General features: G+C 38.3%; 3 protein-coding genes and 1 long non-coding RNA gene across 5 annotated transcripts; 3 read left to right on the top strand and 1 right to left on the bottom strand.

Moving 5' to 3' along the window:
• Positions 1–40945: 40945 nt before the first annotated feature.
• LOC104094196 (uncharacterized) lies at positions 40946–46465 on the top strand. 2 transcript variants are annotated; one of them, XM_009600077.4, is made up of 6 exons: positions 40946–41214; positions 42035–43097; positions 43180–43343; positions 45168–45204; positions 45427–45491; positions 45573–46465. In XM_009600077.4, the coding sequence occupies exons 1-6, from the start codon at positions 41126–41128 to the stop codon at positions 46054–46056; spliced, it is 1902 nt and encodes a 633-aa protein (XP_009598372.1). In that variant the 5' UTR covers positions 40946–41125; the 3' UTR covers positions 46057–46465. The 2 variants fall into 2 exon arrangements, with proteins under 2 accessions (XP_009598372.1, XP_009598371.1); XM_009600076.4 differs by having other exon boundaries at positions 40948–41214; positions 43168–43343.
• Positions 46466–46977: 512 nt separating this feature from the next.
• Positions 46978–47947, bottom strand: LOC104094195 (uncharacterized). Its single transcript, XR_011414021.1, has 2 exons — positions 47466–47947; positions 46978–47190 (listed from the first exon to the last, which is right to left on the bottom strand). It is a non-coding gene; the product is annotated as an uncharacterized lncRNA (long non-coding RNA).
• A 2241-nt stretch (positions 47948–50188) lies between these two features.
• On the top strand, positions 50189–53077 carry LOC104094194 (BTB/POZ domain-containing protein At3g22104-like). Its single transcript, XM_009600074.4, has 3 exons — positions 50189–50946; positions 51154–52254; positions 52609–53077. Exons 1-3 carry the CDS (start codon positions 50884–50886, stop codon positions 52798–52800), a joined length of 1356 nt encoding a protein of 451 aa, XP_009598369.1. The 5' UTR covers positions 50189–50883; the 3' UTR covers positions 52801–53077.
• Positions 53078–63014: 9937 nt separating this feature from the next.
• Positions 63015–63809, top strand: LOC138905139 (uncharacterized). Its single transcript, XM_070193646.1, has 2 exons — positions 63015–63386; positions 63486–63809. Exons 1-2 carry the CDS (start codon positions 63015–63017, stop codon positions 63807–63809), a joined length of 696 nt encoding a protein of 231 aa, XP_070049747.1.
• The last annotated feature ends 8280 nt before the right edge of the window (positions 63810–72089 follow it).

The raw sequence follows: 72089 nt of genomic DNA, 5'->3' as shown, positions 1-72089 counted from the left end.
ATGTCTATATGGAGCTAAACTTCACGTTCTAGGGTTGTGGTTCATTCATGACTATTGTTATTCGGATATTGATTTTGACTTCCTGATTTATCATATTAGTTTATTTATTCAATCTTGCACTTAATTATTTAATTTCTTGATCACCAATTGAATATTATCTACGAATCTAGAATTGAACTCGAAAGTGGGAATTCTATATTGCATATAGGATTGAGTAGGGCAAGTTCTTGAACTCGGGCATCGGGGAACAGATTCGTGGTTAGGATAGACATATACCTAATTGTCTTGCTTGGTTGATTTACAGGAATTATAAATGCGTTCTTGTTGATTCTAACTCCATAGACATATAGGCGTTAGGTTAGCGTGAATAGGCAAGTAAGAACTCGACAGATTCTTATGAGCAATATTAACCCTGTCAACCAATAAGCTAGATAAATTAGTAGGTCAATTCAATTTAAGAATACAATATGATTGTTAGATAGCCCATAACCCTAGATCGTTTTCATTACATTGATATCATAAAACAATCTACTCTTTCTCTGTTCAAAGTTCATTATTTATATTTTTTTATTTAATTAGTTTAGAATAAAATATTTTTAGGTTTAATTCTTGTTTAAATAATTAGGATAGTCTAATTTAGTTAATAGTTAATCATAAGTCCTCGTGGGTTCGACATCCGACTTTTAGTCACTTTATTACTTGACGACCATGTATACTTGCGTGAGTGTGTTTGGTCGCAACAAGTTTTTGGCACCGTTGCCGGGGACTTAGAAATTAGCTATTTTTCTAGATTAGATATTTATTTATTTATTTTATCTATTCATGTTTTTTTTATTTTATTTTAGTTAGTATTTGTTATTTATTTTAGCATGGCATCTTGGAATAAAAATTGTTCGAATGGTGGTTATTCTTATTTTGATGATCCTTGTCCATATTGTGGAGGACCCCACTGGTGAAAAAATTGTCAGAATGTTCCCAAGAGCGAGTTGTGTGTACAATCTCAATCCTTTGAGTGGAATATTTGTAATATGTGTGGTGGTCAAGATAGCCATTGGGATGGTTGTCCTAATTCTTTTCATCCTTCTCTGAGCCCTTATTATGATCTTTCTAACAATGTTTGTGAATTTGATAGGGGCAATGAAGTGCAGGATATGGAACATGATGCATATATTAGGGATATTCTGAGGCAAGTATCAGAGCAACAGGATGAACTCAAAAAAGATATTAAAAGAATGAGGGCAACAATCACAAGAATGAAGGCTAATATGGAAGAATTGAATGAAAAGAGCGAGTTCCAAGAAAAGAAAAAGTTTGAAACAGTAGAGATTTTGAGCCAAACATGGCTAGTGGAACGAGATGAAAAGTGAGAAATATATGAGGCTCAACGTGAGGAAATTACTGATGGGATGAGACACTTTATAGAAGGAAGAGCTGAACTGGGACAAGAGATTGAAAAATCCGGCACTGATATTCACGACTTGGGAGCTAAATTAATTGCAAAAGTTGATGTATCTAACGCCCAACAAAATAGTTCTGAGTTGTGTGAAGCTGAAAAGGAGCTTACACGCCAAATTGAGGAGCTAAAAGTGGAGAGTAAATCATTCGGCCATACTTGTATTGATGATGTCCATGTTGAGGAAAGCACTCTAGAGTCATGTGAGGAAGTAGATAATATTATATGTGAAGACTCTAGTGTGTGTACATATGAGGATGTAAAGAGTAATATAATTCTAGAGTTAGGGTGTTTTGGTCCTCCTTCCATACATTTTTCAAAATTGTGTTTGGATGATGATATGGAAATCGAGTAATCTGAGCCTTTGGAGGAGCCAATGGATGAGGAACGGGGTGCTTACATTCTTGAATTCGTCGTGCCAGAGAGACAGAATTACATACCTCATCTGAAGGACAAGAAGTGTAAAACACGATATTGGTTGCTTGGCCCAATTAAATTTGTCTCGCCGCCTCGGAAGCATAACAGAAAGCTTGAAGCCAAATTAGGGACGCAATTCATAAGTTCGAGATGGAGGCAAAAAGTGGTTCACGTCGTGCTGTGACGTTAAATTAGGAGCTTGTTGGGAGGCAACCCAGCTTTACTACTTTCTTTTATTTTTGTTTTTATTATATTATTTCTGTAGTGTCTGTTTTTACTTTGTAGGATTATAATTATAGGAAGCAAAGCTATTGGAAGAGTGAAAAAGCGAGCTAGATGGTGAGAACTAAGTGTGGGGTGCCCACACAAAGGACGATGCCTGGTGGAAGTCTGAGTACCTCGTGAGCCGTTATTGCTTCGGCCTTTGGCCTACCAGGGAGTCTCGTTTACCCTCTTATTATTTATAGTGTGCATTAAGGACATTGTAAATTTTTAAGTTTGGGGTGAGGAGATCGTTTGGATGAGTTTCTGTGCTATTTTAGCTTAGTTGTAGTACTCTTTCTTAAGTGTAGTAGCTTTTGTGAAAATAAAAACAAAAAAGTAGAAAAAATGGACTTTTCCCGATGATTGATCTCCTAGACAGTTTTCTTGAGGGATTAAAGTCTAAACAAAAATCCAAAAATATGACTTTTAGCTTTCTTTAGGTAGTAATAATCCCCTGTGATTTTTTTTTGTGCCTCGGTTCTTTTTCATGGGATGTAGTTTGAACCGGGTAGTTTTTTTTCCGAGTAGATTAGGAATTTAGGAAATAAAAGAAGGAAGAATGATGAACCTAAGCGCCATTGACTTGTTTCATAGTAGCATATTTATGCTTTGGCATGTGTAGTATCTCCCCTATATTTTGATATTAATCTTGATGCCTTTATATATTGGATAACATGTTTTGTGGCGCCTATGTCTCGTTTACATGACTTATGTTCACCTTGTGCTTAATGCTTAATATCTCGTGGCTCCGTGAATACTTGCATTATTTGAGAGTCGGAATGTGATCATCCTTAGTGAGTCATGTGCCATGTGTGGTGAGGTTTTTGTGTAGTCCATGTATTGTACTTGTGTCTAGAACTTTTCCGGTATGTGAGTTGAAGCGAAATTTGAGGTGATGCTCGGTTTGAAAAATGATTTTAGGCTTTCTTTGATATTTTTGAGCTTATTGCTTATCAAAAATAAAATCTATCCCTAGTTAACCATTTTGAGCCTCTTGACTTTTATTTGGTACCCACATTACAAGCCTATACCCTTTTTATTCTTAATTGATATTGTTTTGATCCTTTTACCTCTTTAAGCACTTTAATTGTTAGATGAGCGCTAAAAGAAGTAAGAAGGGACTAAGTGTGGGTTGACTTTTGAGTGGAACCAATGAAAGGAAGAAATGTGCACTTGTTTTGTAAAATACTACACCACTAGCGTAAATTGAAAAAATAAAATAAAAAATGAATAAATTATTGTCTTGTTCTTGCTAGTGGGTATGAACTAAAGTAGTGCTTAAAGAAAAAGGGACTATTTTTGGGGTGATATTGTTTGTGAAATTGAAGTGGTGTTGAAGAAAATACGCTTAAAGTAATTTTATGATGTATTAAAGTGCTTAGGAGGGTGAGTCACTATTCCTTAAATATATCATACCCGTCCCTTAGACCACAGTACAACTATGAAAAAGTCCTAATTGATTTTAGATTGAGCGAGCTTACATTAGTAGAGATTTACACTAAGGACAAGCCTATGGTACCAATTGCATGCATGTGACTTCTTTGTGAGAGTGAGCGATTTTCTTTGATATATGTGAGTCATTAAAATATATTTGATCATGAGATTCGAATGTGCGGATTGAACTCACTCTCTTGTTCTTGTTGTGAGGGCACATGATTTCACGACGGATAGGTAACGTTATTAGACTTCTCAATGACGTTGGGTGGTCAAGCCATGAGTGCATTGTGACATTGAGTCGATTTTTGAGGTTAGGATTGTTGTGAGCATGTTGTCTTTGTTTGAATATTTTTAAAAGAATGACACAAGTAAAGGTAAGTGCATATGATGCATATTCTAGAGCCTAATTGTGGCAAATGACCATGGTCATAGGTGTAGTATGTTTTGAATGATAAGAGCTTAATTTTGTTTCGTCTACTATAGTGATAGTTTGTTCGAGGACGAACAAAGGTTTAAGTGTGAGGTGGTGATGTTGGGCATATTTCGATATGTGTTGATGTTACTTTACCCATATTTTAACTATTTTTTGATGCTATTTGATCTTTAAAATACCCAACATGGTTTAATTATTGGTTTTATGACTAATTGAGTTGTGTGTGATGAATTAGGGTGTTTGGAGTACAAAAATATGAAGAAAAGGTGCTCTAGGTAGAGGAAGAGGGGTTGGATTTCGTGCACCCTTAGCAGTGAAGTCGGCCCATAGCATCCACCCTAGCATGCGAAGCTGAGAAGTGGAGGACGAGGTGGATGCGACGTATCCACCCCAGCATCAATCCCTGTAGCCAAGTCGGATTAGAAATAGGAGAACTTTGGCCCACGACTCTTGTACGCAATATATAAGCCAAAAATGCCTCTTTTAGGGCATCTAACATATAGGGAAGGGAGAAAAAGCCACGACAAAGCTATGGAGGCCGGAATTCATGAAGTTACATCTTTATCCCACCAAACTTAGTAATTTTTATGTTTCTTTGTATGATTTGTTGTTTGGCTACCATGTCTATATGTAGCTAAACTTCACTTTCTAGGGTTGTGGTTCTTTCATGACTATTGTTATTCGGATATTGATTTTGACTTCCTGATTTATCATATTAGTTTATTTATTCAATCTTGCACTTAATTATTTAATTGCTTGATCACCAATTGAATATTATCTACGAATCTAGAATTGAACTCGAAAGTGGGAATTCTATATTGCATATAGGATTGAGTAGGGAAAGTTCTTGAACTCGGGCATTGGGGAACAAATTCATGGTTAGGATAGACATATACCTAATTGCCTTGCTTGGTTGATTTACAGGAATTATAAATGCGTTCTTGTTGATTCTAACTCCATAGACATATAGGCGTTAGGTTAGCGCGAATAGGCAAGTAAGAACTCGACAAATTCTTATGAGCAATATTAACCCTATCAACCAATAAGCTAGATAAATTAGTCGGTCAATTCAATTTATGAATACAATATGATTGTTAGATAGACCATAACCCTAGATCGTTTTCATTACATTGATATCATAAAAAATCTGCTCTTTCTCTGTTCAAAGTTTATTATTTATATTTTTTTATTTAATTAGTTTAGAATAAAATATTTTTAGGTTTAATTCTTGTTTAGATAATTAGGATAGTCTAATTTAGTTAATAGTTAATCATAAGTCCTCGTGGGTTTGACATCCGACTTTTAGTCACTTTATTACTTGACGACCACGTATACTTGTGTGAGTGTGTTTGGTCGCAACAACTACAATTAAATTTAGAGGCGGATCTAGCTTGTAATCTACGGCTTCAAAAGTGACCCAATAGCCTTTTGCATTCAAGATCCTATATATTTATTAAAAAATTCATAAATATATTTATAGTTATTTAATTAAAAAACTGAGGACATAACCCTTGATAGGAAGGTGTGAAAGTCCAACATTAGGGTTGAAGGTTAGAAGGTAATTAACTATTTTTCTACTACATACTGGATGTATGAGGCTAGTCTGATAGTGTCTTGTCTTAGACTGCTAGTAGTTCATATTGTGTTCATACTATTTTTTCGCTCTGTTTTTCTAGTACCTTGCCATTGTTACTAGTTAATTATTGTTATTACTTTTTTCATCTATTTTTTTGGTTCTTAGGTTGCGGGTAATATCTTTCTGGCCGATATAATATCTATTTTCGTCTTCTTGAGCCGAGGATCTATCGGAAACAGACTCTCTATCCCTCCAGGGTAGGGGTAAGGTCTGCGTACACACTACCCTACCCTCCCCACTTGTGGAATTATATTGGGTTGTTGTTGTTGAAATTGTGTTTGAACATGCATTTTATTTGAAAAAGGTTAAAGTTTTGTGAGTAGAAGAAAATATTTCACCCGACAACTGCTCTAAATGAGTTTTTGGGAACCTGAAAAAAGAAATCAATGTTTTCAAATTAATTATATTCTATGAACAAACAAACAATGTTTTCAAAAAAAAAATTAAAAAAAATTGCCAAAATTTATGGACAAAACGGGAGCTATGGATTTCAAACCACAATTCATATTGACGTGACTACTTCAGGAGAAAAGTCGAGGATACTTCGAAATATATCTTTGTGTTGCTCAAATTTCTTTTGATTTAGACTTATATACTGAATCGTCTATATAAATCGTTACTGTAATCGACATGGTCCATTACATTTCTGTTCTTCTCTCGTACAGTAGTACTATATTACAGCCATCTATGACCCGTTGCACATTTAGTTTTTAAATAACAAGTGAGCAGCAAGTTGTCTTTTGTAACCAAATAAAGACTGAATCATCCTTCAACGACGAAATGCTAACTACAAACCAAATATTTGGAAGTACGACATCCTGCATGCTCTTAAGAGTGAATATTCAGTAAGTGTGTGATGGTTTTTTAGCCATGTGAATCCAATTGGATTACTATTATAAACTTAATACACAATTACCATTTCAATTACCCCACGTTTATATTGTGGATATAGCAAAACGATGAAAGCTTACTAATTAGGCCTTGCTTCTAATATATGTGTCACAATATTAGAGTATCATCTATTCTCGCATGATTGCATAAAGTGTGTCTATTTATTCTAAGTGAGAAATGTACATATATACCAAGAGCGAGTAATTCTGGTATTGTGTGGATTATGTCATCTAAAAATTTAAATCGTTAGAGACGTATATTTTTATAGAATCATATAACTTTTTGTTTTGCTTCATAATAAAGAAAGACTAGATCTCTATGCCACTGTCTTAAATTTTAGGATTTTAAGGCAGTATGACTATAATGTGCGACAAGGTATACAAATATATATCTAAGATATATGGTATTAGTCGGATAATACTTTCACCATTAACTTATTATTTTTTTGTTTTTGCAAAATAAAATTAATTCCCATTAACGTATAATTGAAACAGATATATTTCTTAGTTGTGCCTGTATGGATGAAATGGGTAATCAATTCGATGTAGACGCAAACCTAGATCTAAAAGCAATGGTGTAATTAATTATTTGAAGCCTCACCTGCCGACAATATGTTGAATGAGGCCAGAATATTTTGCACTAAGAATATGAGAAGTTCCAAACTTCCACTGGAAATCCCACTGCATTGGAAGGTGCAATGGTACAACTGCAAAAGCTATATCTCCAAACAGGAAAAAGAACAAAGGGGGTCAAACCTAAAGCTTCTCCAGTTAGCTAAACTCAATTTGAATTGGTCTAAGCTGAGCATCAGAAAGATCTAGTTGATATTTTGAGGTAATAATGTTGTCAATAGAGTTTAGCTTCTAAAAAGTATAAAATTTGTATACCATCAGCCACTAGAAGACAATTACTGGTAATTATTTAGTGTGAAAATTCTTTACACTTGCGTCAGGGGAATCCACATTCTAAACTGTGGCCTGTGGGTTCAGCGGAATTATTTATATTTGTGTTGGAAAATTCATTAATATATTCAAATATTAAAATTTGAAGTTGTTGTCCTAGAATCTTGAACCCATAAAATTTAAATTCTAGATCTGTTTCTCACCGATAGAATATAAAAATTAACTCTCCTGGAAAAATTATAAAAACAAGAGATATTCTAAAACAATATTAAGAGAAATTAATAAAAACAAGATATTCTTAAAAGAAAAAAGTAACATCTCGTCCTGTTGTTTAGAGAAATTAATTATAAAAACATGATATTCTTAAAAGAAAAAAAAGTGACTTCTTGTCCGGTTGTTTAGAGAAATTAATAATTAAAACAGGATACTGTATAACCAAGTTGATATCTTATCCAGTTGTTCGAGATAGGTGGTGGAGGAAACTTGGACCGATAGAAAATCTAAGTTTGTCAATGGGAGTTGCTTTTGAGCCTCATCATTCACCTTTCCAAAGACATTATTTTTAAAAAAAAATTACACTCCTCTTTTATTCTCTTTTGATCCCTTTTGTTGGAGTTATTTCTCTTTTGATCCCTTTTGTTGAAATTATTGCTCTTTTGATAATTCGAACTTACAACCATGAGGTTGTAGGTGGAGGGCTGACTATCGGAGCAACTCATCTTGTGAAGCCATCACTTTCATTATAGTAATTGACGATTATGATATTTATGGCTCTTTCCATGACCTAAAAGTCTTCCCGAATGTTGTAGATAGGTATTCAGTGGCAGATCTAGAGGGTAACATGCAGGTTTCTCAGGGACCCAGTAGCTTTTGCACCGTCCTTGTATATGTATTAAAAAAATTATTAAATATCTAAAAATATTTGATTGTAAACCCAATTAATAACTTGAGATCGTTATAGGAACACATAAACATCAAAGTCGGGAACCGCCTGTATTTATGTTTATGATTAATTACAAGCATTCACCATTTTAATTCTTATTCTTGCCTTTTCTTATTACGTAAATTGTTTAATATGGTGGAAATTACTTTTAATTCCTTGAAAAACATTGTACAACAAAGGAGAACAATTCCAATCACTGTTTTTTAGAATGCCAAATACATATGCAATCCCTTAAACTTGCCCAAATTTTTTATTTAAATACTTTAAATACTATCGTTTGTTCCTATTGAACACTTAAGCACATGTTCTAATGTGCCTACGGTCATACAATGCTGACATGGCAGTGTGTGTGAGTCTCACCTCCAAAAAGAGTGTGAATGGCCAAAGTCTTTATTTTTAATAAATATATTTTTCTCTTTTCCTAGATCTTCTCTCTTCCCTTGACAGTCATTTCTTCTCTCTTCCCTTGACAGTCATTTCCACCACCATAACCACCAAATCTCTACCAGTCTGCCACTACCACATCACTGGATGCAAAAAGGGAAGCATACCATTAAGCAACTCTCCTGATTCAATAGCATAAAAACAAATCTCTGCATCATTGTTTGCTCTTCCTATCTCATTGTTAATTCTGGATAGATTTGCTTGCTGCCAATGTAAGTCCGGCAATGTTACTGCCACTACAAAAAGGAGCAGTAGTTTGACGTTCTTCTTTTGCCTATTTTTATCTACATTGAAGTTTTCCCTTTGGAGTTTTAAGGAACAAACCTTTTACTTCCATTACAAAATCTCTGACAACGCTAAGCTTAATTTACTGCAGATTTTGACTGAGAAAGTAGTATTTTTGAAGTTATGATTCGTGGCCTGAATGTATTATGTGGTAGTATTTCAATATTTTTGTGGATAAGTGGCTATATAAATGGTTATGTGGCTTGATCTCCTTAATGCTATGGCCAAGTGTGTAGAGCACCTACCAAATGTCTCTTTGCATGGAAAGTTTTTGACAAGTAGATTAACACATGTCACTTTCCTACACAATACTTACAACTATAAATACTCACTTCCTATACTCTCCGAAAACACACCAAAAACTATTTTGTTCTCTCATGATTGCTAATGATTAGTAATCATCACTACTACAAGCCTTTTCATTTTTAATTACGCCTAAGTTTTTGTGTAATTCAATTTCTTTTATAACATTTGTTTATTTCCTCAGTCCAAACTTGCTGGTATTATTTAATTTTTCTTATTCATGTATCCTCTAAATAAATAGAGGTAGACTTGTTTAATCCTAGAAAAATATTTAACATTGCTGAAATAGTTTCTTAGGATAGTGCCGAGCACAACTCAAGCCAATTCGTGTATTTTCGCTCACAAATATTATTGTAGTATTATCGTTATTTCGTCATGTCATTTCCCTACAATCTAGGAAAATATGGCAAGTAATACTACTACGAATTTTTTTGACGGTGCTACCAATTTTGGTGTTGTCTCTTGTGATGACCCAAAATATTATCTTTAAATTTAATAATTAATTCTGTATTCTAAGACCTCGAAAAGCACTATTTATCATTCCTCGACTTGCGTGTACAGTCCGTAAAATTTTCTGAAAAGATTTTATATGAAAAATGGATTAAAATATGTATTAGAGCTTTAAAACTCAACTGAATTGACTTTGGTCAATATTTTGAGCAAACGGACTCGAATAAGTATTTTGACAGTTACAGTAGGTCCCTATCGTGAATTGGGACTTGGGCGTATGCCTAGAATCAAATTCCAAGGTCCATATCCCGAGATATGAAATTTTGAAGAAAAGTTAAAAGTTTAAATTCAAATAGCGACCGGATATCGAATTATGCACAAATGACCCCGGAATAGAATTTTGATAATTCCAACAGCTCCGTATGGTAATTTTGGACTTAGGAGCGTGATCAGAATTTTATCTGGAAGCCCGTAATGAAATTAGGCTTGAAATGGCTAAAATAGAAATTTAAAGTTTGAAAGTTTGACCGGGGAATTGACTTGTTGATATCGGGGTCGGAATCCAGTTCTGAAAATGTTCACAGCTCCGTTATGTCAGTTATGACTTGGGTGCAAAATTTGAGGTCAATCGGACTTGATTTGATAGGTTTCGACATCGAATGTAGAAGTTGGAAATTCTAAGTTTGATTAAGCTTGAATTGGAGCATGATTCATGATTTTAGCATTGTTTGATGTGATTTGAGGTTTCAAATAAGTTCATATGATATTTTAAGACTTGTTGGTGTATTGGGTTGAGGTCCCGAAGGCCTTGGATAAGTATCAGATGGTTAACAGATCAAATGTGGGACTTAGCTGCTGCAAAAGCTGCTGGAAATGCTCTCAAAATCGGGCTGCCTGTCAAAATCGGACTCCTTGACAAATCGAGCTCCCTGACTATCACAATCCAAAACTAACCCTGTCGTGATGGCGCCTAGGCAAGCTGACTCATTTCCAAAACAAACCGATATATTCATTTCAAAGATAATTTCAAGGTAAAAACCTCCATTTAAAGAGTTCAAATCAAAGAAAAATAGAAGTGCGGAAAAGAAAAGCCCGACATCGGGGTGTCACTAGTCATGAGCAGCTACTATACTCTGTCTAACAATATCAAGGCTAACTTAGCCTAGAAAATAGCTAAATACAACTAAAGGACGACAAGAGGGAGAAGAGCAGGGGATGCGATCGCCAAACAACTACCTTACTATCTCCAAGAAAACCTGCAACCAGAACACTCAATAACCGCTACCGTGTCCAGCTACACCTGAATCTGCACACAAGGTGCAGGGAGTAAAGTGAGTACGCCAACTCAGTAAGTAACAACAATAAATAAAGACTGAGTAGTAGTAACGAGCAATAAAGCATATAACGTTCATATCATGAAATCTCAGTAAAGTACAACATGCTTAAAAATCAGTGTTTGAATCAAATCGTCTCGTTTAAACCCGGTTCCAGTAAAAATCATTTAAAGATATTTTTCCAACAATTTTTCAAACAAAGGCTCAGCAAATGTGAGAAAAAAATGATTAAATCATAAACAGCCCCTCGGGCAAACCTCACAGTCACTCTTGTCACTCGGGCATACCTCACAATCACTCTTGCCACTCGGGCATTCCTCACAATCACTCTTGCCACTTGGGCATACTTCACAATCACTCAGCACTCGGCACTCGCACTCAGTAGGTACATGTTCTCACTGGGGGTGTGTACAGACTCTGGAGGGGATCCTTCATCCCAAGCGCTATAATCTGCACGAACAACTCACGTGCGATAATAATAAAGTATGCTACAGGCGGGGAGCCCCGATCCACACTCATCCTCACAAATCAGGCCCTCGGCCTCACTCAGTCACAAGTATGCTGCAGGAGGGCATCCCCAATCCACACTCATTCTCACCAATCAGGCCCTCGGCCTCACTCAGTCACAAGTATGTTGCAGGCGGGCAGCCCCGATTCCCACTCATCCTCACAAATCCAGCCACTCGGGCATTTTAGTAAAACAGGGCATTTGGCCCAAAAAATTTATATGCATCAAAATAGAGTCATAAGACTGAGTTATGCGGAAATCAAGTATAACCATGACTGAGTATAGATTTTCAATCGAAAACAGTGAGAGGATGATACAAAACAGCCCTTAAGGGTCTAAACAACATTGGTGCACGGCCCAAACATGGCATTCAGCCCAATTTACAGAAATTCTTTCTAAATCATATAAGTATCATTGATTTCAACAAAGTATGCAACTTTACAGTTGCTACGGGGCGGACCAAGTCACAAATCCCCAATAGTGCACGCCCACACTCCCGTCACCTAGCATGTGTGTCACTAAAAATAGTAGAATGATACAAAATCCGGGGTTTCATACCCTCAGGACTAGATTTACAATCGTTACTTACCTCAACAAGATTAACCCAACGTCGAGCAAGCTGATCAATACTCAGAAAATTTCCACTCTGTACGTATCCACCTCTGAATGCTTTCTTGTCTCCTCAATTCAATGGCAATGATCCGAAACTGAAATTCACCCCTTAAATGGTAATATAACGATCCATTGGGACCAATATTAGTAACAAATCCCATAGGTTCATTGTATTCATAAATTTCATCGCCAAGATTACCATTCACCTTCTCTCTTATTTTCTCAAAAGTACTATTCATGCCATGAACTAGAGTTTTATAATCCAATATTTCAACCATTAAAACATATAACAAATGCTTCAAATACTTCTAACTACTCATAATAAACGAGTTTGAAGCATTGGAATTACCTCTAGTAGATCAATCTTGAAAAATCACAACTTTGGTGATTTTGTGTTCTTGAGGATTTGATGATGAAATCTTGTATTTGGATGTAAGAATGATGTTAGAAATCATGTATATTGAGTAATAATCAACCCAAAACATCATTAACAGCTTACCTTGATTGATTGGACTTGATTTGAGCTCAAAATCGTCCCTTCACCTCAAGAACCCTAACCCCCAAATACTCAAAATATCCCCCTTCCCCGACCTTGTATTTATAGGCCCAGATTTCTGGGTTTCGGATGCGGCCCTGGATGCTTCGCATCCCCACTTCACTCCTATTTGAAGGTCGGATGCGGACCTGGACGCTATGGCAGCACTTCACTGCCAGCCTCTCTTTCGGACACAACCTCGGATGCTTCGCATCCGCAGGCTCCTCCGCCAGCCTTTGGTAATTTGGTCATAACTTCTTGTAGGAATGTCCAAATGACGAATGGTTTGAAGCGTTAGAAACTAGACTCAAAAATATTTCATTTGATAGGTGATAAAACATATAATACTTCGTATAATTAGAGATATGCTCAATGAAATTTAGGTCTTATGCAAACTCACTTGAAACTTTAATCTTATGAAATTTCCAACTTCCAAACTTCTCATTAACCATCTGAAATCATCCTGAGCCCCTCGGGACCTTAACCAAATATACCAACAAGTCCTAAAAAATCATACGGAGCTATTGGAATCATCAAAATTAAATTCCGAGTTCATTTACACATAGATCCATATCTGGTCCACTTTTCTAACTTAAATTTCTCAATTATGAGACTAAGTGTCTTATTTCACCCCGAGTTCCTTTTGGACCCGAACCAACTAACCCGATACAACTCAACATAGCTGAACAACACATAAATAAGGACAGATGGGGGAAACGAGGCTATAACTCTCAGAACGAACGACCGGGTCGTTACACTGACAAAATCAAGCTCCCTGACAAATCGAGCCCCTTGATAAATCGAGCTCCCTGACAAATCTGTAAGTTATAAAAACAGGGGACTTCATCCCATATGCCTTTTTAACGAATTGGAGCTTGAGGAGAGGTGATTTTGATATATTTTCAAGGAAAAACATTGGGGTAAGTGATTCTAACTCGGATTTGGTCAATATACACGAATATATTATTGTTTTCACCATTTAATTAGTGTTTTGAAATAGAAATTTGAAAAACTTTTATAAATCTCATAGAAATGAATTTTTGAGATTTTAGTGTCGATCCGGAGTCGGATTTGAGTGAAACTGGTATGGTTGCACTCGTAATTGAATGGGTTGTCGGATTTTGTGAGTTTCGCCAGATTCCGAGGTGCGGTGTTTGAGCTAATTTCGTATTTTATTGAAAAATGTAGTATTTTCTTATGAAATTAATTTCTATAATTTTTTGTTGACTATATCAAATTAATTATGACTAGATACGAGTCGATCGGAGTCGGAAAATCAAGGAAAAAATATAATACTTGGTTAAATTAGAGCAAGTCGAGGTAAGTGACTTGTCTAACCTTGTGTGGGGGAAATTTCCCCTAGGATTAATAATTGTAATGTGTGGAATGTCGTGTACACGAGGTGACGAGTGTGTACACGGGCTAAATGTGAAAGATTATGTTTTAAATTGTGTAGATCACTGTTGCACATTAATTAATTATTTCATTTTATTATATTCTTCATCATTGATTTAATGTTTATATTTTAAATTTGCTTGACCTTTTTCTGCTAATTGTTTTATCTGTTTAGTTGGAACTTGGTTTCTTTTATTCTGTGCATTATTTGAAGGTTGATTTTCTTTAAATTAAATATTATTAATATGAAGTATTTGACATTTTTAAACTTGATATTGAAGCAACGTATTAAAGATTTTTAAATATTATTTTCCTGAATATTTTTGTAAGATTTTCGTTCTCATTGTGATGAAGCCGTGAGCTCTTTATTGTGGAAAACTATTATTAATGATTTATTTTGGCATGAGTCGTGAGCTCATTATTGTGAAAAAATATTATTGTTGAATTATTTTGGCAAGTTAAATTATTTGAGCACTTGAGGTGCAAATTATGATATATTGCGATATTGATACGCATGTGGTGGTATAGGGTCTGAGTATTAAAATGCATGCGGTGAGATAAGGGTGGCTTGATACGCGTGGCTAGTAGGGGGAACTACTAGAAGTCATGTGGTGTCATAAGGATGGCTAAAACGCGGGATGCTATTTCGAAAAAAAATATTTTCTTTCAAATAAATTGTGAAGGCTCCCGCGGTGAGATAAAGAAATGAGATGTTGTGAATTTTCTTATGATTTGAGACTACGAGGCGGTACCTCGGGAGTGCCCTTGTTGATATTGATTTATGGCCGCAGTTGCCTTTGATTATTGTTGTGATTTCTTAAAGTTGAAAAGTATTATGTTTTATTTTCACGAGATATTTATTTGCCATTATTTGGTGTAATTAAATATGACATACTACTTGATTCATTTCCAATGTCATTTTATTTTACTATATTATTAAACATTTTACATGCCCTTATTATATTTCAGTAGGGCCTCACCTGACCTCGTCACTACTCTACCGAGGTTAGGCTTGGCACTTACTGGGTACCACTATGGTGTACTCATACTACACTTCTGTACATCTTTTTGTGTAGATCCAGGTACATCTTACCAGCCTAGACGTCAGTGAGTTACCTGCACACGGAGACTTCGAGGTATATCTGTCAGCGCCCGCAGACTCCGGAGTCCCCTTCTATCATTTTTATGTTGCTTCCTTATTTTTGTTTATACCTTGATATATAGAGACATTCTTAGAAACTTGTGACTTATTTCTACCGGGTTTTGGGAGTCGTAATTATTTGAATTGTAGTTTATTTATTTTAGATATTTATGATTATTCCGCATTGATAGGCTTACCTAGTCTTAGAGACTAGGTGCCATCACGACCTCCTACGGAGGGAATTTGGGGTCATGACATCTCTACTGCTACTGTTCCAACGGTCCTTCCAGATATCCATAGTGTTACAAATATATTATTACATCCACAACTTTGGCAGACACTAATGTCAAAACACAGGTATATATGTGAATAGACATGGTTACATATCTAATGCTAATATTAAAACCTTCAAGAAAAATGCACCTCAATGCAAGAGAATAGTTGGGATAAATGATAATCTTGCTAAGTCAAAATTAAATTTGACTAAAGCGGATAATATAGTTGTTGCAGTAATTTCCCAAATAAAAAAAGTGGCCAATGTGAGAGATTGGGTGATAGACTCTGGTGCTACTAGACACATTTGTGCAAACAAAAATGAATTTTTGTCTTACATCCAAATTGAGGAAGGAGAAGAAACTATTTATCTTGGTGACTCAAGGACAACTCATGTTCTTGGGAAAGAAATTTTGTTTTTCAAACTCACATCTGGTAAAACTTTAGCATTAAGTGATGTATTGCATGTTCCTAATATACAAACCAATTTGGTTTTTGTGGGATTATTAGGAAAAGTTGGAGTGAAGGTTTCTTTCGAGAATGATGAGGTCGTATTGACAAAAAAAATATTTTTGTGGGTAATGGATAGTGTAATCATGGTTTGTTTGTGCTTAATATTTTTGATACTAGCAATAAAAATGCATCTTCTTCTGCTTATATGTTTGAGTCTGTTTTTTTATGACATGCTAGACTATGACATATTAATGTTGAGTATATATAAGAAAAATGTAGTCACTAGGATTAATATCTAGTTTAGACTCAAATAATATTGACAAGTGTGAAATATGTGCTGAAGCTAAAACTACTAGAAAGACTTATTTTTCTGTCAATAGAAAAACTGAATTGTTATCCCGATTCCCACTTATTTAGGCGATTTAAAGCAGACTATGACTAGAGGTGGTAAAAATATATTATGTAACTTTTATTGATGATCATTCTAGATTTACTAAGTTGTATTTGCTTAGAAATAAAGATGATGCATTTAATGCTTTTATTTCTTATAAAACCTAGGTTGAAAATCAACTTAGTAGAAAACTCAAGATAATTAGATCTTATAGAGGTGGATATTTATCTTTAAATAATTTTTGTGAAAAGAATTGAATTATTCATGAAGTAACTCCGACTTATTTATCTGAGTCAAATGGAGTAGCTGAAAGGAAAAATAGAACATTGAAAGAGGTGATGAACTCTATGTCAGTTAGTTCTAATGCTCCTGATAATTTGTGGGGTGAAACTATTTTATCTGCATATCACTTACAAAATAGAATACCACATAAAAGAACTGCCAAAACTCCGTATGATTTGTAGAAGGGTTATAAACCTAACTTGAAATATTTAAAAGTGTGGGGGTTGTTTTGCTAAAGTCCTTTTGCCTGAACCTAAAAAGAGAAAAATAGGTTCTAAAACTGATAATTGTATGCTTATTGGATATGCTAAACATAGTGTTGCATACATATTTCTTGTTTAAAACGTGATGTGCTTGATTGCACTAATATAATTGAGACAAAGAATGTTGAGTTCTTTGAATATATTTATCCACTATATGATAAAATTTCTCATACACCTATTGAAACAAATAATGAAATTACCTCTAACGAGGAACTAAGAAGGAGCAAAAGGCCTAGGAAGGAATATTTTTATTATGGAAATAATTTTAAAACTTTTCTAGCTTATAATGAACCATCGAATTATTTTGAAGTTGTATCTTCTCCTGATTCTGAATATTGGAAAGATACAATAAAAATTGAAATTGATTCTATTATGAAAAATAATACATGGGTTTTAACTGTTTTACCTCCTGTACAAAACCTATTGGTTGTAAATAGATTTTCAAAAAAAAATTTAATCAAGATGGATCTTTAGATAAATATAAAGCTCGGTTAGTAGTAAAAAGATTTTCTCAAAAATAAAATGTATATTATTTTGATACATTTGCACCAGTGACTAGAATTTCTTCTATTCGAGTTTCAATTGCCTTAGCTTCAATCCGTAAGCTTTTTATCCATCAAATGGATGTCAAAATAGCTTTTTTAAATGGTGATTTAGAAGAAATTTATATGGTTCAACTCGAAGGCTGTGTCATTCCTGGATAAAAAATTAAAGTTTATAAATTAATTAAATCTCTTTATGCCCTTAAACAAGCTCCTAAGCAGTGACATAAGAAATTTGAACAAGTCTTACTGAGAGAGGGTTTTTCTTCAGTGGAGGTGGATAAATGTATTTATACTAAAGTGGTAGACAATGATTATGTGATAATATGTATGTATGTATGTTGATGACATGCTTATATTTGGTATAAATTTAAATATTGTGCAAAGTACTAAATTATTTCTGTCTGCTAATTTTGATATGGAAGATCTAGGTGAAGTAAATACAATATTGAGAATTAAAGTTATAAGGAGTGAAGATGGAATAATTTGTCACAAGAACATTATGTTGAGAGACTTCTTAAGAAGTTCAAATATTTTAATGTCACATCAGTGAGTAGTCCTTTTGATGCTAACTCTCAGTTGAAAAAGAATAATGGTGACCTATTTGCTCAGTCTAAATATACTCAAATTATTGGGAGTCTGATACATTTAATGAATTTTACAAAGCCTAATATAGGCTATGATGTATGTAGACTGAGTAGATATACTCATTATCCCAACAAATGAGCATTGGTCTGCATTAGCTAGACTAATGAAATATTTGAGAGGAACTATGAATTATGGTATTCTATGTAGTGGACTTGTTTCTACTTTAGATTCTATTTTAGAAGGGTACAGTGATGCAAACTAGATCTCTGATTCCGATGAGACAAAATCCACTAGTGATTATTTATTCACCCTTGGTGGTGGTGCAATATCGTGGAAATCATCTAAACAAATGATCATAGCTAGATCGACTATGGAATCAGAGTTTGTAGCTCTGGAGTTAGCTAGTTTTGAAGCTGAGTGGCTAAGAAACTTCTTAGCTAATATTCCTTTAATAAAGGACGTATTGCCTCTTGTGTCTATGCATTGTGATTGTCAAGCGGCAATAGCTATTGCTAAGAATAAATCTTATAATTGTAAAAGTAGACACATGAAAATGAGATATGATGTCACAAAGCAGCTGCTGAGAGATGGAATAATTTCCATGGACTATGTGAAGTTAGAGATAAATTTGGCCGATCCTCAGATTAAACCTGTGGGAAGAAAATTAATTATTCAAACCTCAAAAGAGATAGGGTTAAGGCCGACATTTTGTCAAAAGATATGGTAACCCAACCTATGTGATTGGAGATCCCATGAAGTAGATTCATATGGTTAATAACAAGTCAATATTGACAGTGAAAGAGAGTGCTTGACTGCTACTAATTGAGATGATGAGTTATAACTCTTAATGAAATTCATATTCCTTATGGATGGTGTATTTAAAAGCAGTATACACTTGATGAATTCACTTATATGAGAGTGGAGTGGGGACGCTCCTATGATATTTTGGCCTAGTCTCTAGATCTCTCATGAATATCCAAGCAAGCACATGGCCTAGTAGTGCAAAACGGTGTTGAACAACAAAATTGTGAGGGTCGAAATGTGATTGATAAAATCTCTGACTTACAATAAGAATTATTGGTTCATAAAAATATTATATTTTACCAGTAATTTTGCGAGTTAAGTTTTATCGTCTAAAATTGGTTCATTCCTGAAGATACCAAACCTACAACATTTGGACCATGCAAATCTAGAAAGTTTTACTCTTCTATCCATTACTCTTTTATTTGTACAACAAAAAAATTAAAATACTGGGGGACTGTGGTAGTATTTCAATATTTTTGTGTAACTATCCGGTCGGTCATTTTGAGTGTATTAGCCCCGATCCCTTATCTATTTTGGAGGACTTATTTCCCCGTATCTTTTTCTGCTTATGTGACTTCTCAAGAGGTTTTGTTCGTGGTTTCGAAGTGTTTTGGGACACTTAGTCCCTAAAATAGAAGCTTAAGTGTTAGGATTTTGACCGTAGTTAGAACTGTGAGAAGACGACTTAGGAGCGTGTCTGAAATATGAATTGGAGGTATGTAGCTGATTAGGCTTGAAATGGCGAAAGTGAAATTTTTGGGATGTCCGATCGGTAGTGGACTTTTTGATATCGGGGTCGGATTCCGATTTCGGAAGTTGGAATAGGTCCGAAATGTCGATTATGCCTTGTGTGTGAAATTTGAGGTCAATCGGACGTGATTTGATAGGTTTTGGCATCAGATGTGGAAGTTTCAAGTTTCAAGTTCATTAAGCTTGATTTGGAGTGTGATTCGTAATTTTGTTGTTGTTTGATATGATTTGAGGGCTCGACTAAGTTTGTATGATATTTTAGGACTTGTTGGTATGTTTGGTTGATGTCCCGAGGGGCTTAGACTGATTTCGGGTGGTAAACGGATCATTTGGAAATGTGTTAGATTGGCTGAAGTTACTGCACCTGGTGTAATCACACCTGCGCATTTTGTGCTGCAGGTGTGGCACCGCAGAAGAAGCCATCGAGCTGCAAAAGCGTTTATGGGCCTGCCCAGCCGGGACCGTATATGCTGTCAGAGTCTCGCAGAAGCGGACTTGCAGGAGCGGTGAAAGGAACGCAAAAGCGGGCGCGCGGTGCGGCCACCTCATCGGAGAAGCATACCCAGCCTTCTTAAGTCATTTCCGCACCTGCGATGGAATTTCCGCAGGTGTGGCGTCGCAGGTAGGGGTGGCATGTGGGCCGGGCCCGGTCCTAAGTGGGCCGGTCCTAAGCGGTCCCGGGCTTCGCGGGCTTCTCGTTGGAACCGGTCCGGAACCGGGACCACGAACTAGCGGTCCCGTGTTAAGTGGACCGGTCCCGGGCCTAAGCGGACCCAAACGGTCCTAAGCGGGTCCAAGTGGGCCCAACGAAAACTTTCTATTTTTAAAATTATTTTTATACAAGTTAGAGAAAAAAAATGGTAATAAAAATATCTAAGGCAATTCCTAGTAAATTATATTATAGAATTGTCACCTAATTTTTTTAATTCAAATTTAAAAACAAAAATATTGTAAAGATATATTCAAAGCAATGCGTTATAATATATATACTATACTATACTATATATACATCTTAAGATATATAAGCTATATTCGATTTATATACTATATATACATCTTAAGATATATATATATATATATATATTCTATCGAATATGGCTTAAGATATCTTTCTCTCTCTCTCTCTCTCTATATATATATATATATAGAGAGAGAGAGAGAGAGAGAGTCTAGTATATACTATATTATACTATATGTATAGCTTAAGGTATATAAAAAGACAAAAATATTGTAAAGAGATATTCAAAGCAATGCGTTATATTTTTATTATAGCATTAAAAAATTATGGCAATATCTTTCTTAGTCTTCCTCCCTCCTATGGAATGAGCAAAACAAAGTGCTAATACCACCATTGAGAAGAAAAAGAAACTAATCAAGATGTGCCAAAATACAAGTTACATATTAATTTACATGGTATCTCTTACAAATTTCATAAATTCTTCAAGGTCCAGAGGAATTTCCGTTGGTGGTGGCGGAAATGAAGATGGTCATTACCGCTTCCAGGCGAAGCATCATCCTCCGCAAGTTCAGCTAGCATTTCTTCATAAGCTTCGTCTACCTCTGGTTGTGATTCAGCAAGTCCAAAGTTTCTTCTTTCCGAACGGATCCAATCTCTGAAAAGTACTGATTTTTCCAAGCTCTCCCTCATAGACGCTCTATAATCACCGAGTTGAAGTCTTGCTTGACTGAAAGCGCTCTCTGATGCCAATGTTGAAGCTTGAATAGTTAAAATATCTCGGGCCATCCTTGAAAGAATCGGAAAGTGTTTCTCTTTATCCTTCCACCATTCCAAAATATTAAAGGAGCCGTCGGGATTCACTTCCTCAGTTCCCTGTGACAAATAAACTTCAAGCTCATTTAGTTGTGAAAAATCACTAGTACTAGAACCTTAAGAACCCCTGAACCCTGCCCAAGCACTAAGTGCTCTTACTCCCGCAGTTCTTTTAGATGATTGGGAACTAGAAGAAGAAGGAGTTGGAACATTTGGTCTAGCATGATCTAATGCAACTTGATAAGCATTATAAATAGTTTGAACATTTATTTTAATTGATGCTATTGCGTCCGCAACTGTAGACAACTCCTCATCTTCAAGTGCTAAACCATTATAAACAGTTTCATACCAAAATTGAGGACCTCCTAATTTCATAGTAGGATTTAACAATACAGCAACACTATAAATAGGGGGAATAGGGAAAAAATATTTTTTAAATTTTTTTCTCATGGAATCAATAGCAAGTTGATAAATTTCCTCACCCTCTGAAAAATGATCAAACAAATTTGCAAGTTCTGCAATATAAACTAAACAGTTAGAAATAGTAGGATAATATTGCCCAGAAAATTCAATTGTAACAATATAAAATTTTTCTAAAAAATCTATAAGCATTTTAACATTAGCCCAATCCGCATTTGTAAGGTGCTCATCATCATCACTTACATGAGCATTAAACGTTGAGTTTATGGGGTTTCTATATTCATATGCAACAACTAAACTTTCATGCATGTAATTCCATCTAGTTGGACAAGGTTTAAGAACCTTTCTTTCTCTTAGGCCAAATTCATCGTATGTTTTAAAATATTCTCTAAGTCTACTTCTACGGTTTGAATAAAAATTCAATTAAGAGCCATTTTAACCTTTTCAATTTCAACATTTAAAATTCGCATACCATCACCCACAATTAAATGGTAAATATGACAAATACATCTAACATGAAAAATGTTACTAAATGCAGGACTTAGTGTAGTGGTAAGCAAGGCTACAGCATTTGTGTTACTAGTAGCATTATCCATTGAAACTGACATTATTTTATCACTAATGCAAAAATATCTACAAATATCCGTAATCGTGCTAGAAATAAACTGCCCTGTGTGACGTGAATTAATTATTCTATAAGCAATAATGCGCTTTTGCATTATCCAATCCTCATCAATCCAATGACTGGTAACAGTAAGGTAATCACAGTCATTACCACTTCTACCAATATCAGTTGTAATAGCAACACGATAATTTATATGAGTAAATAAATATTGTAAATATTGTTCATATTCATGTTTATATTTATAAATATCACTCTTTACGGTTGTGCGAGAAAAACCTTTATAAGTAGGATTATAAACTTTTCTAATATAATGCACAAAATGAGGGTTAGAAGGAAAATTATAGGGTAAGCACATAACAGTAACCATTTTTGCCAATTCTTCCCGATCTTTTTTTGGATCATAATATAAAATACCACCGGTAACAGTGTTAATTTCCGGTTGAAATTGATTTGACCCGGTACTAAGGTCAGCCATACTAGGTGCACTTGTCCCCTCGGCCAAAGCTTTCATACGAAAATATCTAGCTTTTATCTTGAGGGTGTAGCAATATGTGTCTAGTCAAACTCCTCCCCCCCCCCCCCGACTTCCAACATATTTAAAAATTAACTCTTTGCCACAAGTTTTATACTTAGCCCTATTTGTTTTCTCTTAGTTGAGTAAAAAATGGCCAAATTGCCCGTTTAGAAGGTTGTCTAGAAAAAGTAGGGGCAGTAACAGGAGGGTCAGACGGGGGATCATTTGGATTATTATTAGTTGGGTTAACTTCAGGAGCAGGACTAGTGGGTGTATCGTCATCCAATTGCATTTCATCAAAGTCTATTTCTTCATCATCATTTTCATTAATAGTTGGATTACCATAAAGAGCATTCATATATTCATGGTTTAATTGTTCACCGGGTGTAATATTATGGCAAAATTGAGTCTTGGTAAATTGTAATAAACTATTATCGCTATCAAGAATAGCAGGTGTAGGACGGGTAACAGGTTTAGGCCGGGGAGCCGGGGAAAGTGGAGGAGGAACAGATTGGCCACTAGATTCACCACTCTTGGATTTTCTCTTATTTTTACTAAATATTTGTTTTAGGGAATTAGCCATCTTTATTAATCAAGAAAGTAAATAAAACAAACAAAACTATAATATTAAAACTTAAGAGTTGGAACGAGTTTACCGAATTGACGAATAACTTGTTGAAAAATAATTATCGTTGAAGACTTGAAGACTTCAATTCACCAACTTCACAATTTTGCACAAATTGTAACAATTAAGTAAGCAATTATAGAAGAATATTAGAGAGAGATTGATGATTTTGTGAGAAAAATGAAAGAATGAGGGGGTATTTATAGTTAAAAATAGGAAAAAAGTGTAATTATAAAAAGTTTGGGATTAAAACAAAATTTGGGGGGTTAAATGGCTATTTTGCAAATAGCCAACAACTATTTTGGAAGACCAAACGGCTAGTTTTTAAATGGCCAAACGGTCAAAAAAATATTTTAAAAAATTATCTGTTGGGCCCGTTTAGGACCGCTTGAATCGGCCCACTTCTGAGCCGGTCCCGGTCCTAAACGGCCCCGGTCTCGCGGGCCTCCCCTACAAGACCGGCCCACCACCCCACGGTCCCGGTCCTATCCGGTTAGGACCGTTTAGGCCCACCACCCATGTGGGCTTGCGGTCCTGGGCCGGTCCCAGTCCTAACCGGCCCACTAGCCACCCCTAGTCGCAGGTGCAACTAGAGGTCCACAGGTGTGAGATCGCTGGGCAGAAAAGGGAAAATTTCGAGGGCTTAATCTCATTTTCATTTTGGGTATTTGAGAGCAAGGATTGAGGCGATAATTCAAGGATTTTTAGAGAGAACTTTGGGGTAATGATTCTTAACTCGTTTATGGTTATATTCCACTAATTTATAGTTGATTCCATCATTTAATTAAGGAATTTGGTTGAGAAATTTGGGGAAAATGGGAGAAGTTCTTCAATAAAGTTTTTGAGTTTTGATTGGGATTTTGATATCGGATTTGGATAATTTTGGTACGAGTGAAAGTGGATGGGTGTTCATATTTTGTAACTTTTATCCAATTCCGAGACGTAGGCCCGGGTCAACCTTTTAGGATAATTTTCAAAATGTTTGTTAAAGTCTCGATTTCATTAATTAGATTAGTCTATTATAGTTGTATTTATGATATGTAATTGTTTTTTGCTAGATTTGGGCCAGTCAGAGTCGGATAATCGAGGAAAAGGCATTCTTACGGATTGATTGAGCTTGGTTTGAGGTAAGTGGCTTGCCTAACCTTGTATGGGGGAAATCCCCTTAAGATTTGGTACTATTGTGATATGTGAGCAACGTGTACGTGAGATGACGAGTGCGTACATGGGCTATTTGTTGTAAAACCCGATTTTCACTGAGTAGTGGCCTGTTTTAATTTTAATTGAGTTATACGAGCATGTGTAGTTATCCTGTTTAGTCTAATATCCCATGTTTACGTGCTTTAACTGCTTATTTGAACTCTGTGCAACATGCCTAATTGATTTCCTGCTTTTCCTTGATCTTTATCAGTCTTAATTGTAGAATTCTTGCTGTTAACTATTGTATTTATCAGTTTGTGCTGTGTGTTTACTTTTGAGACTATGAGGCGGTACCTCAGGAGTTCTCCCTGCACATTTACTTTTGAGACTACGAGGCGGAACCTCGGGAGTTCTCCCTTCATATTTACTTTTGAGACTACGAGGAGGGTACCTCGGGAGTTCTCCCTACATGTTTACTTTTGAGATTACGAGGTGGTTCCTCGGGAGTTCTCCTTACATGTTTACTTTTGATACTACGAGGTGGTTCCTAGGGAGTTCTCCCTGCATATTTACTTTTGATACTATGAGGCGGTACCTCGATAGTTCTCCCTGCACATTTACTTTTGAGACTACGAGGCGGTACCTCGGAAGATCTCTTTGCTTATTTACTTTGAGACTACGAGACGATATCTCGGGAGATCCCCTGTTGTTTACCCCCTGAGTGTTGTACTACTATTTTTGCTGTGCTTTCCTTTTGTTAAATTCCAGTCTCTTAATATATTGTTATATTCCCTTGCTTTATTTATTATATACCAGTGGGCCTGACCTAACCTCGTCACTACTCAACCGAGGTTAGGCTTGGCACTTATTGGGTACCGTTGTTTTGTACTTATGCTACTCTTCTGTATATGTTTTTGTGTGCCGATCCAGGTACTTCTTATCAGCCACGCTATTAGCTGAGAGTGCTTGCTGCTATACGCAGGCTTAAAGGTATATCTTCCGTGTCCGCAGACCTCAGAGTCCCCTTCTATTCTCCCCTATGTCAATTACCTTTTGTACTTATTTTATTAGACTCTGGTGCATAGAGATACTAGTTTCTCCTGTAACTTGTGACTTATGATGTTCCGGGTTTTGGGAATACTATGTATTACTAGAGTATTGGTTATTGTACGTGCCGAGTAACTTTGCTACCAGTTATTTAGTTATCTGTTGCAGTTAGTTGTTAAGTTTTACTTCTATTTTTGTTATTTCCGCATTTGATAGGCTTACCTAGTCGTAGAGACTAGGTACTGTCACGACATTTTTACGGAGGGAGTTTTGGGTCGTGACATTTTGTGGACAAGTGGCTACATAAATGGTTATTTGGCTTGATCTCCTTAATGACATGGCCAAGTGTGTAGAGCACCTACCAAATGTCTCTTTGCATGGAAAGTTTTTGACAAGTAGATGAACACTTGTCACTTTCTTACACAATACTTACAACTCTAAATACTCACTTCTTATACCCTCCGAAAACACACCAAAAAATATTTTTTTCTCTCATGATTGCTAATGATTACTAATCATCACTACAAGCCTTTTCATTTCAATTATGCCTAGCCTTTTGGGTAATCCAATTTCTTTTATAACCTTTGTTTATTTCCTCAGTACAAACTTGCTGGTATTATTTAATTTTGTTGATTCATGCATCCTCTAACTAAATAGAGGTAGGCTTGTTTAATCCTGGAGAAACATTTTACATTGCTAAAATAGTTTTTTAGGACAGTGCCCAACACAACTCAAGCCAATTCGTATATTTCTGCTCACAATTATTATTGATGTATTATCGTTATTTCCTAGTGTCATTTCCCTACAGATTACTCATCGTTAATGATAGTAGCTACTAATAAATAGGTTCCTTAGTTTGACTAGCTTTTCCAGTGGGGAAAATTCTCGGATTGTCTTAAAGTGAGGGAAAGTGGTCGGAGGTGGTCTCAGGCATGGGTAGATGGTGGCGCCAGCAATAAAGGGGAGGGCGAGATATTTTTGAAAACGTAATTGAAGAAGAAGTTTTTTCTTTAAAAGAGAAATCCACGTGTCACATATTGATTGGTCCATATTTTGAACTAAAACAAATATATCAGGCGTTTGAGATTCACACACCTTGTTCTTGGAAGAGGTTGTCAATTAAGTGCTTAATAGGCATATTTTCACCAAACATTAGGTATTCAATAGGAATATGGGCTAGTTCAAGTGTCTAAATGAACAAATATGGAAAGTTTAAGGGGCCGGGCCGCATATGTATTTTTATTATTTCCATAATTGTAACGACCCGACCGGTCATTTTGAGCTCTAGCACATCGTTCAGTGATTTGAGGCCTTGAGTACTTCACTTAAGGTATTATGACTTGTACGTGTGGTCAGAATTTAAGTTCGGGAAGTTCAGGATTGATTTGGAAAGAAAATTCAAATTTCGGAAGCTTTAAGTTGGAATAATTGTTTAAATGTTTGACATATGAGTAAAAGACCTCGAAATCGGGATTTGAAGATTCCAACGGATTCGTATGATGATTATTGTCTTAGGAGCGTGTACGGATATTGATTTGGAGGTCCTTAGATTATTTCAGCCCCAATTGGTGGAAATTGGAAACAAGATGATTTTTGGAAAGTTTGACCGGGAGTGGGTTTTTTTATATCGGGGTCGGATTCTAATTTCGGAAGTTGGAGTAGGTCCGTAGTGTCAATTAGGACTTGTATGCACAATTTGAGGCCAATCGGACTTGATTTGATAGGGTTCGGCGTCAGATATAGAAGCATGAAATTTTAAAGTTCATTAGGCTTGAATCGATGCGCGATGCATGGTTTTAGCATTGTTCGATGTGATTTAAAGGCTCGACCAAGTTTGTATGATGTTTTAGGACTGATTGGTACATTTGGTTGAGGTCTCGGGGGCCTCAGGTTGATTCCGGATGGTTAACATATTGAATTTGGCCTTATGAAAATGCTAGTGGCAGCATATCTGGTGTAACCACACCAACGAGGTTTTGGCCGCAGGTGAAGAGTCGCAGAAGCGGCACTATGGCCACATAAGTGAACTTTAGACTAAGCTGGGTAGCCAAATATATGAGTGTATTTTCGCATTTGCGAGCCCGCAGATGCCAGGGGAACTCCGCAGAAGCGGAAACTGAGAGGGGTAGCTGGGTCGTAGAAGAGGAGGGGTATCCGCAGATGCGTCAGAGCAGAAGCACGTAGTGGACCGCAAAAGCGGTTGCGAAGAAGCAGAAAATGGTCACAAAAGTGAATTTTGCCTAGCTTGGAGGGAACCTCACCTACGATGGTTTTTTCGCAGGTGAGGCTTGTGTTCCACATATGCGGAAAGTCGGTTGGGTAGATTGTTTTAAAATCGAGGTTTTGCTCATTTTCCTCATTTTCTCACTTGGTCGGGGCAATTTTGGAGAGCTTCAAGGGGAGATTTTGACCTAGCAACACAAGGTAAGTGATTCCCACCTATTACAACTTATATACATGGTTTGTATAAGGATTTAAGCATGAAAATTAGTCGAAATTGAGGAGTTTTGTTTTGTAGAAAACCTAAAATTTAGTAATTTTGTAGTTTGGCCACGAAATTGGACATGGAATTAGGAATAAATTATATATTTGAGTTCGTAATGTTATGGGTAAATTTATCTCCAAAAGAAAATCGGAATCCAGGCACGTAGAGGGTTGATTTTATCGACATTTCAAGCAAAATTGGAAATTGTTTAAATTAATTAATTATGGGTATTATAGCACATTTTGATTGGTTTGCAAATTGTTTGAATAGTTTTGGATCGACGAGCATTGGTTTGATGTGTTAGAGAGGCCTTAGTGCCGGTTAAGGAACTTCGGAGCGAGGTAAGTCTCCTGTCTAACCTTGTGAGGGGAAAACTACCCCTAGGTGATATTTATTGTTATGTACAACTAGTTGTGGGTGCTACGTACGCATGAGATGACGAGAGTCCGTACATAGCTATAGCATGTTTATGTCCAGGTAGACCTAGGATCTTATCCTATAATATTTGAATTATTTGAGCTCATGTTGCTGACATTAATTAATCGAAGTTATAAATGAAATTGATTTAGAAATATTTATATGTATACTAGGCTATGCCTTAAAACTTTAAATTTTGGGCAAGTTATTTGAGAATTTTGTAAAGATTATGTTCATGTTATGATCCTGTACTGTATTGTAAACACATGTCTTATGATTCGGTAATTTCCTTCCCTTTTCTTGTAGAGCGGGCCGAACGCCTCGGCAGTATATAGATGCATCTATGGTTCATGTCGCTCGACCATCGGTAGTGTACAGATTATTCTGGATCGTGCCGAACGACATCGGCGGAATCGTGCGTTATATCACTAGTAATCCGAATGTTCACGAGTTAACCTTTCTATTGATGCCCGATATATTATACGGTGTTCCTTATTTATTCGAGATTTGCACTTGATAATTTTTGAGCTGGTAAGGCAGGATACAAGACCGAAATAATTTATACTTTAAAGGGTTGTTTGGTTTGAATACGGTTTATGCCGGGATAAGTTATGCTAGGATTAGTTATGCTGGGATTATTATTTATCCATTGTTTGGTATGTTGTATTAAAAATGATAATTGCATAATTTCTAAGAAGAAGGTATAAGTTATCCTGGCACTAATTACCTCCACCCTCTACAAGGTATAAGTTATTCCGGTATTAATTTTAATCTCGGGATAACATATACCACATTTGCTAACCAAACAAAGTATTAAGGTAGTATTAAATTCTTATACCAGCACTATACCTTCTTATACCTCATACCAAACGACCCCTAAAAGAAATAATTTGAATATTAGGTAACTTACAAATTTGCCCCATCATTTTCGTATGTCTTATATCTGTTATGTTTTATTACATTGCTTTATTGGTCCTTTAGTAAGTGTCAATATCGACCCCTCGTCACTACTTCTCCGGGGTTAGGCTAGATACATACTGGGTACATGTTGATTTACGTACTTATGTGGCACTTCTGCACTAAATGTGCAGGATCTGACAGGTTTATTGATGATCACCTTGGCGCGTAGGCGCACCTGGTGGCGAGACTTAATGTGAGATACATTCCAGGCTACGCATCGTAGTCCATCGAGTCTCCACTGTACTATTTATTTTATTCTATCTTATTACATTTGGGACAAATGTTGTATTGTTATTGTACTCTTTAGAAAATTCTCATGTACTTGTGACACTGGATTTTGGGGGTTCTTCCAGGTTATTTACTATTGAGGTTCATGTAAATATTTTCATTTACTCTATAAAGTTTACTTTATACTATATAATTAAGGAAAATTATGATTTCAAAATATTATAATGAGTAATTGAAGTGGTAAATCACCGTTGGCTTGCCTAACAGCGGCTTTAGGCGCCATCACGACCTATAGTGAATTTTGGGTCATGAAAGCTTGGTATCATAGCCTTAGGTTCACTTAGGTCTCACAAGTCATGAGAAAGTCTAGTAGAGTCTCGAGGATCGGTACGGAGACGTCTGTACTTATCTTCGAGAGGCTACAAGGTTGTTAGGAGCACTCCCCTTCTTGATTCCTCATCGTGCAATTTGATTCCTTTGAGGCTTATACCTTTATTTCATTCATACTCGATCTTATACGACATGAAGCGCTTGTTATCAAATGGGAATCAAGTAGTTGTGGTGGTACTGCAGACATAATGCAGGATGTTTTTCCCTGCGTGTTCTGGCAGGCTATTGTCGTCGCCTTGTGGAAAGATGTTTTATCGTTTCAGCTTAACAATTGTATTTTCGATGGTTTTGAGGCTACGCACATATTGCTATGATGTTCACGCGTTGTTATCGCACGATGTTGGTGTAATGATAAGGTGTTCATTATGTGTTGAGGCAGTGAATGGCTTGAAAAGAGGATTTCTCAGTGCATGATTAAGGGGTTCAGCATTTAATTCCACCAGAGGAAAGGGAATTGGACTATAAATGTCCATGTTTGGTTGATAAAGTAACGAGACTTGATATTTTTGAGCGTGGTGGAATTTTTATTGTGATGCGGCATCGCCATCCTTATTTGAACGCATTACGGTTTGCCAATGTTACGGTCTTCTTGGATCTTTGCCCTCGGGGTAGGGTGTTGTGAAATGGTGCTTGAGGGGAGGTTGCTAGGGATAGCTATGTGCAGTGGCTCAAAATCGAATTGGTAATTCTAATGTTGATGGCTCGAGAAAGATGATCTTCTGAGAGGCTTAGAGTTAGTAACATTTTATTTGTTTAGGTGCTGCAGAGATGGATTTCGATTTGATGCAACATTTGAGCAGCGAAGTATGAGGAAAGACGTGGAAGGAAGAGTTCCACGGTGGTTTAAGTGCTAGCAGGTCAAGTATGAGAAGCAGAGGCTGAGAAGTTGCTTAAAGGAGATTGTTTAACCAAAATAGGAGTGACAGATTAGCATATAGATTCTGTGGTAGGATAGATCCATGCCTTGAGAGAGTGCAGAACGATTTGGGAATTGCGATGGCAGGTGATTTGACCTACGGATTTTACTTTGAGTGATGGTTACTGTACGGAGAAGGATTTGATATGGCAGGAAGGAGTTTGCTTGAAATGAAGAGGGGTGTGAAGATTTGATTATCGTTTTGGATGCAACATGACTTTCGGCTGGAAGGTAATGTTGGATTGTCAGTTGATGTCAATGGGGAAGGATCATTCTTGTACAACTGGTGGACGAGCATGGGCTCAGGAGGGTTTACAAAACTCGTGGTAATTGTACCCAGTGCAGCATCGTTGGAATATGTCGGTAAGGAATTCCACATGTGAGTTACCTCCTGTGAGCAGGTTAGAGGTTGCGTGATGTTGATGAAGCTTCTGCAAAGAATACTACTTACTACCAGTAAGAGGTCAAATATGTGATTATGACAGGTGATTCAGAATGTTCATAAAAAGCTTAACAAAAGACTTCGAGAAGTCTGGAGGGTTAACAGTGCGTAATCATGGTAATTGAGAAGGAGGAATTGTTGTGGGCTCTGCATTATGTGATGGTAGCTTAAAGCTAAGTAGGGGAGCCCCACCATTTACGATTGGATCGCGTGGTTGTCTGCTTGTGTGGTTTCTGGTTATCGGTGTATTGATGGGTTATTATGACTAAGGAAAGAAAACATCAGGGGTAATTCGAGCAAAGAAATTGATAAATGTGCACTATATTCCGCCTTATCGATTCATGTACAGGTTTTGGGAAGACTCTGAGTTATGCTTCTTGAGGATGTAATGTACAAGGAAAAGAATTCAACTGGTCATATTCAGGATCAGGTCAGAATGGGTGACTCTCAACAACGGTCCTAGTGGTTTCAAGAATTAGTGCAACGCCTAAGGACTTCGGGTCCGTTGTGTGGTTAAGGATCGAGTTTTCACAGTGGATTATAAACGGGACTTGGAATGTTCTATGTTATCATCGGGTATGAGGTGCCGTATTGGAGGAAAGAAAGAAATATCTTCGGATTCGCAGAAGGTCTTGGAGAAAGGGCGTACTAGTTAGAGATGCTATTGTGCACATAAAGAGGTATGAGATGAGTCATGGGTATTGAGACGATGTGGTCCCGCGATTTAGGTCACTCGGGATGAGTGTAGATCAGGTTCGTTATGTTGTGAACAAAGCTATCATATTTCTAAGTTAGGTTAAGGGTAAATTGAAAGAAGTTGCGTCAGTTAGTAATGACTGAATCAACATGATTGTGGCTAGGATCAGTTCCTTCGTTGTGTGAAGTTACACATGTGGTTTGTGGTTGTACGCATGGGCTTGACAGCCATCATCACCTGATTGATTTGGGAGATATTTGATTCAAATGGCTTTGTTGTGTAAATGGATTTTGGAAGAGTTATGCTGGTTTAGATCACGGTTTGAGGTTGTGTTTTCTGCGATTTTGGAATTCAGTTGTGTGTCGCATGGGCTCTTCGTAAATGAGCTAAGTTAAAGGTTTCTAGCCGTTGAAGTGTTATTCTACTGGTAGTTCAGGGGTGATGATGAATTCATGTATTCTTGCGTAGCGGCATGATAGGTGTAGTGAGCGCAATGGGAATTTGTGAGTTGAGGACCAAGGTTGCAGTTCGGTGTTGACAAAAAATGTCATGATCTAGGATGAGAAGGGAAGAATTTAGATGTTCAGAGTAAGCTGACATTTTCTTTAGTGTCACATGAGAACGATGTCATGTGTAAGAGGCTTTGTGTATTGATTTGCGGATTCTTGATTTGCCTTACATAATCAATACGGTGGATGGTGTGGAGGTGCAGACTTTTCTACCTAGTGTAGAAGGTCATGAGAGCGTGTCCCACGGGGAATTTTTATAAATGTGACATGTTAGTCACTTGATTGTTAAAGATTGAAACCAAGAATGAAGATTCTGGTACTATCGCCAATGTGAGAGTTTATTCCTGAAATGCGCTCTATTCATTTGGTTGTGGACTGTGGAAGTTTGTTCCGGATTGGGTGGCTTCTCTTGTGTGTCATGAATAGGGCCATTGTGGATCCTTGAAAGGTTGTTGGCCCAGTATGGTACGATCAGAATAAGCTTGATCTCCGTTGGTGGGTCTAATGTGAATGTGTGCTCTACATCAGGTTGGATGTGTTCATTCAGCATAGTGTTGTTTATGGATGAGTCTTCAGGCGTTGGATGTTATTCCCGTCGTCAGTTGTTTCATATAATACTCTATTATGCCATGTGGGTTGTGAGACGGCCTGATTATTCGCACAGGTATTGTGGTCCCGTGTAGCTTGTGGTATTATATGAGTAGGATGGCTCTCGAGATGCAGGTCAATCATTGCACCTTAGTCGTTCTTGGGTTTTGTAGTGTATGGCGCTATCCGTCTCCCCATGGTTGTATTTTCGCACTTGGCGTGCATATGGTCAGTATTCGAGTATTTCGTATGTATAAGCATTATGGCTTGATGGGTATTTTCTTAATTATTGTTATGTGTGGATCGGGTAGCATGTCGCCACGGGTACGTTATTCGGATCGGGTTGCACGCCGCAACGGTATCATGTTTGGATTGGGTTTCATGCTGCAATAGTGTTATGTTGAGTACGGTTCCCTATATATAATTCTTTTCTAGAGTTCGTTCTTCGTATGTATCACATTCGATTTGTATCTTGTTGGCGCGTTGGTGCGTTATGGGCGTCATATAAGGTTTTTGGCAGTGTTTGAGATGCCTTATTGCCTGAGTAGCTTGTACTGGGTGACACGAGATTATTGGACTTGAAATTTGTGCAATCAGATTTATATAAGGTACATTAAAGAGGAAATATCGTTATTCAGTTCAGAATGAGGTAATGGTTCTTGTCAGGAGGAGAGACTCCATGAATTATTGATTCAGCAGGTGGTTATGAATTTCTACATGTCTCTATCGTAGTGGCAGTATTGCGAGAGTCAGAACATGATTTATATGTGTCATGAGATGTATTGCGAGTATCAGATTCGTGAAATTTAAACTTTGGTGATCGGAGAATGTTACTATGGTCAACCGACTTAGGTGGTGCATTGTGTGATCTCAGCATAGGTGCATGATCATGTTTTGGTACAATGCGTGGTGATTGGTACGGTGTTCGTATGTTAGAATCAGGTCTTGTAAAGAGATTCGGAAGTTGGAACTTGGTTCTAAAGCTTGTTAGCTAAGGTTATAGGGAGGATTTTCAGTCTGGCTCGAGCTAGTGTGTTAAACTGGAATGTGGTGGCCCGGGTAAATGCACGAGGTGTTAAACAATTATTTTGGACATCTCCGGAACAGTTCTTAGCACGTTCGAGGACGAATGTATATTTAAGTGGGGGAGAATGTAATGACCCGACCGGTCGTTTTAATCTCTAGCACGTCGTTTATCTGTTTGAGGCCTTGAGTATCTTCACTTCAGGTATTATGACTTGTATGTGCTGCCGAAATTTAATTTTGGGAAACTTGGGATTGATTTGGAAAGAAAATCCTAATTTCGGAAACTTTAAGTTGGAAGAATTGACTAAGGTTTGACCTACAAGTAAACGACCTCGGAATTGGAATTTATTAGTTCCAACGGGTTCGTATGATAATTTTGGTCATAGGAGCGTGTCCGGATGTTGATTTGGAGGTCCGTAGGTTATTTCGGCGCCAATTGGCAGAAATTGGAAATTGAATGATTTTTGGGAGGTTTGACCGGGAGTGGACTTTTTGATATCGGGGTCGGATTCCAATTCCGGAAAATGGAGTAGGTCCGTAGTGTCAATTAGGAATTGTATGTAAAGTTTGAGGCCAATCGGACTTAATTTGATAGGGCTCGACGTCAGATATAGAAGTATGAAGGTTTAAATTTTATTAGGCTTGAATCGATACGCGATTCCTGGTGCGGTTTTGAGGCCAATCGGACTTAACTGTAGCTGCAAGGTTTTGACCGCAGGTGCGGAGCCGCAGATGCGGCACTATGGCCATAGAAGCAACCTTTGGACTAAGCTGGGTGGCCGTAGATGCGAGTGTATTTCCACATCTGCAAGCCCGCAGATGCGAAGGGAACTTCGTAGAAGCGGAAAACCAGAGGGGCAGCTAGGTCACAGAAGCGAAGGGGTATCTGCACATGCGTGAGTGCAAAAGCGCATGGTGGACCCCAGAAGCGGTCCACCAGGAAGTTCGTATGATGTTTTAGGACTGGTTGGTAAATTTGACCGAGGTCCAGGGGGCCTCGGGAGGATTCCGGATGGTTAATGGATTGACATTGCCCTTATGAAAATGCTGGTGGCAGCATATCTGGTGTAACCGCACCTATGAGGTTTTGACCGCAGGTGTGGAGCCGCAGATGCGGCATTGTGGCTGCAGAAGCGACCTTTGTACTAAGACGGGTGGTCACAGATGCGAGTGTATTTCCGCATCTGCGAGCACGCAGATGTGAAGGGAACTCCGCATAAGCAAAAACGAGAGGGGCAGCTGGGTCGCAGAAGCGGATTGGTATCCGCACATGCATGAGCACAGAAGCGGGTGGTGATCCCCAGAAGCGGTCGCGCAGAAGCGTAAAATGATCCGCATAAGTAGAATGCTTACACTGGAGAAAGGTTAATAAAATATGGTGGCCTTGGCTTTCAGTCGTCCAAGAGCTCAATTTCAAGATAGTATCGAATAAGTGAGAGTGAGGGGATAATTCTTAAGGTGATTAAAGTTTCTCTAAAGGGAAAATTGGGGAGGGGTTATATAGTGGTAGAATCAAGCAAGTAAACATGGAAAACAATTAATCAATCACAAAATAAGGAAAGAATATCACATGCAATTAGTAATAGAATCGGTAAAGGGAAAATCGAAATTTTAAACCCTAGTTGAGTCAAATGGCCATGAATCTGGTCGGAAATGCGAGAATCGTTCATTGTAGAGTATATATAGATGAAACATCGGCTAAATCTTTACAAAATAGAGCCAAATCAGGCTGGTCTTGCAGGTAGCATTCACCAAAGTTAGGTAAATATCAAGTAACGCCATGAACGCGTGAGTAGTAGCAGAATAATGCAAGAGAATCATGAAAAGATTCCATATCGGGGCCGAATTCGGAGAGGATTTGAGGGTATGGCGGATAGGGTTTCTTAGATACGAGTGGAATGGTGAGGCTTCAGAGGCGGCTATTTAGGTGGGAATGTCCCTAGGGTTTAGGTTAAGGGGATATAAGGAAAGTGGGAAGGTTATTGTGGGTCGTTGATCATCTGAGATCAACAACCATGATTAAAGGGAAGTGAGGTGGGTCAGGAGATGGGTATAGGATAGTGGACTGCTGATGCGGGGTTAAAGGGTATTGAGCCAAGGTTTTAGATCCGAAAATTAGCCATATATTGGGCTAATAATTAAATACACAAAAATTATTTAAAACATAATTTATAAAAATAATTAATAGATAATAAATTATTACTTGTGCAATAAAATGATTAAAAATAATAAATTAACAATATAAAAATGCTATTTTAGCATGAATAATGTCATAAATATAATTATGCATAGAATATAGGCTATTATTGCAAAATTATGTAAATGGCTCAAAAAATGCAAAGATAATTATATGAAATAAAATAAAATATTATAAAACATATATGTAGATATAAATAATGAATTTGGATGATTAAATCATCACAAAATAATTTAAGGGGTAACTAATACATATTCAAGTAATTTAAATGCAAGAAAAAATAATTTTAAAGCTTTAAAAATTATGAAACATTATAGAAAATATTTGTATAACTCTTGTAAGCTAAGTAATGATGCGAAATGATAATTGAAAGTATATATACTATTTAAAAAAATATGAGGGCAAAATTGAGTATCAACAACACATGTTCGTGTAAATGCCTCATGCAGCAGCCTTGCCGCATCACCAGGATTAGCCAAAATGTCCTCCACGGGGTCGACAATTGAGCCCTAGGCTAGACCTGAATTCAATAGGAGAAGGGTTAAACAACAACTTCTTCATATGAAAGGTAAAAACAAGATGAGTTCGACTTACCATTGTTTTTGGCCTTCCACCCATATTTAAGGGCCATCTCTATCCACGTGCAGGTCTCGGGCATAATAACGTCCAATATTTTCTGGACCCACTGGTCCAAACCTTCAACCCTAGGTGATACCCACTGAGTCACTGAAATAAGTAAAAGAAGAAGGGTCAATAACAATATGGGACGATCTTTAACAGAAAGAAAGACAAATGGAGAACTTACGAGTGCGGTTCCATAATTCCGGAAAGGATGAAGCTGCGGCCGGAATGATGTCACTGGTGGCAATTGCAAAGAACTGTTCTATCTACCCATGGTTGTTGTCATCATCCATGCTGGAAAGCAGAGCATGGTGGCCACACTTGCTAAAATTTATCATTCCCCCACAGAAGATTTTGGGGGAATAAAGGTTCATCAATCGATCTAGGGTTAGCTCCTCTCCCGTCTCCTAACACAGAAGCCGAAGACAAGCGACTGTCCTCCACACAGAAGGACTTAATTGTGCCAAACATACCTGGTAGCGGATGCAGAACTCCACGGTGACAGATTCAAGCTCTCCATTCAAAGAGAACGGCCCCAAAGTAAAGGGATACGTATAAAAATACGTAAAATCCTTTTTGGGTAAGGTTGTCCGCTATGCCAGGTCAGGAGCGATAATGTTTAAATCCTGACGATGGCAGTCTTTCTTTATAGCAGGAATACTTGAAGGACGGATGGAAGAAGGGTATACGCTAATGTCCCACACGTACAAGGGTGAGCGGAAGGATATTTCTCTTCAAAGTCTTTAGACATGACAAGACTCTTTGGGTTGATGGAGCTCACCGAAGGAGGAACAACATCATAAGCTTTACCTTTGTTCTTTGAAGAACTAAAGTTTCTGGAAGAAGAGACCATTTTTTATTAGAAAGGAAGGAAGTTTTTTTCTCAAGAAAAAAGTTTTAAAAAGGGTTGAAGAATAAAGTATGAGTTGAGTAAAGAGAGTTTGAGAAAGTTTAGTGAACTATGAAGTGTAGATGAGGAAGTTTCATGTGTGTAAGTAAAGGAATATGCGGCTAAAATCATGATCATAATTATCTCGATAACCGGAAAAAATGATGCTGAATCGTGGGATGACGAATATTTGGGGCATTAAATGCAGAGAAACGTGCGTCTAATCAACCGTCAGAAACGTTTTATAGGGTGTCAGAGAATTTCCTTCCAAGAAAGGTATCTCTACCAACTTTCTAGTGACACAAAGTTATACCACCGGAAAACAGTGGGACTATCTGTATGGGGTAAAATATGTTCATATTTTATGATCGCATGAGGAAGCGACACGTGGAACCGAAGACAGAAGATAGCCAAACACGAATGCAATGATTTCGCTTGTCATCGGAGAGAATGATACTCATAAAGACAAAATAAATGCCGCCATCTGGTAGCATTCAATGCAGAATATTCTACAGCATTAAGGGTAGATCTGTTACAGAGAATATGATATTCAATGCCCGTCGTTACACATTTTTCAATGGCCCTCATAATTGTTATTAAAGAGCAGCTTAATTCTAGGACCTTGTTCCCTAGGTGTAAATATAAATAGTGAGCTCTATCATCAGTGTAAGGGGACGGATTTTCTGAAAAACATGCATATACTATACTTCATCAAAAGCTCAAATAGTATTTTACTTTCTTGCTTACTTGCACGGTTCTTATTGCTCTCAGTAGCTCTACGCCCGAAACCAAGATACCTGCCGTTTATTTCAATTTTAAGACTAAGTCTTATATTTCTGTCTAATTTATCTGTTATTTTTAGATTAAATTAATTCACTTGTCTATAAACCACGTATAAATTCAACTGTACCATTTTACGGATAAACAATTATATTTGAATTTTATAGCAAATCCATGAAATAAGTAATTAATTATTTTGAACTGAAATAAGAGAGCAACAAGGTCTCATATATTAGTTGGTTAGAGAGCCTGCTTAGTTAGCGAAGGTCTTGAGTTTGAATATCAACAAGAACATTTATTTTTCTGTATTTCGCCTTAGTTGTATTCATTGCGCGAATATAGTTGACACAGACTATATTTGTTGCGTGTTCGAATACAAGTGATATAAATTAGTAACAATTGAATAGTAGCTACGAATGATAATTAGGTAAATTATAATTATTAGGCTCTAAACTATAGTGATTTATGAAAATTCATTTTATTCAAATCACATTCATATTATTGTTACGTAAAAGAAAAAGATCTTTGGACCATCATAATACCAAAGTACACTAGTGCAACTTGTGCAATGCCTATCCGTATAGTTTGGATATAAATTATTTTCATCAAAATTTTGAAACAGGCTTCCAATAATGTAATGACTTACTGATTAAGTTTTATTTTTTTTTTAAAAACGAAATCACACAGCAGATCACTAGAGTTAGCACAGAAACAAAAAAGGCAAGTTTATTAACACAGTCTTTTAATAATCATCATCACTTTTACTGAAGTTGATGTAATATCCTTTTTTAAGTGTTTCTTCTCTTGCATGGCTACAATACTTGTATTGGCCAACAGATAAAAGAGAGAAAAGCATATAAAACTATGCTCCCACATGGGAAAAACAACCCCAGTAAGTATTGGGTAATCACCTTATGATCAAGTATTTACAAGTTATCCAAAAATAATATGTGAGGGAAAAAAAGGCGGATATGTTTGACAGTTTGAAAAAAGGTTTTTCAGTTGGAATAACTGCTAAGCGTTTGCCAGTTTGGGTCCTGTTATCTAGGTAATTGGGTGGAAACATAGTCATGGATTTGCTCTATATATAGGGATGAACTTTCTTAAAAAGCATTGTCTTTGCTCAATCTTAACACAATACCTGAATCACCTAATGAAATTCTAATGTGATGTCTCCTAATCTCTTCGTCTCATCTTCCTAATAGTAAGATTTATTATGGTTTTTTTAAATTTAATTTATTAATACCAGAAATCAAACACTGTTATTTATACAAAGTTTTATACTAAAAATCAAATGCGTATTAGTGTATTGAGTTTAAAATATTAAAAGCAAAGTTTTAAGTTCAAACCAAAAGTTGTATTAATTTTTTAAAAAAGTTATACCAAAATTATTTTTTCTTACTCAAACTAAAAATTCAAGTGTACCAAAAGAAATTTCATATTCCTAATATTCTCTGATCCAATTTTATCTAACTGTATTACTGTAAGTAGTCAAATACTAATCTTTGATCATAATTTGGAAACATTTCTTCAATTTTTAATTGAAAAGTGTGTATATATATAACTTGATCCCATTTTATATGACAAAATATAATTGGATAAATAGAGTCATATTATAAATTTAACTTATTTATTCTATTACATGAAAGCTAGAATTTGAATTAGTTTAATAAATTTAAACTCTTGAAAATTGTTTAGGTCGTATAGAAAAATAATTGTAATATTAAACATTTCATAACTTAATATTGCCATTCTTATCTTTTGCCATCTTTTCAGATTTATTTAAATAACAGAAGAGGACAAATGTGTGTTAGATGCAATGAACACAAAAGAAACTAAAACGAAACTAGAGAGTACGGGAAAGAACACTTGTTAGAGCTGTGGTTAGATTTGGTCCCGTGACCCTGACCCTGACTCTGTTTACATTACAACAACGCAAACCAAAACCCGAATCCAGATTCGTTCTCTCTCTCTCCCCCTCCCTTTTCCGCTTCTCTTTCTCTGCTCAGTGCAAAAAAGAGAAAAAAACTGATCTTTCTTGGCAGAGAAAGACGAGATTTGTGATTTCATTTAGATACAGATACATATAGATATAGCGGGTAAAGGGGAATGGCAAAGAAGAAAGCAACCATGACTCTCAAAGACTTTCATGGTGGTTCTATTCCTTCAGATCTTCCCTTACCTTCTGCTCCTGGCGTGTGAGTTTCCCCTTTTCCCTCTGTTTTTTTCTTCTTTCTATCAGCATATATGACTTCTTTATTGAGATTTTAGGTAATGAGTTTCGATTTTTGTGTGAATTGAGAAGTGGGAGTTTTTTACCCTTAAATTAAAGAGAAACTTGTGATCTTTGTCATGATAGAATGGAGAAAAATTGCTGCTTTCTGCAAGAAATTGATCTATTTTAGTGTTTGACTGAATTGAGCCTTTAGTTGGTAGGTTTCATTAATCGAGGTCAGAATTTTGCTTGCCAGTAACTGTGATCTGGTGTTTCAGCGTATATGATTTTTCCCCTGTTCAGTTTGGCTTTGTAGATCTGGGTACATGAGATCCCCTTTGATTTGGGAATCTTAAACTCTTAGAAAGTTAAATTGTGGCATAAAATCTTCAAATACTTATGCTGGATTATTTTATATGTTTGCACAAGTTGCTATAAAGAATGACTTGCAGACCATTATGTTTACAAATTTTATTAGTGACTTGCTCCCTTTTGGAAAGTTTTTGGCACCTTGTAAACAGAATAAATTCATTAAAGGTGTATGCTATTGTGTAACCTTCAAGCGATATGTCAATCGGCCATGTCTCAATTTCAAACTAGTTTGGCTGCTATATGGATCCGCTACTCCATTCCACTCTATTTGGCCTCAATTAATTCCAATACTGCCGTGTAACCGTATGAAAAAAAAGAAGAAGAAAAAGCTGAATGCAGTTACTGTGATTTGTATATTTGTTTGTATTGTTCACTCTTTTGGACAGAAAATCCCTGATGCTGATATTTTAATTTTTTTTTCTGGTCGGTAGAATGGTTAGGCCATCAGATCGTGGTGGTTTTGATCGCCAGACATCATGGGGAAACCCCATGGGAAGGCCAGAGCACCGTTTACGTCCGGGATCAGCTGGTGCAACCAGAAACTTTGATGAGAAGACTCCTTTCTTAAGCCATAATGCACCAATAGGCCGTAATTTTGATGAGGATGAAAGAAAGCCATTGGATGGAGCATCTGGACCTCGTCGAACAGTTAGTGATGAGAGTATCCGTGCGTTGCCAAGTCGTGTGGAACCTAAGGCAGAATACTCTGTCACTGGGATGGTAGGTAGCGGGCAAGTATCAGCTCCTCCGTCTCAAAGTTTTAGAGGTGCAGCAAGTGGTACAAATGTGGCTAGGTTTAATGAAGCTACTAGTATGGGAGTGAGTACTAAAAGTTCTGGTAGTGGCATTGGCAGTGGCAGGAGGGCGAGTTCTCCGAATGTGTCTGCAAATAGTGGTCAAGTGGTTACTGGGTCATATCCAAATGCGTGGGGCCTAAGAAAGGAGGTGCCAAGTGCAAAAGAATCAGTTTCTGCTCCATGGTCTGCTCCGGATGCTGAGTCAAAGTTGGCCCATGCCAGTGCCCTCGAGAAAGTCTCATCTGGCAGGTGGCATTCAAAGCAGCAGATTCATTCTCAGGTTGATGTTGAGGTCATTAAACATCCAGACACAGAGAAAGAATTCTATCATCACGGAAGTACTATGGTCTACAATAATGTCTCCAACATGCCAGATGTCGTGGGAGGACCCGAATATAGTGATCAGGTGCTAGCGGTGCATGCCGAAAGAAGTCTTACTCTTGCAGATGGGGTTCATGGGTTTAGCAAGGAGTTACCAGCACGGGAGAGGGCCAGGTCCCCTTTATTTATGGAGGCAAATGAGAGAAGAGCTTCTCCTAATGTTACTGGATTTCAACGGCCCCATAATGCTATTAGCTCTGGTGGATATGAGTTGCAGGCACCAGCATCTTCTGAACCATCCGAGCGGCCCAAATTGAAGTTGCTACCAAGGTCCAAACCATTGGAGAGTCTGGAGCAGTCCATAGATTATAAGCAGGTTTGTGGCATTCCTCTCTGTCGAGGTTTTATTTATATATAAGAATCTCATTTCGTTATCTCAAATGTAGGTCAACCAGCAGCCTAGTAATCCTGTTCGTATTGAAAAATTGGGCGATGCAAATCCCATCAAAACTGGTTTTGTTGAACCTGAGAGTGGTAATCTTGCAATTGAACGCCCAAAGTTGAATCCGAAGCCTCGGTCGCAGCTTCTTGAACAATCAGAGGGAAGCACTGAAAATAAAAGGTCTACCTAATATTTCTGCACTCCCCCTGCATCTGTTTATTGCTTCAACTGCTTGGCCTGTCTATGCTAACTTGGAGTATCATGAAAAGATAAAAATGTGCTTATTCAGGACCTTTTAGTGGAGATGGTTAGTAGTATGAGAATATAGTTGGATTTCTGGAATGTGATGTTGTGAAAATATGTCAACCATTTCTCCCAGCTGTAATACCAACTTACCAAGTTAGATGGATTCAGATCTTAACAAAAGAAATGCCAAGTTACCAAATGGTTCTGTATTGTGAGGATTTATTGGAAATTGACTAGTTTTACGCCTATTGCTACTCTCCTTTATTCTTCTTGGTACTGGCAATGCAAGTAATTTCTCACAGGCAGAGTAAAAAGATCCATGTTGGCGCCAATTAGTTGTGGTTAAGGTTTAGTTCTCTAGGAGTCTTTTAGTCTTGTTAGAGATTTGTGTTAGTAGAAAATATAGATATCTCTAGTGTTTGATAACCCAAATCTTAAAATATTGGATTGATATGATTCTAAATGGAGTGAATGGCTAGTGAGTATTCCTACAGCCAACCCAACTAGTTTGGAACTGAGGCATAGTAGTAGTAGTAGTAGTAGTAGTAGTAGTAGTAATAGTGATAGTAGTAGTTGTTGCATTGTCAAGTGATTCTGTGTTTCAGTTTTTCGCTCCTGCTGCATCTCTTCTCGATAAGAGCATTATGAGGTTTGTCTTACAAGGGTATTATTGAACTACACTGACTGTTCTAATGCCTTAAGTGTTGTTGATTATGGTGATCAGAGGAAGAATAGTAAGAGTTGGTGGACTAGGTTTTGGGAAATTTTATGAGCTGAGTTGCAAGATATTAATGTCTTTTGGCTGTTAAATTGCTTATTATGATCCAATGAATAGCTCTAGTGTTTTTTAACTGTCATAACCTAGTATTGCCTTTCTTATTTAGATAACAAACTGGCTGTTATTTTTATTCTCTCTTTCTTTTCCTGTTGGAGAGGAGAAGGGGGCAGTTAGTTGGTTCATGAATCTAGACAATATATCAGGTCCAGTAACAGATAAAGATGATATTCGGGGCATCACTAGGAAACTTCCTTAGCAAATTTAAAGTTTTACCTGTGTTTTCTCTCTATGAAATCTCACAACTGATATTTGGTCTTCTGCTCCATCTCCTTTGTGATCTCCATCTTTTTAGAGCTGCTTTTACTGAGATGAAAACTTAAGTCAGGTTTATGAGGACGGTGGATTTCTCATGTTTGATCAAGTAAAAAGGATAGGATAGTTCCTTTATTTTTTGGCTCGAGTACTTCCTTAATGAAGCATAATTGCAAACATTATTCTTCCTGAATAAATCTATATTTTTGCATCATTTTGTGATCGAGTTGCCATTAAAAAAATTGAATCACTTGGTTGATGAATGAAATTTCCAAGACACTGATGCATCGATCATTAGTCTCTTTTTTTTCCCTATGATATATCGAAGTGGATAGATATTCAAAGAGGATGATGGCCTTTCTATGGTTTACTATGACTTGAAGTTGGGTTCTTTAAACTTCTAAAATTTGAAGGGAAATTGGCAGCTTGTCCCCAAGTTGAGGTTTATAACTGTTACTATCTGCTTTTTGCTGTGAATCAGTGGTTAGTCTTTTTCGATGGTTATCCTAGCATAATGAAGTACCCACTGAGTCACCTTGCTCTTCTTTATCATCCACTCTTCTTCCTTCCTCTTGGCAGTTTCTACTCGCCTTCCTATAAGATGTGATCAAGGACATCTATTCTAGGTAAAGCTGACACTGTTTTGTGCTTATGATTTGTGTGCGCAGGAAACCATTATTTGGTGCTGCTCGTCCACGTGAAATGGTAAGTTATTAGTCTTGTGAATGCAGAAGAAAAGTAATATTTGCCAAAGATAATGTTTCTTCTTTTGCTGATGAAAAGAAACATAATATGTTCGTTATACACCTCAATGTCTTTTAGACTTGCTTCTTGAAAAAATTAACTAAGATTGTACTGTCCTCTTCCAATTTTTGGTTCCCTAATGTTTGAGGTTTTCTCATTTCCATTATGGGTGGTCACCACCAGGTTCTGAAGGATCGTGGGATTGATGATGTTACGCCTAATCATGATCTTCATCAACCTCATCCAAGGTAGTAAATCAGTTGATTCTGCAATCGCTTTCTGACTCAGAAGTTTCTTCGCTTGACAAACTAAGTGGTAATTCTCTGAAGGAACAAACTACATGGTGGCAAAGCAGAGACAGTTATGCATGCAACCAGGCATAGTGAGAAAGTAGAGAGTATCCCCATTGACCATAGGATGGCAAAGAATGCAGATAGGCGAGATCACAGGACAGATGTCGAGAAAGGAGATGGACAGATGAGGAATTGGAGAAACGAGAACTGGAGGAACACCAAGGAGATTGAAAGGCACCACCACCATCAGCCGCAGCAACATGCACAGGAGAGGCCGCCCTCACCAGAAACCTGGCGCAAGCCTGTTGAACCACCAAAACCTGCTTCTGTCGATGCTGCTGGTGTACGATATGGAAAAGCAGCCTCTGCAGTCGAGCTTGCTACAGCCTTCTCAAGATCGGTCTCTGATCCAGCAACAACGGATCGTTTTTCTAGCCAGAAAGGCCTTCCTAATCGGGGTCAAATCCCTTTTTCTCGGTTGACAGGCCCTCCTCAGAGGCCTCAGATTAACGGGTACTAAGCATCGGGAGATTATCTATACATTAGCAAATGAAATGTCATATTATTGCAATTGCTTAGTTGGATGCAACAGAGATTTGTTTGCAGCGGGAATGCCAAGATGGGGATTATAATTGTTCTCCGTGCTACAGGCTAGTAACAAAATATATGCTCTTGCTGCTGAAAATCTAGAACCTGATTCTTCTCCCTTTAAACCTAACACCTTCAACCTTGGGAAATCCGTTCCTTTTTCTTTGTTTTTCTTTTCTATCTTTTTAGTTTGATAATAATCATCGGGGATGATGTTTGTTCCCTTTATAGATGATTTGTTGCTCAGAATGAATTTCTGATTAAAGCCTTGATGGCATTAACTAATGATGTATACTTTGGAGGTGTTTTACATTTCATGGCTAATGCCGTCTTTCATTTGATTGATGGTGTAGATGTGTAGCGTAGAAACAGAATCGCTCTATGGATTGGGCTTCTGCCGATATGTCTTGGCAGTATCACAACACATTCTCAAATAGCCCCTTTAGATGAATTTGGTTTAAAGACGCGGATATGAAATTAGTTATAATTTTGCCTCAGATTTTTGGGGTGACATATGCACACTAATTATGCAGTATGAAGTTGTTTTTAGGTGTTCAGTAGTATAGCATGTGATGTGAAGTTAAGTGCATGTTACAAGTCCGAAATGTATTGCAGACAATAGTATGGTATTGGAGAAGGGTGGGTTCACAATTTCACATTACCCCTGGTAAATTGCAGAAGCGTAGGAACAAATCCCTATCGCTAGACATGCATCAGGGAGCATTTTGTTGACATAATCTTATAATTTTCTTGTCTTTCGAGTAAATCTACTCAGCAATGGCGGATATTGCGTTAGGTGAGAACTTTGATTATGTAATTGCTCCTCTGGGTTTTTATCGGATAATTATAGTAATAGTAATAATTGCACTCCTGGTTTATCTATTATAAACTAAAAGACAAAAATATATTTCAATCATTGGTTGAATTATCATGACAGTGATGTGGTTCCACAGTAGCACACGAACTTCTCACTAAGACATGAAGAGAATAACTAGCAAAAGGAGATTAAAACACGAAGGTCATTGCTGATAGTGCCACAATACTTGTCTGAAGCGGAGCTTGTACCCTACAACAAGGCAAAATTACATGTCAAGTATTAATCAATGGTTGCGGTACAGAATAAAATAAGTACCAAAAAACACACGAGGTTCGAGCATAGGCAAATTTAGGATTCTAGAGTTAATAATTTCTGAATGACTGACATTTTTAACTCTTTCATTGAAAGTATATATAGTTTGAGCCAAAAATAATGAATTCAGTTGAACTCATAAAATCTGTCCTAGATCCGCCTCTGGTATCACGTATTTGATTATTTCAGGATAACGTAAAATAATTGTTTACCTGATATCATGGTAATAACCACAAGCTTGAGAATTAGTTTTTGGTCTAACGTTTTTCATCTTCTTGATGGTGGCTTTGATCCCTTCTTGTGCTTTATTGGCAGAGGAAGTATTATTTTCAGAAATGGTGTATAGAGATGGGTGCCACAGTCCCTTTGACGGTGAATTTCTACGAGCTAATTTGCGGCCCTTGGTTGTGTTTTCCTCTATGCATGTCACTTGAACAAGAGTACACGCCTCCATTTTGTGACTATTTTCACTAACAGAACCACTATAACAGGACAGAAAATCAGCTAAGAACTTCATAGTTCTTTAACTTTAACTCTAGTCCTATGTTGGGCTTTCTTTCGTCTAGTGCTGTTGAATTTTTATAACAATTTAAGAGACAACTATTTAGGTCAATTTGATCACTTTGGGCTGCAAGTGAGGTGTGATGATAGTGAAAGGCCACCTTTTTAATAATATGGATGACAAATAATTGGTGATAAAATAAAGATATGGTGGATTGCATTTAATGATAAGATTATCAAAATCGAAATGCATGTCAAATGCGTGAAAGCTAAAACTTTCTCCTTTTCAAAGTATAACTTTTCTCAACTAAGCACAAATATTGGGTAACTCTATCAACCAAAACTCATGAGGCATATAAAAAGAAATCATTTACTCCGATATTTTTCATCTTTACTAGAATTTGAACCCCAATTTGTCCAATTTTTTTTAAAAAAATAATGACAAAAGATAAAATTGAAAATTTTGGTCATAAATAGTCTACTCCAATTTAGCTCATATCTACTCCCTTTTTTTTCTAATATTCTAATTGAGCTCAAAGGTTAATTAAGGAAGACCAGTGGAGTCGTTTGTTTTATCTGAATTCAAGATTCAAAAACAGTAAGCGAATTTTGGTTTAGCCAAGTTTCTTTTTTTACTAGAACTCTTATTAAATTATAAACCGATTAGCTTCATGGACATGCCGGCTTTATCATTTACTACTTGAAAATGCGATATGTTATTGCAACTAGATTCATCTTTTGCAAAATCTATCATTGATCAAAAGTTTCTACCTTTTGTTGGATTTTTCTGCTTTTAAAAAAGTGTGCATGCATTCCACACATAAAAATTTGCCTTTATCCTCGTGTTCTCTATCGCTTCTTCTTCATTTTCATTTTCCTTTTGGTGTCTGTTAGTATTGTCACATGAGATACTCTTGCATTATTATTTACTCTGGAACTATTTTTTTTTTATTTTTTTATTCTTTTTGGCTTGGGGGCGGGGCCCGTACAGAGAAAGATACTACTGCAGATTTATTCATTTTTATAGAAGAATATACACCTACCGAATATGAATGAATGAACCTTGTGTAACTTCAAAATTTTATAAATATATAAGTTAGTTATGTTTGCACATATAACACCTTAAATCATAGATTGTGAGTCTATTATAGATAGTTAGGCAATCTGCATAAAAAATTGGATAGCATATGATCGGGGCGGATTCACCCCTTTACAATGGGGAGGGATGGCACCCACTAAGATGATAAAAAATTTATATACCTATAGTAAAATTTTCTTAAATTAGATTAAATATTTTATCCTACCACCCATAGCCGTAAATTAGACAAAGGTGCCATGACTAGTAGATCTTTTTGAAAGTTTTTCTCGTGTGCAAAATTCAAGTTGGAAATTATCTTGACCCTTATCCGACTTTCACTTTTCGTGTGCTTTTTATTTGCCCCGGTCATTTTCCTTTTCGGCTACCTCCCAATTTTTTATTTATCGTTTCATTATTTTTTGCATTTTTTTCTTTATTCTATTATTTATGTGCGGTCTCTAACAAGAACACTAAAAAAACAGACTCCAAAATTATAAAATTCTATAAAATAAGCATTCCTCTTAATCTCAAATTTATGAGTTTTCTTCTTTCGAATCCGAAAAAATTGGTCTTAATGAGAATTTACGATTGAAATCAAATTTTTTTCATTTTATTTTATTATATCATAAAAATTTGTGTTAATCTATGGTTATTAAATATAATTTAAATCTCTTTAGTATTAGATTATGACAAAAAAAATTCGTAAGCATTGCTTAAAAAATATGAGATTTATGATTTTGATTTTTGAGAACTTGTAGTTTATTTAATTCTATACTTGTGGGGTATAATTTATCTATTGAAGATATTTTAAAATTTTCTTATTCTGATTGATGTAATTCCCTTGTTGAAGATGTTATCTTACTTGTGTAAATTTATTTTTAATATACAAAAAGAGATGTAATTTCCTAGTGAAAATGTTGATTTTACTTGTGTTGTTATAAGAAAGGTATGTTCCTTATTTAAAATGCTAATTATGTCTATTTTTTAATATCTGAGATGTAATTTTTGTATATGCAAAGAAAAAATATCTATTAAGTTAACCCGAATAAACTCAAAAAAACCAAATAAACATTCATAACAAATTTAATACTAGTCATTACAAGGAATACACACATTAAAAGAAATTATGGCACTCTTCCTCCCTCCAAGAACTCCCCATCTTTCTCTTGGGATAACTTGAACTCACAACCTCTTGGTTGGAATTGAAGGATGTTTGCCACTAGAGCAACCCACTCTTGTCAAAAAATTTAACTAAATTAAACTTAAAAAGAACCAAAAATTTCACAAGCTACCTGTATCAACCAACAATAAATTGACCAGAGAAAAGGCGGTTACCACGAATCACTTCTTTTTGTAATTTGCAGTACTTTCCCTGCAAATGAATGAAGCTATGTAGTCAAACAAGTTATGTTACCGTGGGATCTAGTTTGCATTAAAGGAAGTTATCTCAAAGTCAGCTTATCCCACTATCCAAAATTAGCGGCAAAAAGTGGAAAACATCATCAACTGCTACGTACCAAGGACTGTAAATTTGGATATTCAATTTTTAAATTTTATATTGTAATTAGAATGTTCATAAAAAGTGCTATAGATCAATAACTTAATTTTAATGTTAAATTTTTTGAAAAAATCATAGTCAAAGAAAAAACTTTAACTTCTCAAATAGTAATAATATCATTCGTTATAGAATTAGATAGTTCTAAAAAGCAAATGAACTCCCATTTTTGCCCTTAATTTTCAGGATTATCTTAATACTGTAGCTTTATTGTAGCCCTAAATTATTTTGGATGCTTCTAATTTCCTAGAATTTTCTATGCACTCATTGACATAGCATAGTTTACAAATGTCGAGAAACCTCCTTAATAAACTACATGGTTTTAAAACTCGAGTTTGTCAGTTTGAAATCAGTGTTTGGAACTTCTTTCATCCTCCATCTCTCAGCATTTTGCTTGTTCCCTTTGAGTATCATATTAGAGCTAAGACAGCCTAGTTAATGGTTTCTCTTAACATTCATTTTCCTGTCTTATAGCTGTTGGAGCCATCCTTTGACTATGGAAAATTGTTGCCTTCTTGAGGTAGATGTCAATGGCCAAGAATTATTTTTGGTGGACAAGGTAACCTAGAGAAACATACATTTTACTACAATATCCTGTTTCCCATTGACAATTTTTTGTCATTGTCATTGAATTTTATTACATCCAAGTTTTGTGTTTAGTATACTTTTGCCATTTCCTTTGAGGAAAAGATTCTTAGGGACTAAAATGTAGCCTTTAAATATCCGGACTGACCATCTTATATTAATGCTTTTTAATCTTCTGCAGACTATTCTTGTATCTCTCTCAGGGAGATTAAGAGAATTATTCAGTAAGTTGACAGGGAAAACAAGAAGGCTGAAATTAATTTTCGACAAATTTCCAGGAGGTGCTGAGTGTTTTGAACTCATTGCTAAGTTTTGCTATAATGGTGGTAGGATAAAGATTACTCCTTTTAACATGTTTCAACTGCATTGTGCTGCCAATTACCTGGAAATGAATCAAGAAATGCAGGGGAAACCAAATTTGATTGAGCAAACGAGTTCTTATTTTCAGAAGATTCATTACATGACATGGTCTGAGTTAATAACTGGCTTGGAAAAGTGCCAACAACTCCTTTCTTTCTTGCCATCTTCATCTATACTTCAAGATTTTTTGGATTGTGTTGTTGGAAGGCTTGAATTTCATAACATTTCTAGCCCATGTGCATCTTCTTCCGACAATTCGTCAATGCAGTTTTCAGGGGATATTAGTACAGAAAGCAAGGGAATTTACAGTTCTCAAGCAACCTGGTGGTTTGCAGATCTTGGATTTTTGAACCTTAATATGTTCAGGAGAATTATAGAGACAATGATGTCTAATAAATTGGATCATTCTGTGATTTCTTCATTCCTGTTTTATTACAAAAGAGTGAAATGCCCCACTGCTTCATCAGCGCAGAAATGCAGAATCATTGAGACAATAATCAAGTTCCTTTCTTCTCTTGATGGGAGTTTTATCTCTATTAGAGGTCTATTTGACATTCTACAGGCATCTTTTACCTTGAAAATGAGCAAATGTGCAAAGGGGAAGTTAGAATATTTGATTGGCTCGCAGTTAGATAGAGCTAAACTTGATGATTTGCTTATTCCTTCTCCAGCAGGGGAAAAAAGTGCTTATAATGTAAATTTAGTTCTGAGGTTACTTGACATATTCCTCTCCAATAGCCGCGAAAAATTATTGATGTATCAACTGAAAAACGTTGCTGAGTTAACAGATCTATATATCATGGAAGTGGCACCTGATTCTTATCTTAAACCTTGCAAGTTTTTGGCATTGGCAGCAGCACTGCCTGATATTGCAAGAGAATCATATGACACAGTTTATCTCGCCATGGATATGTACCTCAAGGTAAGACATCTTTCACTAGTGTTTTCACACTCAAAACTGGTTTGATGTTCTCAAAAATCAGTTATCTGTTATTGTCTTTTTGTTGTATAAACCTTTAGCCCTGTCACACTAAGCCTGGAAATATTGTAGAAATGAACTAATGTTTCATTTTAAGATGTAACTTATACTCTATAATTTAACCTGTTATAGCATGTTATTTACGGAATAGTATTTATTATAGGTTACAAATCAATATTCTTTTTACATATAATTAGCTACTTGCTATTACATACCTTTTAATTAAGTGATCTGTTTTTTGTATTAGTTTGACGCCGTTGATGCATAGAACTTAATTAACTTTTGATTTTATAACAGGTACATAAATATGGTTTATCTGAAGAAGAAAAAATAAAGATGTGTGGTGTCCTAAGCTATGAGAAGCTCTCTGAAGAAACTCTAAAGGACCTTGGTCAAAATGAAAGCTTTCCAGCTTGTGCATTGGTCACTGCACAAGTCACTCAGCAGAAGGCTCAGTTATTCGGTCACAAGACACATCTAAATGTTTAGTGAGCATTAGAATCAATGTAGTTTTTGAAACGCAATTAGCAGTGGCAATGTATATACCAAGTCTTGAGAAAGTTTAATGTAACAGGCTAGGAAAATCAAGTTTTGTTATGTTAGCATACAATTAATCTTTTGACTTGCAGAAAGGTTCATCACATTTTCATTTCATCTTCCAGATGAAAAGAACAACATTATCAATCAAAGCTCCCTTAACAATTTAAGACCGAGAGGGTACTGCTTCAGAATACACTAGAAATTAAACTCTTGTGTACTTCTTTTGAAAGGGGTTTTAGGTCTTCTTGGCCTTTTACAATGTTGAATTTAAGAAATGTCCTTTTTAGATCTCTTATGTGTAAATAAAAGATCTTTTAAGTGTAAAAATAAATTTTTCATGTGTAAAAAAAGAGGTAGGGTCATAAAAGTAAAAAAATAAATTTGTAAAAGGTCAAAAAATTAATTGACCCCTTTTGAAAGTGCGTGGTACTCCTATAACATTACATGCATATATATATTTGTTTTTTTAAGAAAATAATCTATATAGAGAGCTTGAGCTTAATATAATGAGTGCGCTCATATACTGACTGCTGATAATATGCAAATTTTCTAAACTTGAACGTTTTTACAAGATTAGTGGCATATGCATTAGCATTGGCTTGCTTACAAATTACAATGGTACGTCAGGAGAATCAAACCCCACTTCCCCGGCCTGTTGCCATATTGTTTACTAAATACTCCATACTATTCAAACGTACATTTCGAGAAGAAAAAAGAAACAGAAGAAAAGAATTTTTCTTTGACGTACAGCTCGATCCCTACTAACATAGAGGAGTTACAAACAGCTGAAGAAAAAAAAACAGTTATCGACTTATAGGATTTGTCTTTTTGTCCTTGTCTTTGTCTAATATTGGAGCCAGAGAAGTTCATTAATTTATTAAATGGATGTTTCTGAAGAATATTTACAGAGAATATCGAGCCAAGACTTATTCTAATACAGAATCTCCCAGCGACTAATGCGGCTTGTTACAAGCACATTTGTGGGGCTCGCTAACACAATCAATGCCTTCATTGTTATTTGTATTACAGTTTCTAGGTGTATGGAAAGTTCCATTGTAATTGTATACAACTCCATACCTCTTTCGCTCTTTACTCGATCCATTTTTCCTTTCAACACTATGCGAAAGAAAACTCACTATACACTGATATAAAGACAATATCTTTATTTCTTAATCTGTTTAGTGTAGGCATTAACAATTGATCTTGCTAAGCTGGTTTTGGAGCATACTTAATTTAACCCTTAATACTAAAATACATTGACATAGTCTTGCTTGTTTAACAGTTTCTGTCTCGAAAATGAAGCTATCTCATTGCAGAGGTTTTTGCATCTTTGTATACGGGTAAAACCGAGCTCGATATTCGATCGAGCTTCCGAACTCCTTGATTAGGCCAAGATCGAAATATCTGTGATCGGGTGAAGTCGAGCTCAAAAATTGATCTGATGACTAACACCACTAACCGAGATTGGCACATGATGATTATGATCGAACCCAAAGCACTATCAAAATTAGCCATCGAAACCATCAGGTTTGCCTTCGAGTTTGCCGAAGGCGTAACGGGTCATGTTTCTAACGGTCTCTAAAAATGCTTTGCCAACTCATCCGACAGGGGTCCGTAATTCTCGCCATTAACCGGTCATTATGGTAGAAATCACGGAAAAGGGAACCAACGGTCTTCCAAAATCAAGGACTTATGTTTTTATAGTACAATTAAATAATACCATAAAGGGTAGGTCTCCCTCAATATATAAAGGGGACTTGACAATCCATTAAACTCATTGTAACATACGCTCATAAGAAATACATTTTTCAAACTCCTACTCTTTGATATTTTTTCTATCAATAAAAGTATATTTAACTCAAGGGTGGCTGGAATTCTTAAAATTGAAACCATCCAATTCCTGTGATTTGCAGTTTATTTTATCGCTATTTATTTTAATTACAATCTAATTTATTGCTTTGTATCAAGTTAATTCACATATCCTTATAATCACTAATAAATTCAATTGTTATCTGATTTTGAGGGTAAACAGTTTGGCGCCCACCGTAGGGCTAAGGATAATAGTGGTTATTTGATACAAATCTTCATAACACACACTACTTTACACTTGCTCTTTGAAGTATCTTTGATTTCAGAAAAAAAATGTCAAACTCTCAATTAGCATCCCTATATATCGACAACGAGTCCGGCCACCAGGGTGAGAATAACAACATAGCGCCCGGTAACGTAGGGCCACTTGCTGGTCCGTTGGAATTTCGATCGCAGATCCGATAGATGTTAATTCACATGTGGAGATCGACGCCAACTTGCCTACCAACCCCGAAAATAGCATCTATGGTGGGTCCCGATCGGCGACTCGAAACACACAAAACAATGAAGAAGATGGGATCAGCTTACGGATGATCTTCGAAATGCTACAACCTCAACAGCTGGCGATAGCTCAGTTGCAGAGACAAAGCCAGACGCCGAGCAGGGTTGAACCCAATCTGCCCCGTGAAGTCACCCGCAGAAATGAATCGGTCATAATAAGGTCAAATGAACAAGAATTGATTACTAATCCCGAGATTATAAAGATGTTCGAGGAGCTGACAAAGCGGGTAGAATCAGGGGAAAAGAAAATCGATGCGAACAACAAAATAGTGGAAACCTACAATTCTAGGGTGAATCAAATCCTAGGAGCACCTCCGGTATTGAAAGGACTGGATTCTAGGAAGTTCGTGCAAAAACCTTTACCTCCGAGCACGACTCCAAAGCCAATCCCTAAAAAAATCCGTATTCCCGAAATACCTAAGTATAACAGAACGACCGATCCAAACGAGCATGTAACTTCTTACATGTGCGCCATCAAAGGTAACGACATGGAAGACGACGAGATCGAGTCTGTTCTGCTAAAAATATTCGGGGAGACCCTGTCAAAAGGAGCTATGACATGGTATCACAACTTACCTAATAATTCTATTGATTCATTTGCTATGCTTGCAGACTCCTTCATGAAAGCACATGTTGGTGCCATCAAGGTCGAGACTAGGAAATCAGACCTTTTCAAAGTTAAACAGAAGGATAACGAGATGCTCAGAGAATTCGTGTCCCGTTTCCAAATGGAATGAATGGACCCGCCGTCAGTCGCTGATGATTGGACTGTTCAAGCTTTCACTCAGGGACTCAATATTCGGAGCTCGGTGGCTTCACACCAACTGAAGCAGAATCTGATAGAATACCATGTTGTTACCCGGGCAGATGTACATAACCGGTATCAATCAAAAATCAGAGTTGAAGATGACCAACTCGCCCCCCCCCCGGAGTCTGTTTATCCCGTCAGAACCTTCGATAGAGTCAAGAGAGACATCGATCGTGAGCCAAGATCAAACATGGATCGATATCTACTATATAATGGAGATCGAATGAGCAGTGGGTCAGGGCGGAACCCCATAAGAAACGACATGAGAAATGATCAAGGTCGAAGAAACTAAGGGCTCATGACCAAAAATAGCTTCAACAGGTCCACCGGGCCCAAAGAAGCGCCGGGGTTATCGGAATACAACTTTAATGTCAATGTTGCTGCTATTGTATCTGCTATTGGGCGCATTAGTGATACCAAATGGCCTTGAACTCTGCAATCCGATCCAGCTCAAAGGGCCTCTAACCAGATGTGCAAATATCATGGCACTCACGGTCATAGAATGGAAGATTGTCGACAACTAAGAGAAGGAGTGCACCGCTTATTCAACAATGGGCACCTTCTAGAATTCTTGAGCGACCAAGCCAAGAACCACTTTAGAAATAGGGATTCTAACAAACAGACGGGACAAGAAGATACCGAACCTCAACACATCATAAATATGATCATCGGTGGAGTCGATATCCCATAAGGGCCGATGTTGAAACGCACCAAAGTATCCATCATTAGGGAGAAACGAACTAGAGACTACGTACCAGAAGGGATTTTATCTTTTAGCGACGAGGATATGGAAGGGATCGTACAGCCTCACAATGATGCACTGGTAATATCTATACTCGTAAATAAAACTCAAATTAAACGTGTGTTGATTGATCCAGGTAGCTCGTCCAACATCATTCGGTCGATGGTCGTGGAACAACTCGGTCTACGAGACAAAGTCATGCCTGCAATTCGAATTCTAAACGGGTTCAACATGGCATATGAAACCACTAAGGGGAGATAACGTTACCAGTCAATATCACCGAAACCATACGAGAGGCAAAGTTTTATGTGATCGAAGGAGACATGAGGTACAACACCCTTCTCGGAAGACCGTGGATCCACAACATGAGGGCAGTGCACTCAACTTTTCACAAAGTGTTTAAATTCCCAACTCCGGAAGGGATTAAAACAGTCTACGGAGAATAACCGACTGGAAAAGAGATATTTGCAATCGAAAAAGTGGTTCCAATATCAGTACTCAGAACATCAAAGGAACCAAATTTGGGCGCAAACCAAGAGGCCAAATAGTAGTTACCGACACCGGCCACGACCCAATCGGATAAGCAGGGGACTTATGAAGATGATGATTACGGGGTACCCCAATATTTTATAATCCCCGATAACTCCGACGCTACCAAATCAACGGTCGAAGTGCTGGAACAAGTTATATTGGTCGAGCATCTACCCGATCGGAAGGTATACCTGGGCACGGGGTTAACTCCTGATCTCAGGAAAAAACTTATTCAATTCCTTGTAACTAATATATATTGTTTCGCTTGGTACCATCTTGATATGACAGGGATCCCACCGGAGATAACCACTCACAAACTAAGCCTGGATCCGTAGATCAATCTGGTCAAGCAGAAGAGGAGGCCTCAGTCCAAGGTCAAACATTCTTTCATCAAGGACGAGGTATCTAAACTCCTTACAATTGGGTCTATTCAAGAGGTTAAATACCCGGAATGGTTAGCAAACATAGTGGTAGTCTCTAAAAAGGGAATAAACTAAGAATGTGTGTAGATTACAAAGATTTGAATAAAGCATGCCCCAAATACTCTTTTTCTATGCCCAACATCGACCGTATAATCGATACCACGGCCGACCATGAGATTCTCAATTTTCTCGATGCTTATTCCGAGTACAGCCAAATACGAATGGACCTAGATGATCAGGAAAAAACCTCCTTCATCACTAAATACGGCACATACAGTTATAATGTAATACCGTTTGGATTAAAAAATGTTGGTGCCACATACCAACGCTTAGTAAATCAGATGTTCAAAGAGTAAATAGGAAAATCGATGGAAGTTTACATTGACAATATGTTGGTTAAGTCCCTACGAGCAAACGACCATTTAAAACATTTGCAGGAAACCTTCAGCATATAGAAGAAACACAATATGAAGCTGAACCCGAAAAAATATGCGTTCGCAGTTGGATCGGGTAAATCCTCATGTTCATAGTATCCAACCGAGGAATCGAGATCAACCCCAACAAGATCAAAGCCATAGAAGATATCACGGTCGTAGACAACGTAAAGGCCGTGCAAAGGCTAATCGGGTGCATAGCCGCTCTAGGGCGATTCATCTCAAGGTCGTCCGACAAGAGCCACCGATTATTCACACTGTTAAAAAAGAAGAATAACTTCTCATGAACTCCTGAATGTCATGAGCTCTGGAGGATCTCAAAAGATACTTATCGAGCCCACCGCTGCTTCACACACCAAAGACAGATGAACAACTATACTTGCGCTTGGCGGTCTCGGAGATAGCGGTAAGTGAAGTCCTAGTTCGGGAAGAATGAGGTACGCAATTTCCAATCTATTATGTTAGTAGGACCTTAGATGAGGCAGAAACTAGGTAACCTCACCTAGAAAAACTTGTGCTCGCCTTGCTAAGCGCCTCAAGGAAACTAAAACCATACTTCCAATGTCACCCCATATGTGTCGTAACAACTTACCCGTTAAGGAATGTTATGCATAAGCCCGAACTCTCAGGCCGATTGGCCAAATGGGTTGTGGAAGTAAGTGGTTACGATATTGAGTACCGGCCCCGGACCGCCATTAAGTCACAAATTTTGGCAGATTTCGTGGCCGATTTTACGCTGACCTTAATACCCGAGGTCGAAGAGAGTTATTGATTAACTCGGGGACTTCTTCGGGAATCTGGACCCTCTTCACGGACGGCGCCTCAAACGCAAAAGGGTCCGGACTTGGCATCGTACTAAAGCCACCAACATGTAATATAATTAGGCAATCTATTAAGACTGTGAAATTGACTAACAACAAGGCCGAATATGACGCCATGATTGTAGGCCTTGAATTAGCCAAAAGCTTGGGGCAGAGGTGATCGAAGCCAAGTGCGACTCACTCCTTGTGATAAACCAGGTTAATGGGACATTCGAGGTTAGAGAATAATAAATGTAGAGATACTTGGAGAAGTTACATGTGACATTACATCGATTCAAAGAATGGACTTTGCAACATGTACCTCGGGATCAAAACAACGATGTCGATGCCCTCGCTAACTTGGGATCATCGATCGAAGACAACGAGATCAACTCGGGAGAAATTGTGCAGCTTATGAGATCGGTGGTGGTACAAGGCCACGCCGAGATCAATTCAATGAGCCTAACTTGGGACTAGAGGAATAAGTACGTGGAATATCTCAGGACCGGAAAACCGCCCTCGGACCCAAAAGAATCGAGAGCCCTACGTACAAAGGCATCCCGGTTTAGTTTAACCAAGGATGGAACCTTAGTCAGAAGAACGTTCGATGGCCCGATGGCGATATGTTTGGGACCGGGGGATACCGAATACGTTTTGAGGGAAATCCACGAATGTACTTGTGGAAATCACTCAGGCGCCGAATCATTGGTTCGAAAAATAATCAGAGTCGGTTACTACTGGTTCGACATGGAAAAATACGCAAAGGAGTTCATTCAAAAATGCGATGGATGCCAAAGGCATGCTCCGATGATTCATCGAGCAGGAGAGCCGCTACATTTGGTCTTGTCACCATGGCCACTCATAAAATGGGGATGGACATCGGTGGCCCCCTTCCACGGGCACCCGGTAAGGCTCACTTTATTTTATTTATGACTGACTATTTTTCTAAATGAGTGAAAGGTCAGGTATATGAAAAGTTCAGAGAAAAAGAAGTCATCAATTTTATCTGGGATCACATTATATGTCGATTCGGAATACCGGCCAAGATTGTGTGCGACAACGGAAAACAGTTTATTGGCAGCAAAGTAAGCAAGTTTCTTGAAGACCATAAGATCAAAAGGATCTTATCCACTCCTTACCACCCCAGTGGGAACGAACAAGCAGAATCCATCAATAAAACCATAATCCAAAAACTCAGAAAGAGGTTGATCGACGCCAAAGGAAAATGGAAAGAAATGCTACCCGAGGTCATATGGGCGTACCGTACAACCTCGAAGTCTAGTAGCGAATCCACACCATTTTCTTTGGTTTATGGCACCGAAGCTTTAATACCGATCGAGGTCAGAGAACCAAGCATCAGATTACGACATGCAACAAAGGAATCGAATGACGAGGCTATGAGTACGAGACTGGAACTATTAGATGAAAGGAATGAAGTCGTCCTTGTCCGGTTGGCCGCCGAAAAATAGCAGATCGAGAGATATTATAATCGAAGGGCCAACCTTCGATATTTCAATACTTGGGACTTAGTATTAAGAAAAGTTACACTAAACACTCGAAACCTGAATGAAGGGAAATTGGGGCCAAACTGGGAAGGACCGTACCGAATTATCAAGATCACCGGAAAAGGATCCTACAAGCTCGGAATAATGAACGGCGAGCAATTACCGAATAACTGGAATATATCTCACTTAAAGCGATATTATTGCTAAGGTACGCCCCCAATTCTTTCTTTTATTTTTCTTTTTACATTTCAAACTGACACTTGTAGGCAACCTACAAAGGATGATACGAGATCCTAGGTATGAAAGCACGCGTTGCACTCTTTTTCCCTTGAAGCGGTTTTGTCTCAAATGAGTTTTTCAGCAAGGTTTTTAACGAGGCAGCAAGTAAATCGTGCTAACTTAGAATCGAAGGCCAGCTACTAACCGGTGGCAATGATCATAACAGTATTCGAGGCCTCTGTTCGGTAAACCTCGAACACTGGGGGCAATACCCTCAGATATATTGACTTTAACGAGGAAAGGATTTATTGTAAGGGTCAAACGGTCAAATGAACCGTGCCCACACAGACCTCTCGAGCCCTGGCACAAAACATGTATACATGCATAACTATTGTGCGCAAGAATATAAAAGAAGATTCTTCCTTGCACATAAACATCTTGTCCTTTAAAGTACTTCTTATATCTTTCAAGAAAATTCCTAAAGCTAAAACCATCGAGCCCAAGGGCCACCTTAATCCAAGGTCGAACATTCACTCTCACTCGGGGACTACAACTTTGGCATTCCCCAAATTTTAAGGCTAAGGTCGTTCCGTGTTAATAACACTTGAGTGCATAAAGCTTATTTGGCATTGCCCGAACTTAAAGGCTAAGACCGTTCCGGGTTAACAAAACCCGAGGGCACAAAGTTTATTTGGCATTGCCCGAACATAAAGGCTAAGGCCGTTCCGGGCAAACGAAACCCGAGGGCACAAAGCTTATTTGGCATTGCCCAAATTTTAAGGCTTAGGCCGTTCTGAGTTAATAACACTCGAGGGCATAAAGCTTATTTGGCATTTCCCAAACTTAAAGTCTAAGGCCATTCCGGGTTAACGAAATACGAGGGCACAAAACGTATTTGGCATTGCTCGAATTTTAAGGCTAAGGTCGTTCCGGGTTAACGAAACTCGAGGGCATAAAGCTTAATTGGCAATGCCCAAATTTAAAGGCTACGGCCATTTCGGGTTAACGAAACCCGAGGGCACAAAGCTTATTTGGTATTGCCCAAACTTAAAGGCTAAGGTCGTTCCGGGTTAACGAAACCCAAGGGCACAAAGCTTATTTGGCATTGCCCAAATTTTAAGGCTAAGGACGTTCCGAGTTAATAATACTCGAGGGCATAAAGCATATTTGGCATTGCCCGAACTTAAAGGCTAAGGCCATTCCGGGTTAACGAAACCTGATGGCACAAAACTTATTTCTCATTGCCCGAATTTTAAGGCTAAGGTTAACAAAACTCGAGGGCACAAAGCTTATTTGGCATTTCCCGAATTTTAAGGCTAAGTGTGATGACTCGCCATGTCATCATGCCACATAAGCGCCATTTGGCATACATTAATGCCATGTGGAACCTTACATAGGAGTAATGCTTGAATTTGTGAGAAGATTCTAGAGAAGTATAGACATTTCCTTTGGAAGATCCTAGATGCTTATGGATTTGCTAGGAAAGTCCTTGGAATCTTCTAGGCTTGTAGAGAATTCTAGAGAAAGCCCTTATCTTGTAAATATTAAGGACTTGTGTAACAATTAATATTTGCACACTAGCCCCTAGGAGACTAGTATATAAAGGAGGCCATTCATTTGTAATTCATCAAGCAAACAATTCAAGTTTTCTCTAATACAAAGCTTCCTTTAACAATTCCCTTGTGTTTTTTCTACCATTATCTTAGCGATCTTGAGTGTAGTAAGGCTGACTTGGCATACCAAAAACGTGAGAAAATTGTCAAGTGTCGCACGTGTACTTAGTAAACGACTAAGGACGTGACAACGTGGTATCAGAGCAAAGGTTGCGACTGAGGGAATGGCGAATGACGGAGAAATTAACGTTGCCAACACCCAAGCCAACGTCATCCAGGATGCTGCTGGTAAGAGCGGTCGTAACAAAAAGAGAAATGCCACCAACAAGGGCCAGGAGGTGCCACCCGAGGTTGTGTCAAACAAAGGACTTACATCCCAAGAACCATCTTCCACTGAGGTGAGCGAGGATGAATTGGAGGTCCTGCCTGAGGACGTCTCACTCGGTAAAGAGTGGGTGATGAAGATGAACGCGGGAATGGATGCCTTGGAGATCTTTGGCCAACGCTTGGGGAAGGTGGAAGGCACCCTTAGTGTTCTTGAGGGGCACACTCTTGAAGAGATTGAGAGCATCCGAAATGACTTGGAGGGACGTACACAGACCGAGATGGAACTAAGGCAAACTATCACTTCCTTAGAGTTCAGACTCATGGAGGCTTTGAGTACTATCGATGCTATGAAGGCAAATATATAGTCACTCGAGGAGCATGTTAGTGCTGGCATGACCGAGGCAGCTAGCAATGTTGTGATGACGAGGGAGGCCAAGATCAAGGCTCCCAAACCCCCGGTGTTCAAAGGTGTGCATGATGCGCAAGAAGTGGAAAACTTTCTTTGGCACTTGGAGAACTACTTCAAGCACGGCAAAGTGAAGGACGGAGAGGCCATGATCAACACTGTTGTGTTGTACCTCTCAGAGACGGCCATGCTATGGTGGAGAAGGAAGATGGCCGACGTGGATAAAGGTATATGTACTATTAGCACGTGGGATCAGTTCAAAGCCGAGTTCAAGCGACAGTTCTTTCCAAACAATGTCTTGTACGAGGCAAGGCGCAAACTTAGGGAGTTGAAGCAAACAGGGAGCATAAGTGTCTATGTCAAGGATTTCACTACCCTTATGCTTCAAATCCCTAACCTGACCAATGATGACTTGTTGTTCCACTTCATGGACGGGTTGTAAATTTGGGCTAAGCAGGAGTTACAATGCCGGCAAGTTGCAAATATAGACGAAGCCATAGTGGAGGCTGAATCATTGATGGATTTCAGGAATGACAAACATGACAAAGGGAAAATCAAAGAATCAAAGTTTAACAGTGTCAAAGGTGGGGGAGACCGTAGCAAAGGCAAGGAGATACAACAACAATACTACAAGACTCAAGATTCCAAAAAGTTGAGTGGCCGTCAGGGCTACGCCGAGAAGAAGGGATGTTACATATGCGGAGGGCCGCATAGCTTCAGGAATTCTCCCGACCTAAAGAGCCTTAGAGCCATGGTCCGTGAACAGAAGGAGCAGCCGTAAGGAGAGAGTTCGGGAACCGCACAGTTAGGTATGATCGGATTATGCGGTGCTATCACAAAGCAATCTATCCAACCTACCGAGAATGGAAACCAGTACGTGAATCTCACCATCAACAACAAGCCTGCTCGTGCAATGGTGGATACTGGAGTAACTCCTAATTTTGTGACTGAGGCTGCCGCAAAAAGACTAGAATTGAAGCTTGCTCCAACCAACTCCCGCGTCAAGACCGTGAATGTCGAGGTACAAAATGCTCGTGGGGTAGCTAATGGAGTTGGTGTCAAATTGGGAACTTGGAAAGGTATGAAAAACTTTGCCGTAACCGCTATGGATATCTTTGACATCATATTGGGACAAGAGTTCTTTAGACATTATCATACTTTGATCGATCCCTACCTCCAACATCTCTTGGTTATGGAGCGAGAAGGAGCTTGCATGGTACCTACAGTGTCTATGCCACACGGACAAAGACAAGCACAACTCTCAGCTATGTAGGTTGTCAAGGGGATCAAGAAGGGGGAGCCGACGTTCGTGGAAACCATCGCAAGTCTGGAGGAAAACAAGAGTTTTCAAGAGACACCACCACCTTGCATAGAGAAGTTGCTTGAGGAAAACAAAGATGTCATGCCCGAGGAGTTTCCTAAGCACTTGCCGCCTAGGCGAGAGGTGGATCACAAGATTGAGTTGGAGCCAGGGGTTAAGCCACCCACATTTGCCCCATATCGTATGGCACCGCCCGAGCTAGAGGAGCTTAGGAAACAATTGAAAGAGTTGCTAGATGCTGGTCACATTCACCCATCAAAGGCACTTTTTGGCGCACCAGTATTGTTCCAGAAGAAGAAGGATGGATCACTATGCTTGTGCATAAACTACCGAGCACTTAATAAGGTCACGGTGAAGAATAAGTACCCAATCCCGCTCATTGCTGACTTATTCGATAGACTTGGGTAAGCCAAGTATTTTACCAAGGTGGATCTTCGCAAGGGCTACTACCAGGTTCGCATTGCAGAGGGGGATGAGCCAAAGACAACATGTGTGATGAGATATGGAGCCTTTGAGTGGTTGGTGATGCCTTTCGGCTTATCCAATGCACCTGCCACATTGTGCACCCTTATGAATAAGATTTTCCATCCCTACCTTGATCAGTTTGTCGTAGTCTACCTAGACTACATAGTCATCTACAGCAACACCTTGGAAGGGCACATGAAGCACTTAAGGAAGGTTTTCCAAGTCTTGTGGGAGAACGGTCTATACATCAAGAGGGAGAAATACGAGTTTGCACAATCAAAGGTGCACTTCTTAGGCCATGTTATTAGCAATGGCGAGCTACGCATGGATGAGGCTAAGGTACGTGCTATCCAGGAGTGGGAGGAACCTATAAAGGTAACTGAGTTGAGATCCTTCCTTGGCCTTGTTAACTACTATCGTCGGTTCATCTGTGGCTACTTAGCAAAGGCCGCACCATTGACTGAGTTGCTAAAAAAGAACAAGTCATGGATTTGGACGGAGCATTGTCAAAGGGCGTTTGAAGACCTCAAGGCAGTTGTAACAGAGGAGCCAGTCTTGGCATTACCTGACTTTGCCAAGACATTTGAAGTGCATACAGATGCCTCAGATTTTTTCATTGGGGGTGTCTTGATGCAGGATAAGCATCCCATAGCATTTGAGAGTCGCAAGTTAAATGAGACGGAGCGGCGTTACACAGTACGAGAGAAGGAGATGACTACTATTGTGCATTGCCTTCGTACGTGGCGACATTATTTTCTAGGGTCAAGGTTTATGGACAAGACCGACAATGTAGCTACTAGCTACTTTCAGACGCAGAAGAAGCTCACCCAAAAACAGGCTCGATGGCAGGATTTCTTGGCCGAATTTGATTATGTGCTGGAGTATAAGCCGGGCAAAGGTAATGTTGTAGTCGATGCCTTGAGCCGGAAAGCCGAGCTTGCTGCAATCACTTCAACAAGATGGGGCATTCGTGAGGCTATAAAAGAAGGCATGCAACACGATCCAGCAGCCAAACAACTTATCGAGTTAGCCAACCAGGGAAATACGAGACGTTTTTGGGTCGAAGACGGCCTACTACTTACCACATGTCGGCGAGTCTACGTGCCTAAGTTTGGAGACATTAGACGGCAGATTATAAGGGAGAGTCATGACACAATGTGGGCTGGTCATCCAGGCCAACGTCGCACTAGGTCCTTGGTTGAGTCAGTCTACTATTGGCCACACATACGAGATGACATAGTGTGTTATGTGCAGACTTGTCTTGTCTGTCAACAGGACAAGGTTGAGCAACAAAAACCCGGAGGACTTTTGGAGCCACTACCAGTTGCAGAGCATCCATGGGAGAGTGTGACTATGGACTTTATCACTTGCCTACCGAAGTCTGACGGTTATGGTACTATTATGGTGGTCGTGGATAGATTTTCCAAATATGCCACCTTTATGCCCGCCACACCAGGTTGTACTGCCAAGGAAGCCGCCAATCTATTCTTTAAGAATGTGGTGAAGTATTGGGGCTTACCAAGGCATATTATCAGTGATCGAGACCCCCGTTTTACTAGGAACTTTTGGAGAGAATTATTCGACATACTTGGCACGGAACTACACTTTTCCACTAGTTTCCACCCACAGACAGATAGACAAACGGAACGGATCAATGCTTTACTAGAATGCTACTTGAGGCATTATGTAAGCGCGCATCAGAAAGATTGGTCAAGGATCCTAGACATCGCCCAATTCTCTTATAACTTGCAGCGGAGTGAGTCCACGGGACGGACACCATTTGAGCTAGCCACATGCCAACAGCCACAAACTTCACATTTGTTACCAGCCGCGTTCGAGGGAAAGAGTTTGGAGGCATATCATATGGCCAAAGGATGGGAGGAGAAGCTTGACACTACTAAGTCCTACTTGGATAAGGCAGCTAAGAAGATGAAGAAGTTTACAGATCATAAGCGGCGTCCCACGGACTATAGAGTTGGGAACATGGTCATGGTGAAGTTTAATCCAAGACAGTTTAAGGCACTACAGGGCATGCATCAGAATCTGATTCGCAAGTATGACGGGCCATTTAAGATAGTCGCCAAGGTAGGCAAGATCTCATACAAGCTTGACATGCCATCATATCTTAAGATCTATCTTGTCTTCCATGCCAGCATGCTTAAGCCATATCATAAAGACAAGGATGATCCAAGTAGGGGCCAATCAAGTCGAGCACCTATTAATATTACCGCCTCGTACGACCGGGATATTGAGGCTATTATTGATTACCAGGTCAGGCGAAAACAAGGGCAAAAAGCCATTGCAATGTTCCTCGTCCATTGGAAGGGGAAATCACCGGAGGAGGCCACATGGGAACGTTATGAGGATTTATGGCAATTCAAAGATAAGATCCAAGAGTTTATGTAGCAACATTGCGTCGCGGGCGTCGCAACATTAGGTGGGGAAGAGTGTGATGACTCGCCATGTCATCATGCCACATAAGCGCTATTTGGCATACATTAATGCCATGTGGTAGCTTACATAGGAGTAATGCTTGCATTTGTGAGAAGATTCTAGAGAAGTATAGACATTTACTTTGGAAGATCCTAGATGCTTATGGATTTGCTAGGAAAGTCCTTGGAATCTTCTAAGCTTATAGAGAATTCTAGAGAAAGCCCTTATCTTGTAAATATTAAGGACTTGTATAACAATTAATATTTACACACTAGCCCCTAGGAGACTAGTATATAAAGGAGGCCATTCATTTGTAATTCATCAAGCAACAATTCAAGTTTTCTCTAATACAAAGCTTCCTTTAACAATTCCCTTATGTTCTTTCTACCATTCCCTTAGCGATCTTGAGTGTAGTAAGGCTGACTTGGCATACCAAGAACGTGAGAAATTTTTCAGGTGTCGCACGTGTACTTAGTTAACGACTAAGGACGTGACATAAGGTCGTTCCGAGTTAAGAATACTCGAGAGCATAAAGCTTATTTGGCATTGCCCGAACTTAAAGGCTAAGGCCGTTCCGGGTTAACAAAACCCGAGGGCACAAAGCTTATTTGGCATTGCCCGATTTTTAAGGCTAAGTCCGTTCCGGGTTAACAAAACCCGAGGGCACAAAGCTTATTTTGGCATTGCCCGAATTAAAAGTCTATGGTTGTTCTGGGTTAACGAAACCCAAGGGCACAAAGCTTATTTGGCATTGCCCGAATTTTAAGGCTAAGGTCGTTCTGAGTTAATAACACTCGAGGGCATAAAGCTTATTTGGCATTGCCCGAACTTAAAGGCTAAGGCCGTTCCGGGTTAACGAAATCCGAGGGCACTCTAGTTTAAAAACACTCGAGGGTATGGAGCTTATTTGACATGCCCGAATCTAAAGGCTAAGGCCGTTCTGAGTTAAAAACACTCGAGGGCATAAAAGCTTATTTGGCAGCGCCCGAACTAAAAAGGCTACGACTATATTAATACGACTCGAAGATGTCCGAGACTCGTAACGAAAACAAAGACTTTGAAAATCTCTCATATCCGTTTTTAAAAGATATCTTTGACAAGCTATAAACCTAAATTATTATTGGGGAAAAGTTTTCAGTAACACTGAATCCCTACAATGCCTTAACACAAATTAAAGGCAAGGTTTGTTCGAACCTTCGAACATAACCTAATCATTTCATGCTAAGGCATTTCGACCTTTGCGAATACAAATAAAGCAAAGGAAAGATTCAAAAACTATGACAAGGAAAAGCCTTATATATATATATATATATATATATATATATATATATATATTAAACATTTCTTTACAAGGGTTGAATATCCCCGATGAATATTGTTTATACAAAAGGTCGAATGGCCTCAACAAAAGACAGTATAAAAGGTAAAAAGACCCTAAATGTCCTAATCTTCATCAGGGGCTACATCATCGCCTATAGGGTCTTCGCCACCATCGGACTCACCCGACTCTTCAGACACCTCGTAATCCTCCTCGGGATAAGCCAACTTCCAAGCCTTGGCTTCGCATATCTTGGCATTCTCGATTTCACCCAATATGTCGAAACTTTGAGCATGGACTCCCTCGAGGGTCTCCCTTCAAGATTGCCACTTCGAATGCTTCACCATGTTTCTCGCTTGTTCCTGAATGGCTTCGGCATCGGCCTTGAACTGAGCCACTTTATCATCGGCCTTGGTCTTGGTCACAACGACCTCTAACTTGGCCGCCTCAAGCTCCTTGGCCAGGGCCTCTTGACCAAAAATAGTTGAAGCCAACTGAGAATGGAGTCCCTCGATCGTATTGGCCTAATCCGAATATTTCTCCTTTATAGCCCGAAGCTGAACCTCAGCCGAAGCCAACTATGCCCGGGCAGTATCTTTTTTCGAGGCCAGACGGTCCATATTTTCCTTTCATTCTTCGGCCTCAGCCTTCACCATTTCCACCTCCACCGGGAGCTGCCCAATCTGGTCAAGTCTCTTTTGAAATTGTGGGTTCGAGTCGTTAACCAATGTGTCTGAATCATTATCACTAAGTTCGAATATTTGTATTACCTGCTCGACCAAACCGGCATGCTTCTTTCGAGACGCTTCTAACTTGGCTTGGAGCTTCTCACTAAGAAGCTTGTAAGCATCTTTCTTCTCGGCAAGCTTCTGAGTCTCTACCTCTTGACGCTTGAACTCCTCCTGGTATTGGAGAAAGGCCTCGTGATGATCGAGGCCTGCAAGCACAAAGGAAAATGTTAGGATTATTCATTATCGAAATTACCCGATTCAGCGCCTGTTGTTCTTCGTTGAACAGGTAGAGCGTTTCCACATTGTTCATTCTAGCTTGATCCTCTTCGGTCACCAAGCACCGAAGGTAACTAGCAATCCCTACCAAGGCATAGAGAACCCGAGCGCCCTCCAGAATGGACATAAAAATTGCACGTCTCCGAGTAGGATCAACACTCGGAGCGGGGAAATAATTCACTAATTTTAGGCTTGAAGAAGACCCGCCAGCTCCCGGGGACGGTATCTTCCTTTGCACCGGTAAGTCGCCCAAACCGGTGACGTCCTCCGAAGCAGTAGAATCCAGGCCATCGAAGAAATTGTAGAAAGAATCGGCTTCTCCTTGTGCCCCTTCATCGAGGTTACTTTTCAATGCATGAGCCTCGTTTATCATAGGATTGGTAAATGAAGGCAACCCTGAGAGATCAATCACCCCAAGTGCCTCCTTAGGCACATTATTTTCTGACCGAGATATACCGATCACAGTTTCCTTTTCGACCTCGCAGGCTCAGGGCAAATTGGTCTCGACCCTCCCTGGCTCGGAAACTTTAGCCACTGCTTCTTCTACGGCCTCCATGGCTTGAGGCATTTCGTAATCGCTTCTCACGCGGGCCACCAACTCAGAATCGTCTTCTTCTTCTTCGGACTCATCCATCAACCATTAGAGTAAGTCCGATGAGAGTTCTCGGGCGATGGCATTCTTAGGTTTGCGCGTCAACCGCTTCCTCGGTCTTTTCTTCTTAGGGACCGTGGAACTCAGAGCCTTTTTTTCTTTTCTTTATCCTGCTTCAGAGCAGGGGGATCGACGTATATGTCATCATCGGCTGATAGAGGCCTCATTTTGACATCTTTTGGTAGACCTACAAAGAGAAAATAAAACTATTCAGAGATCGATGATGTGAAAGTAAGATCAAATAAGAATAAATTCTCACCATGATTACGGGCCTCCATCGGCCCTTTGAGAGCTCACGCTATAAGCGCTCAGCATAAATTCTCTATGTCACAATGCCCTCAACCCACTCCTTGAGTCGAGGAACGGCATCCAGCATCTGGGCAGCAATTGCATCATCACATAACATCGATGAGAAGGGATGAAAAAGAAAAGCAATAAAATAAATCTTGAAGGCGAAATTATACTTACGTTTCATATTCCATTTCTCTGGAAATGGCATATCTGCAGCCGGGATCAAGTCCGAGGTCCTCACTAGAACGAATCGGCCCAACCTGCCCCGGTCCTGATCCTCATCGATGCTCGAGAATATGGCCTTAGTGGCTCGGCGTGCAAGCTTGATTAATCCCCCTCGGTAAAGTCTAGGGCTATACAGGTGCATGAGGTGGTCATAGTAAATGGACACCCCTTGATTTTTCTCATGAAGAAATGCAGAAGAATTACAATCCTCCAAAATGAGGGGTGAATCTACCCGAGAGTTATCTCGTACCTTTTGCAAAAGGCTATGATGACTGAGTCTAAGGGACCGAGCGTGAAAGGGTAAGTGTAAACACTTAGAAAACCCTCAACGTAGGTGGTGATCGATTCCTCAGGGGTAGGTATCACAACAAGTTTATCTTCCCAGTAGCAGTCCTCTTTGACCTTATCAAGGATGTTGGCAGTAATAGTTCATATATACCTCGAGATCGGCTCGCACCGACTCGATACCAAAGGGGTGTTCTCGATCTTAAAGTCGGCCCTGGTTGGGCACCCCGAAGGGACAAACGACTTTAGATGGGGGTTCCGATGTTGGTTCCTCAGTAGCAGCAGGTGAAATATTTTCCGATAGTTTTGAGGAAGAAGGGGTTTCTTTTTAAGAAACAGATTTTGAAGTCTTTGCCATTTTTTTCTAAATAGAGGAAATAAGAAGATGTTGGTAAAAGAGGAGTTGTAATTAGCAGGTAACTTATGAAGAAATTATAAAGAACTCACAAGGAAGGAATTTCTTAAGCTTAAAACCAGAAAACCAGAAGGTGAGGATGGTGAAATTCTCTTAAAACTCAAGAGCAAGAGTTGAAATGGAAAAGGTTCTAATGAATGGGTTGAATGGTATTTATAGTGTTCCCAGACGGCGGTTCACATCAAAGCGATTTGTATCCCAAGATGGCCGACTATTGACTAATACACATTTAATGCCTAGAAGACTGGACCGACGGGATGTTTCCACTATTCTTATCACTTACGTCAAGAATTCGTCGTCACATTTTTAAGAAGCGAAAGCTCGAATCGTTTTCCATCATTTGCTCTCCGAAAAATAAGGGGATTTTAACGTCATATTTTTGTCACTTGCGTCATGATATATTGAAGTGAGAATCTGAGGCTCATATCGTTTCTTGTCATCTACTCTCCGAAAAACGAGGGGACTATCTGTATACGGATAAAACCGAGCTCAATATTCGATCGAGCTTCCGAACTCCTTGATTAGGCCAAGGTCAAAATATCTGTGATCGGGTGAAGTCGAGCTCAAAGATCAATCTGACGACTAACACCACTAACCGAGATCGGCACATGATGATTATGATCGAACCCAAAGCACTATTAAAATTAGA

Source organism: Nicotiana tomentosiformis, chromosome 2 (genome assembly GCF_000390325.3).
Source record: "Nicotiana tomentosiformis chromosome 2, ASM39032v3, whole genome shotgun sequence".
In the NCBI taxonomy this organism is placed as follows: Eukaryota; Viridiplantae; Streptophyta; class Magnoliopsida; order Solanales; family Solanaceae; genus Nicotiana; species Nicotiana tomentosiformis.
Note: the sequence above shows the minus strand (reverse complement) of the source record. Positions and strands in the feature narration are given on the sequence as shown.

What these genes read in the sequence shown, in the direction of transcription:
- LOC104094194 (XM_009600074.4), top strand. Translation starts at nt 50,884, where the DNA reads ATGGAAAATTGTTGCCTTCTTGAGGTAGATGTCAATGGCCAAGAATTA. An exon ending in AATTATTTTTGGTGGACAAG is followed by an intron (nt 50,947 to 51,153) that starts GTAACCTAGAGA and finishes AATCTTCTGCAG; the next exon opens with ACTATTCTTGTATCTCTCTC. An exon ending in CCATGGATATGTACCTCAAG is followed by an intron (nt 52,255 to 52,608) that starts GTAAGACATCTT and finishes ATTTTATAACAG; the next exon opens with GTACATAAATATGGTTTATC.
- LOC104094196 (XM_009600076.4), top strand. Translation starts at nt 41,126, where the DNA reads ATGGCAAAGAAGAAAGCAACCATGACTCTCAAAGACTTTCATGGTGGT. An exon ending in AGTCCATAGATTATAAGCAG is followed by an intron (nt 43,098 to 43,167) that starts GTTTGTGGCATT and finishes TCTCAAATGTAG; the next exon opens with GTCAACCAGCAGCCTAGTAA. An exon ending in CTTCATCAACCTCATCCAAG is followed by an intron (nt 45,492 to 45,572) that starts GTAGTAAATCAG and finishes AATTCTCTGAAG; the next exon opens with GAACAAACTACATGGTGGCA.
- LOC138905139 (XM_070193646.1), top strand. Translation starts at nt 63,015, where the DNA reads ATGACCGAGGCAGCTAGCAATGTTGTGATGACGAGGGAGGCCAAGATC. An exon ending in CAGGGAGCATAAGTGTCTAT is followed by an intron (nt 63,387 to 63,485) that starts GTCAAGGATTTC and finishes TGGGCTAAGCAG; the next exon opens with GAGTTACAATGCCGGCAAGT.